This window comes from Tachysurus fulvidraco, chromosome 7, assembly GCF_022655615.1.
Source record: "Tachysurus fulvidraco isolate hzauxx_2018 chromosome 7, HZAU_PFXX_2.0, whole genome shotgun sequence".
Classification (NCBI taxonomy): domain Eukaryota; kingdom Metazoa; phylum Chordata; class Actinopteri; order Siluriformes; family Bagridae; genus Tachysurus; species Tachysurus fulvidraco.
The window spans coordinates 21,183,539-21,255,627 of NC_062524.1; the positions used below are offsets into that span (position 1 = coordinate 21,183,539).

At 39.6% G+C, this 72,089-nt stretch overlaps 1 protein-coding gene across 3 annotated transcripts; it reads left to right on the plus strand.

The window, feature by feature from the left end:
• The first annotated feature begins 2,375 nt into the window (after positions 1-2,375).
• tp53bp2a (tumor protein p53 binding protein, 2a) lies at positions 2,376-28,532 on the plus strand. 3 transcript variants are annotated; one of them, XM_047816506.1, is made up of 19 exons: positions 2,377-2,946; positions 11,748-11,895; positions 13,604-13,717; positions 14,804-14,874; positions 15,042-15,143; positions 15,364-15,538; positions 15,661-15,842; positions 16,774-16,938; positions 20,122-20,172; positions 20,908-21,109; positions 22,545-22,667; positions 22,999-23,138; positions 23,310-23,679; positions 23,770-24,509; positions 25,250-25,387; positions 25,667-25,800; positions 26,037-26,203; positions 27,270-27,469; positions 27,847-28,532. In XM_047816506.1, the coding sequence occupies exons 1-19, from the start codon at positions 2,920-2,922 to the stop codon at positions 27,886-27,888; spliced, it is 3,291 nt and encodes a 1,096-aa protein (XP_047672462.1). In that variant the 5' UTR covers positions 2,377-2,919; the 3' UTR covers positions 27,889-28,532. The 3 variants fall into 3 exon arrangements, with proteins under 3 accessions (XP_047672463.1, XP_047672462.1, XP_027030279.2); XM_047816507.1 differs by lacking the exon at positions 22,545-22,667 and having other exon boundaries at positions 2,376-2,946; XM_027174478.2 differs by lacking the exon at positions 20,122-20,172.
• Positions 28,533-72,089: the final 43,557 nt, after the last annotated feature.

The following is a 72,089-nucleotide window of genomic DNA, read 5'->3' on the forward strand; positions in this document are numbered from 1 at the left end:
GCTCCATCACCAAGAAAGCCCAGCAGCATCTCTACTTCTTATGAACGCTGAGAAAGGCACATCTCCCTCCCCCATCCTGACTACTTTTTACAGAAGAACCATTGAGAGCATCCTGAGCAGCTGCATCACTGTCTGGTTTGGGAGCTGCACCATCTCAGTTCTCAAGACCCTGCAATGGATAGTGAGGACAGTTGAGAAGATCATTGCAGTCTCTCGTCTTTCTATAATAGACATTTACACCACACGCTGCATCCGCAAAGCCAACAGCATTATGGATGACCCCACCCACCCCTCACACACACTCTTCACCCTACTGCCGTCTGGAAAAAGGTACCGACGCATTCTGGCCCTCACGACCAGACTGTGTAACAGTTTCTTTCAACAAGCCATCAGACTCCTTAATAACTGAACTGTACTGAGCACAACACACACATGCACATCAACTGTATGGACTGCACAGACCTACACCATATACACACTCTTCCAATATGCATCCATCAAAGTGTTAACATGCTGTTTTGCACACAGTTTTTGCTCTTTGCACATGCTGCCTCACATTTCAGTTGATTTGCACAATACTTTACAATACCTCATGTAACTGCTGCTATACAGTAATACTGTGTTCATCCCAGTATTTCTGCACATGCAATATTGTTCAACATACAGTATGTACACTGGTCGGCGCTGTTTCTGTTTATTGTATTTTGTGTATTGTATTGTAATATTTTGTTTGCACTGTCTTTTGTCCTGCACTGTTTGCACCAGGTTGCACAGATGCACTTTATATATCTAGGATTAACTTACTATGTCCATAGCTCTGTCTTTGTTTTATGTAGCTTCATGGTCCTGGAGAAACATTGTCTCATTTCAATGTGTACTGCAACAGTTTTATATGTTTCAAATTGCAATAAAAGCTTCTTGACTTGACTTGACTTGAAATTACTGATAGTCACTGATTCACACTTAATGCTTGATTACACTGGAGCATGGGAACATAAGCACATAATCACATAACAAAAACTCAAAGATGTTCATTTGTAGCATAGTGATAACACAAATCTACCATGTCATATATTTCAATGCTGACCATAATTGGAATGAAACCAAGACCATGCCATCCACTGTGTGCTGTTTCTTCTGCTGTAATTATCGAACAGCCCTTCAGCTCGTTTATTTAGCTTAAATGTGCAGATCTGGGAAGCTGTACATTAACATAACTCTCCAAGAGTCAAAGCTTAGCAAGCTTGCAGGGAAGTAAAACCTAAAGCTGTCAGACAGCATCATGAAGAACTGACACAGTATTAATGAAGACCTCTCCTAGATCATTCATTCATCTATCATATATTTATTTATGTATCTATCTGCTTATCCTTTCTGCCCATTTGTCAGTTAAGTACACAGCAATAATTTATGTATAATTGGTTATTCAAGTATGTCAGAGCCGTCAATCACATCATCCGTATACTTTACACACACTACTGCTACTGTATATTGTACAAAAGCATAATATTGCACAATATTCTTATTTGCACTACCATGTACTTTATGTAAATTATTGATCTGTCATATATTCTGTATTCATATTTAATACTCATACTGTCTATATTGTCTCTTATCTTCTGTATTGTCTTGTCTTGTATAGTATAGTATAGTGTTATTTATGTCTGTATTGTCTTGTATAGTATAGTGTTATTTATGTCTGTATTGTCTTGTATAGTATAGTGTTATTTATGTCTGTATTGTATAGAATAGTATAGTGTTATTTATGTCTGTATTGTATTGTATAGTATAGTGTTATTTATGTCTGTATTGTCTTGTATAGTATAGTGTTATTTATGTCTGTATTGTATAGAATAGTATAGTGTTATTTATGTCTGTATTGTATAGTATAGTATAGTGCTATTTATGTCTGTGCTGTCTTGTATAGTATAGTGTTATTTATGTCTGTATTGTATTGTATAGTATAGTGTTATTTATGTCTGTATTGTCTTGTATAGTATAGTGTTATTTATGTCTGTATTGTATAGAATAGTATAGTGTTATTTATGTCTGTATTGTATAGTATAGTATAGTGCTATTTATGTCTGTGCTGTCTTGTATAGTATAGTGTTATTTATGTCTGTATTGTCTTGTATAGTATAGTGTTATTTATGTTTGTATTGTCTTGTATGGTATAACACGCTTGGCCAATAAACCTGATTCTGATTCTGAAGTATGTTAGTAAGGCACTGGTTGCGTTCCAAATAGCAATAGTGCATTCGTAGTAATATAGTGTACATATTGCGCTACACTTTCTAGTGCTGTGTGATGTGATTTGGAACGCAGCCAGGAATCATAAGTGTGGGGCAGGGCTTAAATTCCAATGGGATGAGCGCGTGAGTGTGGGCGTGGCTCCGCCTCTGTACTGGGAGTCGGAGTGATATCCGAAACTGACGCTGTTTTATTTGTCCTTCTTCGTCACGTCGGGAAAAATGTCCTGAAAACGCGAGCCAAACTATTAACTAACTAACAGTCGGAAAGTGGATTCTAACGGGGATATTTACACCTGGATGTTTTGGTTGAGACGTTTTTGACACAGTTTCAGCTCCCAAGAGGAAACAAAGTAGTTGGTAAACTTTTATTTAGCTGGTTAGCAGGTTAGCTTGTTAGCTGCTAAGCTAACAAACACAGTTAAATGGTGTGAGGTAAAGTCGACCGAAGCAACAGGTCTCCTCTGAGATATGAAGTAAAAAAAAGAACACGGTGACTTTCTAATTCGTTTTTTTTATTTTTATTATTATTATTTTTTTTTTACAAAGTCCGGATTAATTTATTCCCAGGAAAAGTACAATTTTCCTCTCTGTGTACATCAGACTAATTGAGCTAATTTTAGCAAACCGCTTTCGGACAAAAGGAAAATTCAGGAGTTAAATCGTTTAAATGCGTTACGAAGACAAGATGATGCCGGTAAGTACCAATTATTATTATTATTATTATTATTATGATTAATTTTACACAATTAATTTATACCCGGTAATGCATTTTCTTTCTAAATCTGTTTTAAATGGGAAATAAGTCTTTTAAAAAAATGACTATTTGTGTGAATAACAGAAAATATCTAGAACATGGTTAAAAAAAATAAAAATACAGGGATAAGCAACGATAATCAAGTCAGTCGTATGAAGTGAATGAAGAAACACGTTTGGAGAAGTGATTTCCGGCCCTTAAACATTATTTGTGTTTGGATCAGTTTCCGGTCAGTCAAAGTATTTCTTTCTTTCATTAGTAAAATATATATATTTGTGCTTGTAGGAAAACGCAAGTGAATCAGAATCAGGTTTATTGGCAAAGTGTGTTGATGTTGATGCACACAAGGAATTTGGTTCCAGCTGTTGTGACTCTCAAAAGTACAGACATAAATAACACTATACTATAAAAGACAATATGGACATAAATAACACTATACTATAAAAGACAATATGGACATAAACAACACTATACTATACAAGACAATACAATACAGACATAAATAACACTATACTATACAAGACAATACAATACAGACATAAATAACACTATACTATACAATACAATACAATACAGACATAAATAACACTATACCTTCTATCAAGAAAGAGATACAGGAACATCCGTACCAGAACCAGCAGGTTCAGGGGCCGCTTTTTTCCATCCACCATCACACTAGTGAACTCTACACTACACCATTAGAACACTAACTATGAGCACTAAAAATACTGTATATAACCTTTGTACAAATATACACACGATGTACATATTGTATTTTTTATACTCCCCATTCTCTACACATATTGTGCCTTACATACATCTGCACTATTTTATTTTTGTGTATCTTTATATACCCTACTGTACGTTGTGCCTAATAGACTTTATAGTATTTACTGTACATGTTTACATATATACCTATACATCACACATATTTATCTGCACTTGTCTATTTGCACAATTGCTACTCTTTGCACTTCTAGTAGATGCCAAACTGCATTTCATTGCTGTGTACCTGTACTATGCAATGACATCTATCTATCTATCTATCTATCTATCTATCTATGACTATACAAGACAAGAGACTATTCAAGACAATACAGACATCGTGAGACAATATAGACAGTACGATAATTAAATATGAATACAGAATATATGACAGATCAATAATGTATCTAAAGTGTGAGAGTACATGGTAGTGCAAATAAAAGTATTATGCTTTGTACAATATACAGCAGCAGCAGTGTGTATAACATATACTGATGATGTGGTTACTGACAGTGATTACTGACAATGCAGTACTTATAGGTATGAAGCAGGGAATATAATTATGGTGAGTTGTACTTGTACTTACGTCAATGTAACGGGACAGAACGCCGTTACCTAGTTACACACATGCATAATTTATATAGTTTAGAGTGTGTCCAAACAATGTCAATAAATTTTAATCTAATCTAAAAAGGGGAAAAGCAAGCGTCCCCTCTTCTCTCACGCAACAAGTTCGCAGCAAAATTGTTCACAGTTCCACACTTGTGGAAAATCTCAGAGAAATGGCATCCGCAATACTCATTTCAAACCAATACAATTTGGAAAACACTTATTTTACTCTCAGATAAGATTTAGGATGGATAGGTATATAAATAATGTTTTAAATGTCGAACCCACCTGCTTAACCAGTAAATCATCCCTAATACACCTTTAAAACAGTCAGGACTCTCTTGTTTAACCGAAACTAGCTGAACACAGCCGTGTAATGACTCACACTGGGCAGGTCTCTCTCAGGTACTTTCATATACAACAAAATGCCCTGTAAAGGAAATGCTTATTATAATGGAGCCTGTTCTGAAACATTTTTTCCACAGTAATGAGTATCACAAGCCGGCCCTCTGTACATAACATCGGGAATAAAATATCTCAATGAAAGGCTTATTCTTGTCCGTGGATGTCCCTCTGTGAACGCAGTGCTGCTCCGAATAATAGTTATATAATCCTGATTATTGCAAGCTGGGTTATAAGCTGAGCAATCGATTTGAGTGGAAATTCCAATATGAAAAACCTGTTACATTTATTTCTGTTGGAATATCGGCGGTGTTTGGTGGTTGCATTGTAATTACTGCTGTGAGAAGTTTGGCATCGCAGGGTGATGTCAGTTACCATAGAATTGAATAGGAAAGATTTTAGAATTCAGAGATTTCTGCAACGAGGGATTAGGCAAAGATTGCTGATATATCGTTAAGTTAGAGACGAATTCCAACCCACCCAGGCGGACGGGTACACGGCCGTGTGGTGTAGTGCTAGATGTTGAAGCTTTGGATGCTGTGAGAAGAGGTAATATGTGATGAGACAAATAAGACTAAAGTGCCGCCACATCACCGTCTTTAGGTAGAGCTTGAGATTCCCAACTCACCACTAACCAGACTGCTGTATATTTTAGTAGATATTAAAATTTCGTCATGTTTTCCCAGGCCACCACCCACACGGCTTAAAGCCAGAACACAGCAGCAGCAAACAAATGCTTTGAAATGGTAAAAGTAGTAACCAGTGCTTGGACCCCTCATTGCTGCTGCACTTTTAGATCTTTTCAATGCACATGACCTATCATTTGAAAACCTCCATAATGATTGCATTTTAGGTTTGAATATTTCGGTTTATTAGGTCTGGAACAATTCATGTAAGTGGGTTTGATGTGGGGTTTAAATGATTTTATTTTGTTTCAGTAGAGCTGCTTGTAAGCTCAGCATTATGTAGATCGATTATAAAGGCGAATAGTTTAATCAGCATACGTTCTTTTATTACACATCGTGTTAAATGCAGTCAGGGGAGAAATGCTGATCGTTCGCGGTGTGCTGTGAAGAAATATGAGACGGTCAATATTATGAGAGCAAGCAGTGATGAGCTTGAACCGGTGCAGGGTGGGGTTTTTTTTTTCTTTCTTTCCTCCTTTCTTTTTGGATGTATTACTTCCTGTTGCTGCTTTTCTCACTCAGCGACTTTGTACTTCCTCAACCAAATGTGGTTTAATATCAGGTGTATTTGTGTTCACGTTAATGGTTTTAGAGTTTAGTCAGCTGATCAGAATGTCTGATTTAAAAGCGTTCATCGTTCCATGAATAAATGGTTTCACTTTATTTTTTGAACCTGGTGTTTTCTGTTGTTCTGAGATATTTGGATTGTATGTAAATATATAGTAGAGATTTAAGCCAAAGGTTTCAGAACAATATTTAGTCCCAGATGATATCTGGTTTATGGCCCAGGCTTTAAATGGAAATTTGTTTTCTATCCTGGGGCAATTATTCTGTCATTCCCAAACACAGTAGCCAAGAGGGCTGGATTCTTAGGAACTCCGCCCACTTTGTTGTGTCGAAATAGAAACATTGCATTTTCATTGCAAGATTAAATTTTTTTCTTGGCTCAAGTCTGCAGAAAATCTGTGTTGGTTTTGAAAAATTTCTCCAAATATTGCAGAGTTTGCTGGATTTTCTCATGAATTTCTGTGGTTGTGAAATCCTGATGTTTTGAGGAAGGCAGAGAAAAAATAACGATCCTCCTCTGTGCTGTGCAGATGATCACTGAATCCAGTTCATCATCTGTCTGTTTGTAGAAGAAAACCAGGGCAAACTGTGAGCAGTGATGAAGCTTCTACAAGAAATTGGTGTGTTTGTGTGTGTGAGATTTGTCACCCCTGTGTCTATAAAACAACAGATCACAAGCGACTGATGTTGTGTAGCACGAGTGGGTCGGCCATTCACACTCTGATCCACGTCATCCGAACAGCTCTGCAGAGGTTCGCTTGCGTCTTTTTTTTTTTTTAAATTTTTTTATTTTGATAAGCTGGTCTGTAAATCGACAAGTGCCTCTGAGACCATTTTGTACCGTTTAAAAACTAGCATTTGATTTCATAATCCATTCTGAGGAAAAAGACACAAACGCAGCTTGGGGTTGAGAGTGAGACGAGGTGAGAGGCGAGGTTATGTGAGCGGGTGAGAGATGAAACAAGGCAATAAAATAAATCCCATAAACTGTGACCTAAACACTTCTCTTATCGTCTTTTACTGTGTGTGGTGTGACTCGTCTGTGTTTTTCTCTCCTCAGGAGAGCAGCTGGCTTTTTGTTCACCTGCTCTCATTACGCTTTATAAAACAGTGCAGTCGATCTCGTGCTCCGTGCCAAACGTTTCAATGTTACACTCCAACAAAGAGCTCCCCCCATGGCAGTAAAAACGCTCTCCTGCGTTCTTTTCACGGCGTGGGAGAGCGCATTGTGAGGAGTCTTCTGCTGAACTCTGATAAGAGATGTCTGCTCCCGGTACAGACTGCCACAAGGCGTCAGGGCTGCCAGCGATTTGCTTATTTAAATGACGTGGCGTAGTGTCACCATTACACACGAGCACAGAGTTTTCCACTGAAGCTCAGCTTGGTGGTGTATAATAATAATAGTCATAGTTTCGAAAGGCGTTTTGTCTTTTTTCCCATGATTGTGGAAATATGGAGCGTTTTTTTTTCACGTTTACTCTTGTCGCATATTTAATGACATAAAAATTTGTTTGTGTCAAACTAAACACAAATAGAACATTAATATGAAGACAAACTTCACTTTGACTAAATGTCCTCTACATAACATTAACCTCAATCCAGGCTCAACTTTACTGCCCTTGTGAAACGATTTCATTAGCATTTTAAATATTCAATATTTTATTCAAAACATTCTTTCACAGAGCCACCGCAAAACTACCGGCTTTTATCGAGCCGCTTTTATAGCACGTCACGTAACACTATCGACCTGGAACGCTGTGCGTTTCACCGCCCAAGCAGGAGCTTCAGCCCGTTTGTTTTTTCCAGACGTCCATGCATCATTAACGCGCCGTGCTCCATGCGCTGTACTCTGCGTCACGCTTCAATCATTTATTTTACAGGCGACTCTTCTGCCGTTCTGCTGTTGTTGCCGTCGATCGTGGTGTTTGTTTCATTTTAGTTCATTTTATTGAATTTTTACCGTTATACAATCATGTTGTGTTTATTAACATATTGAATTAATGTAATGTCAGCGAGGGGCTCGGCGGCACGCGTTATACGTAAACAAGGGTTAGACAGAGCAAAAAGATGACCCGACAAGAAGGAGAAATGTTTGAGTTGAGGAAACAAGATAGGTGGTGTTCTTGTGAGGTGTTCTAGTGCAACATTTTCTTCCATCCAGGAAGTGTAAGTAGTGATGATAAATTTAGATAAAGTTTAAAGTGACAGAGCTATACTGAATCAATTTGTAAGCAAAGTGAATTATAGAGAAAGTATTTTTGGGGGGATTAATTATAATGCACATTAGTCGATTATTTATTTTTGTTCTCGGAGGCTTAAACACTGCTCCAGTCCGTGACGGGATCTAAATTTCACATCACACTTCGTGTATGAAGTTAATGAATGTTACAATTTGTCATTTTATTGATGTTACGAGCCTCCTCATTATCCTGTTACCGCACTATTGACCTCAGTCATCTGCCTTTTCTTTTGTTGCGTAAAGTTCGACAACGCCCAGGTCAGAACACTGCATCAGCTTTCAGAGCCGACCTCAAATGCTGCTCTTGTTGTGAAGTAAAAGAAAAAACAAAGATCTGTCTCCATGGTCGAAGTGCTCATTTCCTGGAACAAATGATTTGTTTGACCAGGGTCATGAGGCCTGAGGCTACGTCCTCTCTCTCTCTCTCTCTCTCTCTCTCTCTGTTTGTGTGTGTGGCATTATGCTCGCGTTATCTCTTGTCGTCTGTTTAATCTGTGGGAGTGACTCAAACATTCTCTCGTTCCGCCAGTCGGCCCGCTGGTCCTGACTCTTTAGTGCAGTACACAGTATGATCAAAAACCTGGAGACTCTGGACACACCAGAGGTGCCACCGTGTCCCCAAGGTCGATTTACATGATGTCCACAAAACGGCCACATTTAACCTGCAGTTGTTTGCGCAAATAAATGCTGTACATCATATATTGCAGTCTGTAATCTCACATTCATACACGCATGGTCTACAATAGTGCACAGGTGTTTGATTTGAGACAATCACTGACTAACTTCTCGCTAGTATTCTAGCCTATTTTAGTCAGTGCTTGATTCTGGACCCCTTAAAGCTACTGAAAGCCCAGTTTTGGGTGTCCTGGATTTTCAAGCTTAGGAAATATTTCAAAACGTCACTCGAGGGTATTCGATTCGAGACACAGCCCAGTGACAGCAGTCACACCCAGTGCAGAATGTAAAGAGAACCGAGCTCGTCAGTTAGCACGCGATCACTATTCGTGCAGTTCTACTCGGGGAGGTTTGTCCTGCGAAGGAAACAAAAAAGGGTCTGTTGCTTTATACGTCCTCTACCCAAACTGCATTAAGTGCTTTGAGATGGCACTCGAATCAATAACACCCGAGCTTTGTACATCTGTGACTGCCTTAACCTCCTGGCCAGAATCCTGCTTCGAGCTTTCATCTCCACAACAGCGTCCAGACATGACAGGATATCGAGCGCACCTGGAAATCTCTTACCTACATGCCTCAGTCTGAGAAAAGAAGACACAGCATGTGACACTGCTGCCGAATAAAAGCACACACACTCCACACGGCTGGTTCATGGAATCGTTTGGATTTCTCGCTCCATCACATACGTGCACGTTCTTTGCTTAGTATTAAGAAATTACTTGCTAATTACTTACACCTAATTACTTTCATGATGGCTCCACTCGTATTTCACACATGCGTGGAGGGAAGAGGGCTTTTTGTGTATACGTTTCGTGATCACGTCATCCGCGTCTCGTCGAAACCTGTGGAAAATCTGATTTAATGCCGACTTATTTGAATCTCCGCCAAACATCTTGGAGGGCTTCCATGATTTGCGTTGATTTCTGCGAAGCGCTTCTGATTGTCATTCACTTGGCCAAACGTTACAGAGGTTTACGTTGCGTCTAGTTGGATTCGTATTAGATTTAGGTCATCGATTGTGTTCTCCCCCCTAGTTTTTCGGTAGCATTTACAGTATTCATCTGTTCGGGTTAGTGTTTAAATTTTTTCTTTTGTTTTGGTTTTCATTCGTCTTCACCAGGAGTCTGTAAAGCCAATAGCCTTTATTTTTGTCAGCTAGACTTTACAGCACAGTGATATTCTTTCTTCACATCCCAGCTTTAGAAGTTAGGGTCAGCATGCAGGGTCAGCCGTGATACAGTGAACCTGGAGCAGTGAGGAATAAGGGCCTTGGCAGCCCTGGGGCTTACAGGTATCGAGCATCGGCCCTGTTCTTACATTTGAGAAGAGGAGCAGACAGCTGTCTGTATGAAAACACATCAAATTTTAACCCCAGATAAAACGTTCCGCTCTCCGTTGTTGAACATGTTGCTATCGTCCGTGTGAATGAAACGGAAATGAGAATATATCCTCATCTATTCTTCACTCTTTATCTGTGTCTGGCTTAAAACCTCCTCATCAGTCTTTCACCTTCAGCTGTATGTTTTTCTCCTTGCGTCTGGGCCAGACAGGTGACATTCAGCATAGTTGGCAACAAACGAAGGTCACATCTATTCACACACCAACTTCTTTTATTTATTTATTTTTCTCCACCTCCTCCTTCAGCATGATCAGCACAACACAGGTCCTGTGTGGATCATTAAGTTAGTGCTGAGTGATCGGAACAGTACAACCTTCATCTACTCGCTCTCTCAAACCCTCGTGTCCTTCATCCATTACAAACATGAACCACTCACAAGGACGTCGCTTCCAGAGCAAAACGTGGGAACTCCATGACGTGGGCTTTATCATCAGTTTGTTTTCGTTTGGCAGGGATTAAATTACGCTCCAGCCAAGACAAATACGATTACGTCGATGCTTTACTTTTAGGGACGTTACTGCTGAAGGTTTTACATCACAGGAAGTTTGTAGAGTGGAATGCTTTAGAGAGCAGGTGTTGCCTCTTGTATTATTGAAAAAAAATTTTTCTTAGTTTAATAGGTTGAGTGGTTCTCAAACGGGATTTGTAATGCATGGCCTTAACAACTGAGCTACAACATTGATTGTTTCCTTGATTGTCAGCAGAACAGTGTCTTGTATTGCAGGAATCCTCAGCTTTAGACAAACAAAACTCAATTCCATTCTGACGTCATTGAAAATTGTTGCTGTTTTTTTATTTTTTTTGTTCTTTAAAGGTTTTTGATGGACCAAACCCTTCACATAGAATACGTGGACAGTGATGTTTTTCCCCTAAAACTGATCGTGTTGTTGTTTCGATTCAGTGAGGTGCAACGCATCGAAAGCCACTCGACTTTACCAGCCGGTCATTTCCCCCCCAAAACACATCAGCACACCGTCATGAAACTCCATGTGTCATTATCTCCATTGTAGGTGCTTCAACGATCGCTAAATAAAACGTAGTATCTTTGTACACATGCACGTAATGTTCAAGTGCTCACACCGCAGTAATTGCTGCTGATTGTCAGCTGTGTTTATTATAGAGTTTTTATTGTTAGTAGCTTGTTGTACTGGTTGCTTTATTCAAACGGTTTTAATCCAAACTTCAAATTGTAAAGTAAGCTTTGATGTACAACAAAACAAAGACATTGCGAGTTGTTAACCTGGTTCCTAGGGAACTAAATCATGAGACAGGAAGCAGGAATTGATGAACCGGTCCATGCCAGGTGGTGTGTTTATTTGCGTCCTCTTTAAGTCCATCAGGTTCTGGAAGGCAAAGTTGTTTTTCTAAGCACTTGACAGAATTCTCTTTCTCTTGCCAGATGTTCTTGACCGTGTATCTCAGCAACAACGACCAGCATTTCACGGAGGTGCCAATAACTCCGGAGACGATGTGCCGCGATGTGGTGGAGCTCTGCAAAGAACCGGGAGAGATGGACTGCCACTTATCTGAGATGTGGAGAGGATCAGGTACGAGAAATAAGCTCGCTTTCACTCACTCTTTTTCTCTCTTTCACACACACGTGCACACACACGCGCGCACACACACACACAGACACACACTGTAGACAACAATCAGTGCTCAGATCGGCAGTCATCAAAAACATTTGAAAACGTTTTATTCTTAGATATTGTTCTTTCCACTGAACTAGAAAAAACGTTGTTGAATCAACCGCAGATATCGTTTTTTTTATGAAGAAACAGCATGTTATTAAAAACAAAAGCCGTGTCCGTATACCGAAGGCTCATCGGGCATGCCGTGTGGCGCCTGTTTGAATAACAAACTACATAAACTCTGAGCTCTTATGTAAAAGAGAGAAACCTCCAGGTTCAGGCTCTCGTTTCAGCTTTTCTGTGGCCTGTCGCCATGGTTACATCTCTTTCAAGCACGCTCGGCTCGGCATCTTCAGCTCGAGTGCCCAGAAAGACCTCTGCACCTCAGTGTTGATCAGCACAGCCTTGCATCACACAGACAGGAAGCCATTCTTCGAGAGTCGCAGTGCTGAGCCTCGCACAGTTTACATTTTAAACAATAACATCCTTCACGATGGCATCGGACCCGTCTCGAGTTAATGACTAACCGGTATGTGGATAAGTGGAAAGTGGAGCGGCGGCCAGTCGAGCTGAAGCGGTTCTGCAGCATTCATGTGGATAGTAATCAGGGGTTTTTGTTGAAGAGAAAGTACTTACTTCCCGTGGGCACGATGCACAGTTCTAATAGAATGAAAAGAATTCACAACAACGATGACGCAGTGCCTCAGTGCAGTCTGGGAGTATTCAATGACACCAAATATATTCGAATATACTTCTGTACACACACACACACACACACACACACACACACACACACACACACACAGTCTACACATGTTTACTCTCAGCTGTTCTCACTGAAGGAGAATATATTAATGAGAAGTTTTTATGTTCTGCTCATAACCCTTCTATATTATATTATATTATATTTACATACTGTTTTATTTTGCACATTATATTTTGTACTAATTCTGTTGTACTTCATCAGTTTAAACACCGTGCCATGTGCAGCTAAGCTCAGGTCATGTCAAGAAGCCTTTCTTGTCATTTCAACCACATACGTCTGGTGCATTACATGGTGAAATGGTGCTATATAAAACACAGGACTACAGGAGATAACACAGAACCGAGCACACTTCATAGACGTACACCATGCTGCATTAAGCGCATGTGTGCAAAGACTCCGGGAATGCTGTCAGGCGCTCAAGACACATCGCGATTAGTATCCAATCAGAAACGTGATCTGGCATAAACAGGAAATGCAACAGCAACGGTCGAGATCACAGACGTTCAAAGAGCCAAAAAAAAGACTTAATTTTATACTACAAAATAAACACAAGTCTACAAATGTACTGATGTACACCGATTCACTGAATTGTGTTTAAGATGTCCTTCATTCAGTCAGTTCCAGGACTTTTTTTTTATTAGTAATCCTTCAGAATTCTCAAGTGAGTCAAAATATTCTGAAGGAGTGTCTCATCAGCAGTTCAGTACAGACTCTGTGCCAGCAGCATGTGTCAGCACTCAGTCACTGCTGTCCTTGCATGGTGAGGTTATTGGTGTGCACTGACCTGACTCTCTCTCTCTCTCTCTCTCTCTCTCTCTGTCTCTCTCTGTCTGTGTGTGTGTGTGTGTGCGCGCACAGAGCGAGCAGTGGGTGAGGGCGAGAGGATGCTAGAGATACTGCAGCGCTGGGGATCACGCAGATCTGAGGTCCGCTTCTTCCTGCGCCACGAGAGAACGCTCGGCCGTGAGCCAGGTGAGTTCTGCTCCGTTAATAACAACAGTGCAAGAACAGCGATATAGGAGCCATGAGACTGTTAAGTTTAGTGTGATTAAAAAATATATATATTTATTTTTTCTTCACGGTGCAATTCAGGTGAGTTGATTTGATTTGATTTATTACAGTGTTGTTCTGTGATTTCAGTAGTGTAACAGGATGACTTTCATAGTACAATATCTGGTGAGTTAGTGTGTTAGTCATGTTCAGGTGAGCGTATCGTGATTAGTTTGTAACTGTGATTAAGATGCACATTTAACATGAGTGCACAGTACAATATGGGGTGAGTTTAGCGTGATTAGTGTAGTACTGTACGATATGGGGGGAGTTTAGCGTGGTTAGTGTAGTACAGTACGATATGGGGGGAGTTTAGCGTGATTAGTGTAGTACTGTATGATATGGGGTTGAGTTTAGCGTGATTAGTGTAGTACAGTACGATATGGGGTTGAGTTTAGCGTGATTAGTGTAGTACAGTACGATATGGGGTTGAGTTTAGCGTGATTAGTGTAGTACAGTACGATATGGCGTTGAGTTTAGCGTGATTAGTGAAGTGGATAAACACAAGTGACTTGGTGGGAAAATGCTTTAATAACGTTCCCCATGTGGGAGATGGATCAGTACTTCCACATCTTCAATGTTAAGATTTCTCTGGTATATGTGAAGTAAAGTACTGTTTTAAATGTTGTGCTGGAGAACCAGGTGCTTCGTGCCAAACAGCTGTAAGAGTATCCTGTAAGCTTTATGGAAATGCCGGAGGATGATTGGACTTATTAGTCATGTGACGTTATTTCTCTCAATGAGCTGTGACTTCTTGTTCAGAGACCCTAAATTTGTGTCTCATCACCAGTCACTGGACCACACAGCGTCCTTTATTTTAACGAGGCCTGATGCTAATTTTGAGTAATTCTTCTAACCTGTGTGTGACCTCACTGCATCCATCAAAAGTCTTTTTATTTTTCTTCATTTCGTCACAGGCCATCGATCACTCTTGGCTCAGGTTTGAACATTCGAGCATGTTGTGCCACACGGTAGATAATTCATGTATTATTTATAAATATTTTACAGGAAATGCCAGGAGCATGGAACAGAGGAGGAACGGTGTTAAAGGAGCCCCTGATAGAAGGACGGAGAATGGGGTGAGTCTTCAGAGGTCTGGTATTTGTTCATGACTGATGGTTGCTTGTGTAAAAAAGTTTGAACACAGAACGGTATAAGAAATTCTTTCCCGAAACTCAATTTTTGTGAGAAAAGTTGTGTGTGATGCATGTTTACGTGAGACGAGTGTTGTTTTTGTGTTCTGCAGGTGGCCGCTCCACGCATGGACATGACTCTGGGGGAGCTGCAGGAGATGGCGACAAGGCAGCAACAACAAATCGATGCTCAGCAGCAGCTGCTGGCCTCTAAGGTAGATAAAGTGTTGAGAAGGTCAGGAGAGATTATAGAAATAAATGGTTTTTAAAACCCTGGAATTGGATTCAGAAGTAATGGCCAAATGACAGACATGACAAGTGTCGTCTTGATCCGGTGCCTCGCGTACTTGCTTGTAGTAATATACAAACACTTAAGGTTTATAAGGACAGAAAAGGTTTGCGTCTGTTCATAACGCTTGACCCTTTGGCCTATAGGAGCAGCGGCTGCGCTACCTGAAGCAGCAAGACCAGATGAAGCAGCAGCAGGCTTCTGAACAGGAGAAGCTGCAGCGTCTCCGGGAGAACGTGGAGAAGCAGGAGGCTAGGCTCAAGAAAGTGCGTGCGCTTAAAGGCCAGGTGGAGCAGAAGCGCATGAGCAACGGAAAACTGGGTGAGCATTTGGCGCCACCAGAGTCACTGTTTTGTTATCCGGAACATTATTTTCTCGTACCGTATATTATTCTACCTCTCATCCCAGCAGAGATTTCTCAAGTGTGCTTTTTTTGATTGCAGTGGAGGAGATCGAGCAGATGAACAATCTCTTCCAGCAGAAGCAGCGCGAGCTCGTCGTAGCAGTGTCTAAAGTCGAGGAGCTCAGCAGGCAGCTGGAGATGCTGAAGAACGGCAAGATGGATGCTCTCCACGATAACCAGAGTGCCGTGGCCGAGCTCGATCGGCTCTACCGAGAGCTGCAGGTGTGGAACTTAAGATTTTCAACATAGTATTACTATGTACATTTTCAGTTTAAGTACCTGCAATATGCAGTGTTAAGCTCACAAGCACAGGAAATGCAGTATTGCACAATGTATTAACAATGTGACTGATTTTTATCACAATTAGCCTTTAAAATCGGTTTAGTTCAATTGATCTTTTTTTGTGATTTGGCATTTATGTCTAAATTTCAGCTTTTAGCTGTGTGTGTGTTTGTGTATCTATTGAGATAAAGGAGAGGCAGTGGATCAGGTGAACTATACAGTCTTCCTACCTCCCATTTGTCGTTACTGCAACAAAAACATTTGCAGAAATACGAAGCCTTCCTCAGCTTTGTTGCGCTGCCCGACACCTAATCTAATCCAAATCGTCTATTCAGTTTGAGATCTGTCGACGGTGAAGCCAAAGGAATTTTTGATTATTTTTTGATCAATGCCCCATCCAGCAGGCCTCATGCACTGTGGACGGAGCTGGAGGATAGAAATGCTCCATCACAGGATAATAACAATAATGTCACAATAACATTATTGATTTTAGATGTTTCTCTTTAAGTGCTGCCAACACCGTTCCAGCTTTAAAGCGAATCCAAATTTGCCTTCTGTCTGTTACATAGGACATGAGGAGATGCTCCTGAAATGATTGCTGTAGAGGTTTATTTGAGATCTGTAAGGATGGACAAGTGGTAGCTTGAAGGAAGCATTCTAGGGAAAGCAAAAAAAACTACAGAAGCTGTAGAACCTTAGACTGAATTTGGATGCAGCAAATTCTTTCAACCAAAAAATGTTCAGTTAAAGTCTTTATTCCTTCACAAAACACTGACAAGCTGACCGTATTTTTTTTTTTTGTTTGTTTTTATTGACCACATATTTGATGTCCTTGGTCTTAAAATGTCAATCTGTTTTTCCTCCCAATCAGCTGAGGAACACTATGAACCAGGAGCAGAATTCTAAGCTGCAGCAGCAGAGAGAGAACTTGAACAAGAAGAACCAGGAGGTGGCCACAATGGACAAGAGGGTCAGCGAGCTCCGCGATCGCCTCTGGAAGAAGAAAGCAGCTCTACAGCAGAAAGAAAACCTTCCGGTGAGTGCTCACACGATCACACTCCTCCCAGGACAAATCAGTGTATAGATTGTCAAAGAAGGCACCTTGGTTTGTCACCTATATATTCTGATAGAGTCCTGGGTTAGAAAGGATCTAGGGCTTTAAACGAGAGTATGACAGACCCCTGACTTCAAAGCCTTTAACTCTTGAGCCATCACTACCTTGTCCACACACACACACAAAAATTACTGGCTTCAAATCAAGGTCATGATTATATAACAAGTGGCCATAATGCATCAAGCCACCATCTGAGGTGATCTAGTACCCCCTTTCCACAAGAAAGAGCCAGGTGCTGGTTCAGAGCTAGTGCTGGTGCTGGTTCAAAGTTCTGCTGCTTCTAAGAACCGGTTTGCCTTTCCATCGACTAGAGAGCCATCACAGAGCCGAGTCTGACGTCACTGTATACGTGTCACGTTTCCCAGCAACGTTAGCGCAGCAGCGGCAAACACAACAACAATGGCGGATGTTGCTTTACTGTTAATGCTCATGGCTTTATGAACCTACATTAACATCCAAACACGGTGAATCCATCATGTACGTGCAGCTACATGTAATCTGTATAAACGGAGGTTGTAATCGAGAAAGTACATAACGTTATTTTATCATTAACAGAGAAAAGTTAGCTTTAGCATGTAGCTACCTACTGTCATGTGTGCTGATAATGTATCATATCATAAACATTAGTATACTTAAGGTACATGACCAAAGGTGCTAACAGTAGCCCCGCCCACAGCCCCTGACGCAAGCGGTTCTTAAGTCTAGACCAGCAACGCTTTGTTGCTACTTAAGAATTACTTTTCCCGGGTCAGAGCCGGTGCTTTGGGTGTCGAAAAAGAAAGAACTGATTTTAAATTAGGCTCTGACTCTGAACCAGCACTCAAACTGCCTCGGTGTAAAAGGGGCATATGATCAGCTTGATTGAGTGTAGTAAGCGCAGTTAAGATTCATACCTCAGAAGAAGCAAGGTGTGTCTAAAAGTTGTCTGTAGCTGACCGTATTACATTTAAGTTATTTAAAATAGCAGACATGACCAGGGCAACTAAACACTAGCGTACTAACTTAACTACAAACAGGGAACAACAGGGTGTTTAATTAGGTGAATTCTGTCAACACCCGAGTAGCTGGTTGAGACGTCGGCATTCACGATTCAGTTAGTCTTTATGTATAATGTAAAGAAAAGTCACCTCTGGTGGTATTTTGATGCAGAGAGCAGCAGTCGTAGGGTTCCATAAGTATAAAGCTGAACACATTTAAACCTTTAAGGCCAGAAATGGAATTTGCGCCCGTTTTGTTGTGTCCGTGTTCAGCACTGAATGTCTTTGTCATGTGTCACTCAATTTTGGTGTTTAATGTGAAGCTCATATGAAAACTACAAATTCTTAAAATTCTGATTGACTGCGTTTATAAGTATTTCTCTTTTTTTGTAATCTATTCCACTAGGGGCAATACCCCCCCCCCCCCCCCGCAAATATTTCTATCTTTAAAGTAAATGATATTATCAAACCCATTTCTACTCTCTGAGATGCTTGTTCATAAAGTTCTGCATAAGGTTATCAACATAGGGGGGAAAAAATACAAAGGTCTCGTAGAGAAAACGGGAAAAAATATCCTGACTCATTTTTATATCAGACCTGCAGGGATAAAATAATTCATTTGTTTATACTGATAGACAATGTCTGATAAGTCAAAATACCAGTTGAATAACAACCAGATCGTTCTTCGAGTCAGTACTCCTTACTCCGGAAGTACGCCTTCACGGTCCGAGTGCCACCTCTCAGCCTCTCATGGTTTAATCTGATGCCATAAACCATTCACATACAGAGTCTATTTCTGCGTTTTCATTCCCCTCGGCTCTCAAACACAAGGCCCTCTTCTGTGGAGACAGGACAGGATGAGACAATTTATTGAAGAGCATTTTTTAAGAGGCGAGACACACAGACAGTGCCGTTATCTCATAGGTCGAATGTCTGCATCGTCTCACGTCGGGTGTCTGCTCATGACGGATGTCAGATTGGGGCATTGTTTAGTAAATACAGCACACACTGCCATCGGCACCGCCTTTATCCTGGGAGATTTTCTCTCCTGTGCTCTGTCGCGGTTAGGCTTATCAAGGTCAGAGCACACACACACACACACACCAGGACTACAGGCTGAATATTGAGCTGGAAGAAAGTAAAACTTTTGCTGTGTTTAATAATGAGGATTATTCCTCTCTCTCTCTCACACACACACACACACACACACACACACACACACACACACACACACACTCTTGCTTGCCACAGACAGAAGAAAAGTGGAATTGTAGTGGAACAGTTATATTTTATCAAGCCACATGATTTTTTTTTTTATTATCTATGAATGTTTTTTCCTCTACTAGAGATGAATCTTTCATTTCAAGTTAGTCCCTCGTTTCTACCAGTTTATTTACTGACCAATGGAATAATGTTATTCCGAAACTTCATCTACAAACAGATTGTAATCACTATGCTGTACAGCGCCCCCTGGTGGATCCAAGTATAAAAAAAAGCATGAAACCGTTTTTCTAGATATTTAGAATTTTAATCTGAACACATCTGTAAATCAAATGTTCTGCCTTTTCTTTTCTCTGGTGTTTTGGTGGTTGCTTGTGGTACCGTGTGTTATACCGTAACCTGCAACAAGGACTATTTACTAATACTTTTCCTGACTCTGATTCCAAAAGAATTAATTAATTAAATAAATAAAAAGGCTAGACATGGAGAACTTGCGCATCATCCCTCAAGATTCCTCCAAGCACAGAAAATCTTATTGTTCTTATTTTCTTCTTCTACGAAAACATAAAAATGGTGTAGGTGGATTTCTTATAAAGGCACGCTTTGGTTTTTGCACAGAATATTAACGAAACTAACACAAAGCGGTGATGTTCGAGTCTTTTCTCCCTGCCAAGAAATGTTGGTGACGCTACCAGGAATGCAGGGTTGCTAGAGGATTCGCTGGGCTTTTTCTGACTGCCGTTCTTTTTTTTTTTTTGTCCTCATTCCTGTCTGACTAAAACCGCATTTCTTCCTCTCATCTTGGTGCGTCAATCAACCGGGATCTTCTTTCTCTAACACCAAGACAAAAAGTGTACTCGTCTGTACTCCAGTGTGCTGAAGTTGTTTTGTTCTTGTTTCTCTTAAGAATGGCTTCCCCGTTAAGGAAAAGGCTTCAAAAGATACCCAACCCAAAAAGGTAAAACTCCTCTTTTGGACATTTAGTGGTTCATCCATGCAGGTCATCCTCATTTTGCTAGCGGATTTATGGGCTTGCATAATTTACTCAGATTTTTATTGGTATTTATTTATTTCCCCCCTTTACCGTTTTTTTTTCCAGCTGCCTAAGAGATTTTGAAAAAAGCTCACGGTTTCTTTTGTCAGAGGGTGAAATGTGAAACTTGGCAGTATTTAAGAAATCAGAAGTGTTTTTTTTTTTTTTTTTTTTTTCCTCCTTTCCTTTAAGCACTTCTTAGCATTAATAATCCGTTCGTCCATTATATCTAAAGCTATTAATGCCATCATCCTGCAGCTCTAATGCCAGAGACAGTATATCAAGATGACGATCATTTAAAAACTGACATCGAGGGGAGTGGGGGGTGGGGGATGTTATTCTGGAAAGTGAATATCAGTTCTTTAGGCTTATAAAAATGTCTTGTTCGAATTCAGAACGCATCTGCAGCCAGTTATTCCCTTTCTTTGTGCTGTTCTTTTTCACTTAGCTTTCACTCCTTTTGATGTTTTTTTTCTTCTTCTAAACGTTCTGTTCATCGTTTGAAATTTTTTGCCTGTTTTATTTCATTCCATTTTATGCGAACGTGTTTTGACATGAATGCTTGGTTTGTAATATTGTGCAAGTCTTAAGCGAGGATAAAATGGGCAGAATAATTAGAAAAAGAAAAAAGTTTAATTTATTTGTTTGTTTAAACTTTAGGCTAATTCTGATGGCCAGGTCCCTCTGTCAGCGGGTCAGTCTCGTGTGGCTGCAGTGGGGCCGTATATCCAGTCGTCTACAGTGCCGCGCGGCCCAGCCAGACACGACCTGCTGAAACCCACCTACCCCGACGGCACTGCCACGCTGCCACCTCAGGACAAGAGCACTGGCACGGTGACTGCTCCAGCCAAACCTGGCACAGGTACAGCGCATACATACGGCATTGCACTCACTGTCTCTGAAAACATCTCACCAACTCGTGTCCTTTGCCATACGAAGGACGAAAGCTGTGTGAAAATGACAACTTCTCTGAGCAAAGCCAATCGTGTTTGCAGTTTAACTGTAGGGAACATCAGGCACAAATAGCCGTACATTTGTGTGTGGTGTGTCCTGTGACTTTGAGGATTAGTTTGAATTCGCCACAGGGGAGGAGAGTTCTGGGACGGCTGTTGTAACAGGGCTGCACTACGCCTCCGAAGTCACTCAGGAGGTAGCACATGCACATAAGCGTGCTGGGATACAGTGACGCACTCGTCTCGCACTGACTCCTCCCTTCTGATTCCACCGCACCGCTACTGCCGAGCACTTTCCGTCACCTGTCACGCATCCACTGCCTTTCATGTAACATCCCAGAGCAGATGGGGCTAACTGAGCTCTTCAGTCACCTGCGATTGGTTCCATTCAGCCTGATTGACAGGGGTGAAAGTGTTCACCAAGCCGTCCCGCCCACTAGGACAAATTGGACCGGATTTACACTCTAAGGGTTGAATTTGCTCTCTCAAGCACCACTGAAGCTCTAGACTTTCTGCTCTCCAGACAATTGTTATGTAATCTAATGATATCACGCTTGACGTAATAAAGATTGTTAGAATAACTCACTGAGATCGTTAGAATAGCCTGCATCCTCTTTCTAAATCGGAATTTCAGAATCTATTCCGAGGAGCAGCCAAGAAGCTGGTGGCCATTTCTCCCTGGTGTGTCGATTCTCAGACATAAGAAGCAGAGCGACACCCGACTATTCAAATATAGCGCCCTCAGTCCTGTGGCTCTTGATACCCTAACTCTTGATGTATTGACACATTTTTTTTCTTTTCTATTCAAAAAAATCCCATCGGATCCTATTACTGCCATGTCTATTTATTCCTATTGTTTATTTTAAAGAAGTTATGTCCTTGCTTAAGCCACTGAAAGAGCTGCAGGCCGAGGGAAAAGCTACCCAGATGTTTTGTGTGCATGAGAATTAAGCGTGTTTGAGTTCAGCCAAGATGAAACCCAAGCTTCTGTCTACTCTGAATAATTATTCTAAAGCGTCTAAGGTTTTAAAGCACACCGCTATATAAAAGGGGCTCTTTCTGTTGCAGTGTGAGCATGGCACGTCGTTTTCTCAGACTTGGAATGCAGAGATTTTCCGTCCGCTCTGCATTCAAGCTGATTCTGTACACCAACTATTATCTTATTTTAATTAAATACTCCCTCCAGGCTGTCTTTGATTGATGAATGCTTGGATTATCTGGCAGATTTTTTTACCGTGAGTACAGTGTACAGTGCTGAGTGCCCACTGGTGGTTGTGCCATGATATGACATGAAAGTGATTCTTATTATTTGTAAAGTAAATGCAGTAACTTGTCGTTCTCCAGGCCTCCCATCGTCAAAGGTGCTTAACGTGTCTGACTGGAGCTCCTCTCCATCAGAGTCCAACAGCACCCACGCCTCGTCTACTTTACCCCGCCTGCCAAGCCAAATGCCAAGCGCAGAGCAAGGTGACCGCGCTCACTATTTAATAACACCCAATAAAATGATTATTAGTATTATGTTCTCTCTTGGTGGAAAAGCAGCCCACGTTACTCTGTATTAATACATGTAAAAATACTATCTGATCAGTTTATTTAAACAATCTCCTTAGTGGATATTGGGCTTCGTTAGACATAAATCATTCATCTAATGGAATAAAGAAGTTGTTCACGTTATTTTATGGTTTGTGTTCTTCTTGTTCGGGTTACATCCACTAAACCGCCAGAAGAGCTCCACTAATTCCAGTTATGACCGGCATGCTAAAAATGGTCTTTTTCTCCTTCTCTTCTCTCCCTGCAGCTCCAGATGACCCAGACTTGATGAAAAGAGGACATCAGGACCGGAAGCCACGTCCAATCTCCATGTTTGAGTCCACCGAGCCATCCACAGCCTCTTTACGCAAAAATCAGAGCAGCGACGACCTTGCGAGAGACGCCCAGGTTAGCGTGGAAAACAAACACAAGCTTAGTAGATGCACCTCATTTGTGTTCATATGTTGGCCCTTTAAAAACTAAAACCGTTTGTGTCTAATGCATTTAGATAACATACATACCTGTCGCAGCCTAATATCTTTGCCTCTGAACTGTGTTTTTCCTGAACTTTGTTTGCAGAACGCTACAAAAAACCCAGTCAAAATTCCCCCTCCTGTCCCAAGCAAACCCCGACAGGTCAATCTGCCCTTCCCAGGCGCTGGCACCTTCCCAGGCAAGGGTAAAGTGAACAGCCAGCAGCATCGCACGCCTCTTCCTCCGACTCAAAGCAACACACTTCCCCTACCACCCAAGCAGGAAACCCCACCAGCCGCCACTGTACGACCTTTCACCCCAGAGCCCAAGGAACCTTCTTTGCAGAAACCTCAGACCGTGGCAGCCAGCTCCATCTACTCCATGTATACAAAACAGTCAGCAGTAGGCAAGGGCTTGCAGCAAAGTATACATGGAGCCCTGAACCGTTCACAAAACCGCCTCAACTTTGTTAGCAGTGAGTGGGCATTATGTGTTTATTAGGAAACTGGGATACAATTGATTTTAATAACTTGACCACTCATGTTCCTTTTTGCTTCCTCTTTAGTGTATGGGAAGCCTGTGATCACCGCAGGCCAGCTGTCCCAGTCATCGCAGGTGGACAACCCCTACATGGAGTCTGACCAAGGCACAAACGGCACTCCAGCGCCCGAGACCCAAGAGACTGAACGTATCCCACGACCACTGAGCCCCACCAAGCTGCTGCCGTTCATCTCCAACCCGTACCGTAACCAGAGCGACATGGACCTGGAGGCTCTACGCAAGAAGCTCTGCAATGCCCCAAGGCCTCTAAAAAAGCGCAGCTCTATCACTGAACCCGAGGGTCCTGCCGGTCCTAACATCCAGAAACTTCTCTACCAGAAAACCACCCTGGCTGCCATGGAAACCATAGTCAGTCCTCCCTCTTCAGCAGAGGACGAGAAACAAGTGCCCAAGCCTGTCAGCACCAAAGAAGCAGAACACACATCTCCTGAACAGCCGCTTGCTGACCCACTGCCACCAATAGACGTCCTGAAAATCGACGGCGAGGATTTCATCCCACCCCCACCGCCATCGCACCCTGCTCCTCGCCCCGAAGACGCTCTCTTAAACCCGCCTCCTCCTCCTCCTCCTCCTCCTCCTCTGGAGGTCGAAGAGCTGCTCCCGTTACCCACCGAAAGCTACGTAGAGGAGTTCCCTCCGTATCCTCCTCCTCCTTATCCAAGCGGTGCTGAGCAGGAAGCTCTGGGGGACGACACGTTAAACATGAAGCCACCAGAGGTCATGGGACAGGTGCCTCAACCACCAGTGAGTACACAAGTCTCAGAATGCCGCCTTGCTCTGGTTTCAACAAAGAAAAATGCAAAGCCAAGTCTCAAGAAATTAAAAAAAAAAAAAATCTATTCAATGTTTTAGAACTGAATGACGAATTAAGTCTTAGAAACATCATTACAACAAATGTATAGTTATAATGTATAAAAAAAAGCCCTTACTTACCATTACTAGTTTATTCATGACATCCCACAACCCACATGATTTCCCAGTTGGCCTGCTTGTTAGTTGGTGTTGACTAACCTTGCCTTGGGCTACATAATTAATCCCAGTATAGAGTCTATTTTGTTCAAAAGTAGGGAACTAAATAGTCTATTTATTGCCCTGTAATCGGATACACTTCGGTTGCACTCGCGTAGGTGGCTCTATTCATCAGAATAAAGCACTTTACACATGAACGCTAAGAGGTCCGTCCTGCCACGAAAGCTCCTTTAATTCTCTTGTATTTTAGACGAGGCCCTCGTAGCAGAAATGAATAAAATGACCCGTTTCTTATTGCATCCGTGTATTAGTTCTTAACGAGCCGTGCTCCAAGAAATCCTGAATGAGTTCTTTATTCAGAGAGAATCAGGACCGTAATCGCCTTGTATAATCTCATTTAAAGGGAACTTGCCGGATTGCGCTGGAAACTAACCTCGCAGAGCACAAATTATACACTTTATCTCGTGTACCAAGGTAGTCGAACATCAGTTAAACAACACCTCTGCTTTCCTCAGGGCAAAAGGACCAATTTGCGCAAGGTTGGATCGGAGCGCGTGGACCATAGCATGAGAGTGAAGTTTAACCCCTTGGCTTTGCTGCTAGACTCTTCTCTGGAGGGAGAGTTTGATCTGGTGCAGAGAATCATCTATGAGGTTAGTTTTTTGTTTTTTTCTTTTTTTATTATTATGTCTTTATACTTTAATGTCATTTATGATCCTTGTTTATTATGAGCAGTGCTGCTGGATTTATTCTTCCTAACTTTGAATCATTTCCCAACATTTCTGTGTTACTTGGGTGGAGTTTTTCTTTTTATTCTTTCTTTTCAACAATTTCCGTTGCTGAACGTAGTAAACTAAGAGGGAACTAAGGATTGTTCAAATCCACATTCAACATAAAAATAAACTTTTTTTTGGGGGGGGTTTGATCTGCAGGTCGATGACCCCAGTCATCCAAATGATGAAGGGATCACAGCTCTACACAACGCCGTCTGCGCCGGACACACAGAGATAGTCAAATTCCTCGTACAGTTCGGAGTCAATGTTAACGCTGCCGACAGCGACGGCTGGTGAGTTCGGAACCAGATCAGATCATTGTATCTCGGGAGCTGAATCAGTTCTTTTAATCAGCAGCATTTCATTTTCCTCCTACGTCCTGAATCCAGATATAAATCCTAGTCACGAATTCATCATATTTTTAAACAAGCTTACTTGAGCGTAGCGCACGGATCAAAATCTAGTCTTGATACAGTGCGTCTGTGTAACACGAGGATGTAAAATAACGAAGGTTGTGTTTGTGCACCAGGACTCCTCTGCACTGTGCCGCCTCCTGTAACAACGTGCAGGTGTGCAAGTTCCTCGTGGAGTGCGGAGCAGCTGTGTTCGCCGCCACATACAGCGACATGCAGACGGCTGCAGATAAGTGTGAGGAGATGGAAGAGGGCTACACCCAGTGCTCACAGTTCCTCTACGGTGCGTGTGCTCATCTCACTGCATAACATGCCACATCCTAGCACTACATGCACACACATACCAACTAGTACTTGCTCAGCGCTAAGAACTGGAAGACGCATCATGATCTGATCTCTCAAAGCACAGTCTGGTGACGTCACAGTTAAAGTGCGAGCACAATTATGTTCGAAAACAACAAAAGTCCTTTTGCATACAGTGTATGTGGAAGAATGACAATAAAGCTTGAGTTGTGTTATGCGTCTAAGGCAGGGGTCGGCAACCCCCGGCTCCGGAGCCGCAAGTGGCTCTTTCATCCCACTGCTGTGGCTCCCTGTAGAGTTGAAAAAATAAATTTAAATGAAATATTTATTTTATTTATGTTACTTAGGTAGTTTTTAAAAAAATTTAACTCTAAGATTATGATGCTCTTGTAACATTAAACCGTGTTTAATTTATTTTGTCGCTCAAAATATGCGTCGTAACTGCCGACTTGGGAAATCCGACACACAGGAGCAGACGCATTTTTGGTTTGCTGCAGCCGGCAAGTTAAAATGTTGATGTCATGAATACGAAGAGGACTAAATTAGACACTGAACATTTTATTTGAAAGTAACCTTCAACACAGCGTCATTTTTGTTTTCCTGCAGAAATAAAATTTCGTTTACTTGGTAACAGTTCATTGATTTCATAAATGCGACACTACAGTTTTTTCTGTATTTTCGATAAAGGTAAAAAACGATACATGCAGTTTTATCTTCATTTTAGATGTCAAAAGTTTTTTTTGTGGCTCCCTGTCTGAAACGGGTCCAAATGGCTCTTTGAGTGTTTAAGGTTGCTGACCCCTAGTCTAAGTCGTCCACTTGTGATCCGAACACCGGTACACGTGCTAATGCCTGGCCTTCACAGAGCCAGAGTGTCCTTCATAATTATTTATTTGTTTAGTTTTAGTCCAAACTTTAATTTTGTTTGGATGAGAAAAGTTGTCAGGCTCCTTGATTATAGACTGCTGCGGCTTCACTGTTAAAACATCTACAGTTAAGATTGTAATGTCTTGATTGATGAATGGTTGATGAATCCGTTTCCACAGGTGTGCAGGAGAAAATGGGCATCATGAACCGGGGCGTGGTCTACGCGCTGTGGGACTACAAGAGTGAGGAAGACGACGAGCTGCAGTTCAGAGAGGGAGACTGCATGACCGTGGTGAGGAGAGAGGACGAGGACGAGATCGAGTGGTGGTGGGCACGCATGGGCGACAAGGAAGGCTACATTCCCAGGAACCTGCTCGGGGTGAGGCTCAAAACTGTAGAAACTTTATCCAAACTTGAGATTACAAAGTCCAATGATGTCACTTGCAGGTTAGAGAGATCAGGCAGGTCAAATAAGATTACTTTAATCACTCGTTTCTACAACATGACCGACTGAAACGGTGCTGTGAGGAACGATGGGTAATACACCTCACGGTCAGCTGTCATTAATAAACAGCACTAACTGCTCGATCATACAAACTGTTTATACCTCACCCACGTGTCAGAGACGTCACTCTTAACGATAGCTCTGCGCTGTTCTATGTGCTCTGACATGACTAACAGTTCCATAAGAAGTAAATAATGCAGTTAGATGTGGAACACTACTGACGTTTTCCTTTTTTTTTTTTCCCTCAACAGCTGTATCCAAGAATCAAGCCACGGCAAAGGAGTTTGGCTTAAATAATCATCCATAAGTGGAGGATAATCTGTAGACATCTTTGGAAAATGTGTATACGCACACGCACAGGACAGACACTGGCTCAAGAATCCGAATCAAATGAAGAGACGCAAATATGAAGGATTTTTTTTTATGTCTTCTTTTGTAAGTACAATAAAGAAAACTGAACCTCCTCCCGCAGGCCGACTCTGCACTTTTCTATACTACGGTTTCAATTTTTCTTTGTGCTCTTGAGTCAATAAGCATCGTTGTGCCCTTTGTAAACCCTTTACTCTTATAATTTCACTACAACGTAGCAGCACAAATTTTTTGCTTCTTTGTTACACTTTTTTTTTTTTTTAACATATACAGAGGCTTGTATAATCCTGTTTATTTACCAAATTATGAAAGGTGTAAATGCAATATGCTTTGGATAAGATCTGTTGTTTTATTTTGGTTTAGATTTAGTGTAACAGTGATTAAACACTACAGTCACCGAAACAGCTCCAGATCACTTCAGATATGAGGACGCTCTGTTATTATGATCTATGTTCTTACACTGTAGTGCACTGAAGCTCTTAAACTTTTGTGAATGAGAGCTAATGCGAGTGCTATTACCGTAAGTCAGTATTCTTTTTGCTTTTTTTTTTTTTTTTTTTTTTTTTTTTTTAAAAATAGAACATTTAAATTCTCTTTCGTACAACATGTAATCACATTTTGTTCTGTGGGTTAAAACAATTTCATTAGATGCAAGGTTTTTTTTTTTCTTTCTTATTTTTTAGTTTCTTTTTTTTTTCCACGTATATTTTTTTATATATATATATATTCCTAGTCTTCAGCATTGTCAAAGCAAGTGTATTTATTGTGTCTAATTTCTCATCTTCATGTCATGATCTGTAAACCCGTTCAATTACAGTACTTTAAAGACTACACCTTTGTATTCTCTTTATTTTTTCAGAAAAAATAATCAATATAAATTTAAAGAAAGAAATTGTGTTCTCAAGAAAAGGAACAAAAACTCATCAGTTAAGAAGAAAATGATATTTTCGTAATCTTTTCAGTTGTGTTGTGTTGCACAAGTACAGGAACACACCATATTTCTTTTAATGAACAGCACCGAGCTGCACAAGCAGTTCACTTTACACACAGAAGGTGGTGCTGTTTCACTACTCAACCCTTAATGACCCAGTACCAAGTCAATGTAGGTTTAAATAAATGACCTTGTACTACAAAATCTTTTATTACAGTTATTGTCATCTTCTTCTACTTTCCTCTTTTCCTGTTAGGGTGTGCTACAGTGGATCATCAGTTTCCAGCTAACTATCCTCTGCATCATCTTCTCTCGCACCAATTACCTTCATGTCTTCTTTTAACACATCCATATATCTCTTCTTTATCCTTCCTCTTGAACTCTTACCTGGCAGCTCCATCTCCAACATCCTTCTACCAATATAACCATCTCCCTCTTCTGTACATGTCCAAACCATCTCAATCTATCCTCTCTGACCTTGTCCCCAAAACAGACAACCTGAGCTGTCCCTCTGATGTGCTCGTTCCTAATCCTGTCCATCCTCATCACTCCTGAAGCGAACCTCGACCTCATCTCTTCTACCTCTATCTCTGCCTCACGTCTTTTCCTCAAGTCTCTAACCCATACAGCATAGCTGGTCTACTGTCTTGTTCACCTTTCCTTTGATTCTTGCTGACACTCTTCTGTCACACACAACACTGCTGACACTTTTCTCCACCCACTCCAACCCGCCTGCACTCGCCTCTTCACCTCTTTTCCACAAATGGAGGTATGAATATTTCAATGTAAATAAATGATCAGATTGAATCAAACTTTCCACAAGTTTTTGCTCAATCCTTCTGACAGAACTGGTGTCAGACTCGGCCTTTTTCTTCCATACATGCTAGTCTTTATGACTAAACCATTCACTTTTGTTTCATTTGACTAGAGAACACACCTCCAGAAGGCTGGTAATCATCTGCAAATGCTAGTCAGGCTTTATGGTGGTTTTTGAGTATGTGCTTCTTCATTAAGATGCCTGCTTTTCAGGTTATGCTGATGGGATGCTATGAATGGTGATGTACATACTTAAATATCTGACATTTCCAACTCTTTCACCAGTTCCTTTTGTTATTGTCTTGGGTTTCGGTTGAACCACTTGTGCGTCTTTCCTGAACTATGCAGTGTCTTTGTATTCCCGAGATGTTATATTTGTGTATAGTTGTTTATGGTACATACAGTTTTTTTTTTTTTTTTTTAATTGCTTCTGATTATCTTCTGAGGTCTTCAGAAAGAGCTGTACCAGCTCCAGTTGGATTCTGCTTCATGACGTTTTCAGACATTTAATGAGAAGATGCCAACTACGGTGTGGTCTTTGAGGACAACAAACTCTTAATCAATACACAATTTTTTGACTGTACATGAGTGTAGAAAGGACATTATTCATAATAACACTCTAGTGTTTATAATAATTTATAATCACACCCTCTGATGTCACCAAATCAGGATGGTTGCCTTATGTGTCTGTTTTCTCTCAAGGTTTCTTCCTCTTCCTTTTAAGGGAGTTTTTCCTCACCACAGTCACCACAGTCACCTCAGGCTTGTTTGTTGGGGATAAATACAAACACATGTAAAGGGAGGGGGGGGGGCAGTTGGTTGGAGGGCAGTATGATGGGGCTGAGCTGAGTTTCCTCAGGGCAGAAGCCGCCTGGGGGGAACCATCTGGCAGAACCAGACTGCTGCACTACATTACACCAGATGGCAGGGCAGGTAAGAGTTCCTCATCTCCATAATGCAGATTCATTAAAGAATCTCAATGGAGTCATGTTGTTGCAGAGACAGGATATTACTTAACATCTATACTAACACGTACAAAATCTCTACACCTGCTTAGTCATGCAAGTCATTCAAGCAGCCAATCATGTGACAGCAGCACAATACATATGGGTCAAGCGCTTACAGTTTTTTTGGATTGCTTAAGCACGATTTTCAAAACAGGGCCTGTGTTTTCAAAACACTACACACAATTAGCACAACCACACACACAATTAGCAAAACACTACAGATCCCTTGCATAATTAAACACTCTTGTAAAAACTATACACTTCTGTTTAAAACCCACACTTTACCATATGAAACACACACGTTTCACATTACTCTACTCTGTTTGCACGAGTTACAACCTTGCTGTGATAAACCTAAAACACTTTTAGCACTTCTACTTCCCTATGATTAGAGTAGGCTACCATCAATAAAGTACAAATATAATGTAAATTCACCAAACACTACACAAGACTGATGTTGCAGACTGAAGAAACTAATTTGTCAGCACGCCCAAAATGTTGACATGGAGATTCATAATACTGTAACAAAATGTCACTTTACGTATTGTACTGTAAGTTTACTGTAAAAAAAACCTAGTCATTGTCACTTCTCCTAGCTGGATCTGGCCAGAGAATTTAATCAACATCACAGACAATGTTGTCATTAGCAAGACACCTTGGAAAGAAACGTTGTGAATGATGAATCCATCCTTGCATTGCATGGTTGAGGAATGGTTGAGGAATGGAGAGTATGGTGGAAGATATAGGACGGTGAAATGTGGATGTTGCTGAAACCAGTTCTGAACCAGAGCAGAGCGGTGGAAAGACACATTGTCCCAGACAACAATGTATTGCATATGTTCGATTTGATTTGCTGCTGTTATCTTATGCAATTGGACCAAGAATGTAAGTATGAGTGCTGTGTTGTAAGGGCCCATATGGGCATGGCGGTGGAGGACCCCATTCTGTGTAATGGCTGCACAGAGTGTTATATTACCCCCACGTTGCCCTGGGACATTGACTATAGCCAATGATGTTACTTCCCCTCCTTCGTGTTCTCGTCAGGTTCTCGTTCTCCGCACTCGTTTCACCCTTTCGGAATTGCGCTCGAAAGGCACTCGATAAATTTGCTTCATTTGAATATGTTTATTTTGTTGGATGCGAGCCTTTCTTTGTGACGCGAACTCTGTAGGATTTCCTTAAAAATATATTTATACCACAGCACAGATTAAAGATTAATGTTAATGTGTCTGATCAAATAAAGGCACTCCTAATTAATAAAGAGCTATAATTATTGATATGGTGACGTTTTCTGTGAGGAAATGTTTATAATTTTTGGAAGGAGTCTCCAGTATCAGCACAATAGTCACAGTAATTGCTGTTTTATGGTAAGTCTATGATCCACACTATTTTCTTGCAAGCTTTAAGAAGTAGAAACAAGTAAATGGCGAGTAAACAACTGTAGATGGTATAACTCTTTTTGTTTTAATCGTTTTTGAAGTGCACTGGCATTCAAATCAATTCATCAGACATTATAGGCAAATTAATTGTTACAGCCGTGCTTGCAATGCCCCTTCCTGCCACAAGAGGAGCCCTAACCTGAATATTGGCACTGAGTTGTATCTCTGTTGTTATCACTGTGTATTATCTTGTTACATCTTTGTATCAGTTTTTGTTTTTCACGTTGCTTCTTTGGATTTGTTGCTTTGCAGACTGTCTATGTGTCAGCTATATATAATATATATAATAAAAATGACAATAAAAGCTTTTTGACTCACTTGACTGTTTACATTAAACTGTTTGGCTACTAACATGGATCCATGGCAGTTCTGTTTGTGAATTAGTCAGGACACTGTTAGGTTTCTGTATGTAGAGTATTGTGACTGTGAATTTGGCTGCTGGTGAGTACGATGAGTTTTAAACAGTTCACTCCTCTCCTAGCATAACAGCTAATAGCATAACACTATTAGATAAATACAGTTACAATAATGCAGTTTTTAAAGTAAAACAATGGATACAATAAAAGTGTAAAAATGTATATCTAGTTGGAGTGGAAAAAAAAATAATAATGGAAAACCTGTAAGCACTTTTATGTCGTGTGAGACATTTCTGAAGCTTGATAGATAGATAGACTTTATGGTTTCCATAAGATGTTTTTGGATGTTATATTTATAATATGTTGCGTGGAGAACCAATCACACTGGATGAGGCAAAAACACTGCAACCTTTTCTAAGCTTTTAGAAAAGAAGTTTAAAGCTTCACAACAAAGTTTTTCTCTGACCGCTGACTTAATATTTCTTTCAGGACGCTTTTTCTATTAATAGTTTATTTCAGTAATGGCTTTGTATACATGATGGAGTTTTAAATCATGTTGTTATCTGAATTCAATACCTTGTGACACTATTTTAACAGCTTTCTGATGGGTCATGTGGGGGGAAAAAAATGCATTACTGATTAGATCCACTAGTAGGCAGTGTGGTAACGTCTCAGAAACCAGAAAGTACAGGAAGTTCAGGGATGATAAAAGTTTCTGTCATCAGCTTATACAATAGGGTCCATTATGAAAACTACAAATTATAAAATGATTACACAGATCTCTATTTTTTAGAATGGGAAAATGTTATTTGTAGCTGTTTAACATTTTTTTAAAAATGAGCAATTACATGACAAATTTATAAACGCAACACTTTTGTTTTTGCCCCAATTTTTCATGAGCTAAACTCTAAGCTAATCATGAGCTAATCTAAGACTTTTTCTATGTACACAAAAGGCCTATTTCTCTCAAATATTGTTCATAAATCTGTCTAAATCTGTGTTAGTGAGCACTTCACCTTTGCTGAGATAATCCATCCACCTCACAGGAGTGACGTATCAAGATGCTGATTAGACAGCATGATTATTGCACAGGTGTGCCTTAGGCTGGCCACAATAAAATGTAAATAAAATGTGCAGTTTTTATCACAGAGCACAATGCCACAGATGTCGCAGGTTTTGAGGGAGCATGCAGTCGGCATGCTGACTGCAGGAATGTCCACCAGAGCTGTTCCTCTGAATTGAATGTTCATTTCTCTACCATAAGCCATCTCCAAAGGCGTTTCAGAGAATTTGGCAGTACATCCAACCGGCCTCACAACCGCAGACCACGTGTCACCAAACCAGCCTAGGACCTCCACATCCAGCATCTTCACCTCCAAGATTGTCTGAGACCAGCCACTCAGGCAGCTGCTGCAACAATCGGTTTGAATAACCTGAAGAATTTCTGCACAAACTGTCAGAAACCGTCTCAGGAAGCTCGTCTACATGCTTGTCTTCCTGATCGGGGTCTCGACCTGACTGCAGTTTGTCGTCGTAACCGACTTGAGTGGGCAAATGCTCACATTTGCTGGCTTCTGGGATTTTAAAGAGGTGTTCTCTTTACGTATGGATCCAAGGATTTCACTGTACAGGGCAGATGGCAGACAGTGTGTATGGCGTCATGTGGGTGAGCGGTTTGCTGATGTCAACATTGTGGATCGAGCGACTCATTGTGGTGGTGGGGTTATGGTATATGTTATGGACAATGAACACAGGTGCATATTATTGATGGTGTTTGAAAGCACAGAGATACCGTGGCAAGATCCTGAGGCCAACTGTTGTGCAATTCATCCACAGCCATCACCTCATGTTGCAGAATGATAATGCATGGTCTCATGTTGCAAGGATCTGTGCACATTTCCTGGATGATGAAAACATCCCAGTTCTTGCATGGCCAGCATACTCACCGGAACATGTTTGCGATGCTCTGGATCAGCGCATACGACAGTGTGTTCCAGTTCCTGCCAATATACAGCAACTTCGCACAGCCAATGAAGAGGAGTGGACCAACATTCCACAGGCCACAATCAACAACCTGATCAACTCTATGAGAAGGAAATGTGTTGCACTAAATTAGGCAAATGGTGGTCACACCAGATACTGACTAGTTTTCATTCAGGTACCAAACGTGTCCAGGGTGAAACCACGTGGTGTTAGAATGTAACGGCTAGTCGCTTAGCAACAGACAATAAATCGGAAATTGGACATCACATGTCTCATATCATGTGAGAACCAGAAAAAAATTAAAAATGAAGGAATATAATAAGAAGAAATGAAGGAATTACAGGAATATAAATGAATTTAAATGTGCATATATGTTTCCTATTAAACTGATGACACAATGTGATATAAAGTTTAATCCTTGTGTGGTGTTCGGGTCACACCGACACTTTATATTTTTATATTTTCAGATGCATTACTCAGAGCTGTATCTCACAGCCAGTGATGATATTATGTCTCTTTCTCTGTTTGCTGTGCTTTTATTGTTCATCATCTCTATTTGATATCAGCTCAAAATAATAAACATTAATTCCATTTTAGATTTTTCCTTGATGTTAACATGATCTTTATTATAGTATATTCTGATACACAAATTTGCAACTTTGTCTTCACAAAAATAAACGACACTTAGACTGTTAAATGTGATCCAGTGATTATTAATCACAAACGTTATCAATATTGTTTGGGATTGAGATAAAGACAATATGTGTGAAAGACTTTTGGTATTTTTTTTTATATCTGTTGTGCTTTAAAAGCCACAATAATGTCCTAAGGGTCCAATGAGTTAGGGTTAAAATGTTTACCCTGTTAAAAATGTGAGCGCTTGAATGTTATATAATAAATGTGATGAAATAGCATTATGGTCTTTTTTTAATAAGAGGTATCGAGTACAAATTTTCAGTCATGAGGTAGGTAGGGATGTTACCAGGGCAGGAAACTTAACATTAACACATTAGAACCATTTATACGGTTACATTATGGTACCAAATCACTGAAGTCCAATTCAGTCAACAAAGCTACATATTTGCCTTTAAAGCTCATGGGTACCAACGCGTACCTAAATTACATTTACATTTATGGCGTTTGGAGGACGCCCTTATCCAGAAGTGCTTTGAAGTCTCTATCAATTAATACATCGAACATGTTTTCTCCCCCTTCCAAATACATAAAAACAAGCAGGGAAATAAACGCTAGTTGAAGCGTTTCAGGAAGAGGTAGGTCTTAATCCAGCTCTAGGGGGAGTTCATTCAACCACCTCAGTGACAGGACAGAGAAGAGTCTTGCAGTAAGTACCTCTTACCCTGAGAGACGGTGGGACCAGTCCAGCAGTGCCGGTATATCTGAAGGAGCCAAGTGTGACAAATAGTGATCATTCATTCATTCATTCATTCATTCATTCATTTTCTGTCGCTTATCCGAACTTCTTGGGTCACGGGGCATCGAGGCAGGATACACAATGGACGGAGTGCCAACCCATTGCAGGGCACACACACTCTCATTCACTCACGCAATCACACACTACGGACAATTTTCCAGAGATGCCAATCAACCTACCATGTATGTCTTTGGACCGGGGGAGGAAACCGGAGTACCCGGAGGAACCCCCCGAGGCACGTGGAGAACATGCAAACTCCACACACACAAGGCGGAAGCAGGAATCGAACCCCCAACCCTGGAGGTGTGAGGCAAACGTGCTAACCACTAAGCCACCGTGCTCCCACAAATAATAATCAAATTAATATTAAAGCTTACAATGTGTGCACCTTTGAGTGAACTTTCCCAGTGACAAGCATCTGTACCCCTAAAGTAGAAGAATAAATCACAAAGAGGAGTGCTGATATAGGCAAATAATCAGTCAGGTGTGATGCAGTCTGAGGTAAAGCAGAGTTACCGGTACAGCCAATAACTGCCATTAGTTGCTCATTAACAAAAAAATAGTTTGATTGCTTGGTCCGGATTTTTCTTTTTTTCCAAAGTAAGATCATTCTTCCAAAAATATTCCCAAGTACTTCACCACTAGTCGATTTTTAATGAGAAACCAAACCTAAACAATTCACTGTGACTCACTTGTGTATCCTCACTGCGCTCAGGATGCTTGTTCACTCTAATGAGGCTACACGAGCAAATTAATGGGATGTTGTGGGATGTTTTTTTTCTGCAGCTAGCTAACTGTTGTGTAAGTGTAGTGGCAGCTTATTAACAACAAAGACAACGACGCATCAGTTCCTACTCAAAGAGACAAGTCCTGTTAAATATTCCAGTGTTTGCATGCATCGCCATCACAGTAGTTGCACATTGAAAGTGCTAAGGATTTGTATTTACCTGCATACAAATCCTCTCAGAAAACTGATACAAACATCATTATATTTCCAGATTTCCAGGTTTTTATACACCGAATCTTCATTTAGATTTTAAAATGCTGATTACAAATCAAAGATCATGACTTAGCATTACAATGTCTCGAAAGTGATAACCACAACAATCAAATACGACAACAAAATGAAAAACAACTCAACACAATTGTCAACAATCAAAAGCACAACAAAACGAAAAACAACAGCAAAGTGAAAAACACCACAGGAAAATTAATTATTCATTCATTATGCATGTCTTTGGACTGGGGGAGGAAACCGGAGTACCCGGAGGAAACTCCCAAGGCACGGGGAGAACATACAAACTCCACACACACAAGGCGGAGACGGGAATCGAACCCCCAACCCTGGAGGTGTGAGGCGAACGTGCTAACCACTAACATCAACAAGATGTTTCCGCTTGCAGACCTGCTGCTTCCTGGGTGGTTTTTGTTTTCTGCACCATTCTGTGTAAACTCTGAAGATATCACAATCCCAGGAGATACCTGTCATGGTTACATTTATTACATTTATTACACAATTCCCTGTCAGAACACCAGAGGACGTTCCGGTAAGGTTTGTTTATGTCCGGTGACATGTTTTTGATTGTTTTGTGTTCTCACATGTGTTTGCCCTGCCCGATCCTTATCCTGTTCCCACCTCTGCACACCTGTTCCTTATGTTTTAATTAACTCCCCTACTTATACCTGTTTTGTTGTTGTTGTTGTTGTTGTTGCGCGCAACTTTGTGTCTTTTTATCTGAGTTTGTCCTCCATTTTAAGGTTCTAATACCCGGTTTCCATTTCCCTATAACTGTTCTATCTTATTCTGTTGGATAATTCCCCCGATGCTTTTTTCCTGTGACCGTTTTTTAATTTTTTTAATAAAACACCCATCTGCCTTTTGTCCCTGCATCTGGTCTGGATTTTGATGTTTATAACTTATGGAAGGAGTCTCCAGTATTGGCACAAGAGTCACATGGGTAAAGCCTTTGACGTTTTATGGTTGGTCCACGATTCACACTATTTTCTAACTAGCTTTAAGAAGGAGAAAAATAGTAACTGGGGAGTGAACAACTGTGATGTTATGTAATATTTTAATTTGTAATTCTTTATTGAAGAACACTGGCATTTTGTTCTGCCAGCAGAATGGAAATCGATTGTATAATATAAAAATCAGGGCAATAAGAAACAAAACACAATAAAAAATGCAACAAATATGCACCAACATTAAAACACAACTAAATAAAAAAATAATAGCAAAACCAAACACAGCCAAATAAATTCCAACAAAAAAACAAGTGTAAAATAAAAGAAAAATAAAAAAAAAATTCAAAACACAATTTTAAAAAACAAAACCCAATAACAAGTATTGAAATGGAAGCACTTGACATTATCAGGTTCTGAAATACTACAAACTTCTTTTTCCCCCTGTTCTGATGTTTGATGTGAAGAATAACCGAAGCTATTTGACTGTGTGCAGGTGTATACAGTAGGTGTTCCTATTAAAATAAATGTTGCGTGTACATTTTTAAAGAATTTTCTCTCTCTCTCTCCCCTGCCTACCATTAAATAAATAACGATGACTTGTTTTTTTTTCTTCTAGAGTATCGTGTTGTTCAGGTTATATTCATGTGTCTGTGAATGAAGTCTGTGGAAATAGAAGGCATTTAAATAAATATTTGATGCTGAGTGACGGGAAGCAGTAGTTATATTCTGAGTCAACTCTATGAAAAGCTTTTTATTTAGTCGTTATAGGCAAGTGTGTATCATTTAAGGACATTTCAGTTTGCATTGTTATATTACTCGATAAAAGAGATCTGTACAAGTGGATGCTAACAGGGATAACAAAGGATAAGATGTGTGTAAAAATTTTCCTCCACATCATCAGGATTAGACCATCATTGAGACCTGGTGGTCTCATGAACTCTATCCTTCAGACTCTTGGATCCTATAGCAACATTTATTGACCATGGACCACCCAGGAGGGTGTCTGTCTGACATGTAAAGCAACCAATCACAGTTTGTTTTGTTCAGCGGCATGTTTAAAATGTAAAGTCAGTGTATCTTTACAATAACAGACTGACATGCAACCGTAGATCGTTCATTTAAGAAAGTGGTGCAAATGAATGAGTCTAATGATGCTGAGAACTTTACACCATTTGGATTAAGCTGACGCTAATAAGTGTTAGTTGTTACAGCTGTAAACATGAAGGCTTCCTTCTTCCGTGAGGAAAGTAGTGTCATGATGGCTTTGTTTCCAGGTAGACCAGCGGTGTCCAATCTTATCCGGAAAGGGCCGGAAAGGTGAAAACCTGCACCCACACCGGCCCTTTCAGGATAAGATTGGACACCGCTGAGGTAGGCTGTTAAAAAAACATTCCATACAACCAATTAGATAACTCTGATATCCCTTTAATATTCTGGTTCCATAGGCATCAGAGGTTTAGATACGGGTTCATAGGCATGATGTCTGAGACTGGCTTTCCATTGCTTAACAGCTTTACAGTACAATATATAAATTCAGAATAACAATTATGAAGATTAAAATCGAAATGTATTGATCACGAAAAAGCCAGAGATGATTGTGGTGAGAAAAAAAGGTCCCTGAGATGACATGAAGAAACCTCAAAGTCTCAAAAGGGAAACCATCCTCACCTGGGTGCCACCGGATAGTGTAATTACTTCTGTGCTATTACTGTGCACTATATAGTCAAGTGCAGTTGTGTAACCGGGAGCTTTTTATGCGGTGTATGTGTATGAGTGTCAGCATTTCTGAATTCATTCTATTTTTAAAATACATTCATTTTGCCAAATCCATCAACTGTTCAACGACGTGCAACAGCAGTCCAAAGCCACCTCCATGGTCTACTAGTTTACTATACACAACACTATCCAGAATAAAAGTAACAATTGAGTAAAAGTTTATTAAGAAAGCTGAAACTGCTGACTTTCTTCACAGGTTTATGGAGTTCAGGAGTGTGGTTTCTCTACCTTCTGATGTCAAAGCAGAGGTTAATCCTCTGGCAGTTCCTGAACATCATTGATTGAGGGATAAGCTACACTTCAGACAGCCTGATCTTAGGAATAAGGTTTATATTAGTGCTTTCAGTCTTGTTATTCAGTCACTCCAGAATTCTGCAGAGTTTATTTGGGTGATAGTTGCAGTCAAAAAAACTTGAAATTGGTAGCACAGGATTGTTCTTTAAACTAGCAGTGATGAAACCATTTGGAATTAGTTTCTGTGATGGCTGTGATGGCTGTACTCATGTTTGATGCACGTGAATTAAAGAGGCTTTGGCAGAATGTATATTGATGTCTGTCACAAACATACACTTGCAGAATAGATGTAAATGCTTGTCACTTTATTAAGGCTTTCACAAAATTAGGAACAGGTACGGCAAACAATCCAACACATTTAGGCTCCAAACAAGCAGGTTGATCAGAGTACAAAGCAAAAACATGGTGAAGAGGGAAACAAACCCTGGAAAACAAAAGCAGAAAACTGGCATGATAACTGAACCTACACTAAATAATAAAAACTAAACTAAAACTAAATAATAAAACACTGTAAATAATAAACTCTAACAAAGGTGCTTTACACATTAAACACAGATGAACACAATCAGAAGGGTGGTGACTGGGAACGAGGAGCTACAGGCGATTACTGGGAGTGTGTTTCCAGGTCGGCCATGATGTGTGAGGATGTGACACATGATGCATCTTTGCAAATTGAAAGCTCCTTCAAATTTTGGATTCATTGTTAGAATGCAAAAGTGCGAAACCCTGGATGGAGTGATTGAGTAGCTTCATTCGTTTGGATGAACCAGAGACTTTGCCCAGTTCTTTAGTTTGTCAATGAATGTGGTTAGCATTATACAGAAGTCCTAATAAGCCATGCATTATTCTGTATTTTCTTTCTTGTTTTCTCGTTATCATGACTTAATTTTCTTGTGATCTCGACATAACAAAAGCCAGCTTTCTCATGATGTAATTGTTTTGTGTTTCTGGTCTTGGTGCACGTTAGTGTCTGAAATCTCTATTGTAAATTTCACACCTCACAGCCTCCTTAAGTAAGGATGCTCATGTGGAAATTGTCAATCACTGACAGAAATCATATGACACTGCGATCATATGATACTGCACTCTTGCTGTCTCTAGGTCATGTTCTTATACCGAGATCAAGAGAAAATTAAGCCGTGATCACAAAACCGGAAAGAAAAAAAATTAATAATGCCTGGCCTCTTTGGATTTTATTATATGATTTATTAATAATGACTAGAGTCCTAACATATTTGACTAACCAGATAGATTAGATCATTGTTTTTGGCCTAGTGGTCATACAGATAGTGCTTTCCAGTTTATGAGCAGCAGTTATATTAGTGATATAAACCACTACACAGTACAGAGATAAGCAAAGGTATGGGAGTTCAGTTCATTTTAAAGCTATGACCAGAAAAAGTTCCACTACTTGTAATTACTGTTGTCCATGTGATCAAGTATTAATGATCACAACTTTGGTGGCCGATAAAGTCAAGCTTCTTTCTGTTTTTGCTTTTACAGATAAAGGCTTGGGGGCACGGTGGCTTAGTGGTTAGCACGTTTGCCTCACACCTCTAGGGTCAGGGTTCAATTCCCGCCTCCGCCTTGTGTGTGTGGAGTTTGCATGTGCTCCCCGTGCCTCGGGGGTTTCCTCCGGGTACTCCGGTTTCCTCCCCCGGTCCAAAGACATGCATGGTAGGTTGATTGGCATCTCTGGAAAATTGTCCGTAGTGTGTGTGTGTGTGTGTGAGTGAATGAGAGTGTGTTTGTGCCCTGCAATCGGTTAGCACTCCGTCCAGGGTGTATCCTGCCTTGATGCCCAATGACGCCTGAGATAGGCGGTAGAAAATGAATGAATGAATGAGATAAAGGCTTCACGATGTATTTAAATATCTGAGTAATGACTTTTCATGCTCCACAAATGTAATACTTTTTTTTTAATGAAAAAATGTGAGAAACTGCCCTTAGTTTAAATTTCTTTCATTATACTTTGCGAGCCCACTATAATTCCCATGGCATTTTTTTTTTAAAAGTCAGCTTTAATGAAGTTATACAAGAAAGTATGCAATGTACTTAGCACTACTGTGTCAAATTAAATACCTAACTGCTTCTAACAAAAGATTTTAAAAAACGGTATTCCCTTACGGTACAAAATTACCCTGGTGAGGGAGCATGAAATATTCATCTCAAATAAAAAAATAAAAATAAGAAAAAATCAGTATTTCTGTTAGTAGAATGTCTGCCGACTTAAATGAGAATTTCCCTCAATGCTTACAGGTGGCTAGATACGTGTTTGCATGAACTGTTTAGAACCCCCCACCCCCCACACCCAATACTCACTATACACTGATGAGCGATGGAAAAAAAAAAAAAGAGTCTGGATTTCCTTTTCATCAGCAAGAAACACCCTTGTAATGATATGCACTGATTTTTTTGTGAGGAGTAAACAGTAAAGCATCAAATCCGAATTTGGGGATTAGCGGATTAGAAATTTGTCATATCAGCAATGAAGTGCCAGTGATTTATGATGCAACTTCATTATTCTTTAGCAACGTTTGAGTGCAGACAACTTGCTCCAAAATATAGCAGAGTGCATAATTCAGAATATTTCAAAAATGACAAATAGTCGGTTAGAGGAAATAATTTGGCAGCTGAAGTATGTAGCTCGTCAATCAGTGGCTCGTTTTACAAGGAATTCATTTCACACTGTGTCTAACACTTCAATACATTATGTACCACAAGATAGAAGACTCAGGCCTTGGGTCTAAACACTCACCCCCACACAATTACATAGCTTGCTTTGTTCCAGTTCTGCTTTGTTTTTCTTTATCAACCCAAATGTTAGAGTTTGTGAATAATAGAGACTGACTGTGGAACAATTGTTGGTCTAAATATTTCACAACCTGATCTCCTGGGATTTTCACACAAATCAGCCTACACAGGATTGTGCAGAAATCCTAGACTGGACTGATAACTCTTTACAGCAGTGTTGGGCAGAAAGTCATCTCAGAATGCATCCAACACCTCAACCATGGAAGTGGAGGAGCTACAACAGCAGACGTTTCCACTCCTGTCAGTGAAGAACAGGAATATGAGACTACAGACAATTAGAAAGATGTCACCTAGTGTCAGTTTCTGACGATGGTAATGTCAGATGGCATGAATTCATGGACCTGACCTGCATTGTCAGAGTTCAGGTTGGTGGTGATGGTGTAATCAATCAGCATGTACAAGAATCTTAGGGCCTTTTTACACCTGGTCACTTCATGTGTTTTCTCTGATCCGATATATATCTGATTTGTTAAAACTGTTCCATTTACATTAGGCCACATAAATGCGTCTTGGCGAATCGGATATCAGCCCAGCCCCCCTAAAAAATGATTTGATTAATTATTTTTTGCTCGCTTCAGTCCCCTTTAAAAACGCATTTGAAGCGGCGACAAGCTGCGTCATGTTTCAGCTCCTCCCCTGAACTGAGTCTGCGTGGATTCACCGCGTGTTGTTTATATTGCTGATATACATAGTCAAAGTTTATGGCTTTTATGTTATTTTCTGCTTAAAAGTTGGTTAAAAGTTTATTTTATTTTGTCAAAAAAGTTCCTTATCTGAGGTTTTTATGTGAGCATAGAAATGCGAACAGTAAAATGTTGTGTTTGTACTGGAAACGTGTGTACGTGTGTTTGTACAGTGAGTAATGAATCAGGAAGTCTTCATTGTAAAAAAAAACTACATTCACAACTCAAAATTTTCTAGTGACTGGTCACATCTAAATGTTTCATTTTTTTTACAGTGAAATACAGGGAATACAATGGTATAGTGGATTGCAATAAGGTTAGTAGTATACAACCCTACCCTGGGGGCTGAGCCCCCCTAAAATGAAAATTCTAGAATCGCCCCTGCTCCCGCCCCAATATGCAAATAAATTTTACCTCATTTCCGGGCTAATTGAAATGGAACACGTGTTGGTGTATGCGGTTTTCAGAATGCAGTCAAAAAGAAGACGTCGGTTATGCTACAAAAAACAGCATTTACTTTTTGCTGCATTTTCACTGGCAGCAGCAGTGCATTTTAAGACCCGAGACACCCGGGTGAAAGATCACTTGCGAGTGACGTACTTCCGTTTGGGAGGAGTATAGCGCTGACGTATGTGGCTTGAACAACCACATTCATTTACACCTGTCCAGTTTCATCTGAAATGCGTCCCAGATCGCCTCCTGAAGTGGTCTGAGCCAACGGATTTATATCCTTCTTGAAAACATTTCGTGGGGCATTTACACCTGGTCTTTTTACCATCGGATAGCTATCAGATCACAGAAAAGGCATGAAGTGACCAGGTGTAAAAAGCCCCTTGAATACATTTTTGGACTCTGGAATTGGATCTGTTTTAAAGGCAAAGTTGAGTCGTACCCAGTATTAGTAGGATTTTCTTTGCATGTTTATCACCAATAGTCTCATTTATCAACCGTAAGAATGCATAATTTTGTGTATAAATCATGCACTGGAGGTTGCTGGTTTGATTTCTGTCTGAGTCCTGTGAGATTGCATCTTTTCCCTGTACTTAGCTTATTTCCATTGGATACTCCAGTTTTCTTGGCTTGTGTGCTATGATGATTTGCATCCATAAATTTTACATATTGTGAATGGTTGCTTGTGAAATTGTTTCACAGCCTGTATAGTGTCCCCCCTGCCTTGTGCCGCAAGTACCCTGGGATAGAATCAAGGCTCCTTTCAATCCTGGATATGATAAACAGTACAGAAAATAGATGTCACACACTGTACATTCTACAGCACATGCTATCCCATACATATCACAGCACATGCTATCTTCGCATATCCCACTTTGTTAGGAAGTTGGCATCAGACATTATATAGTACGTTCTGAGTAACAACCCAGAGGCATAACTGTTTGAGCCACCATTGCCTGGATGGTTGGTTTGTTTGTCCTTTAATTACTCTTTACCAGGCAGTGGAATTCTCTTTATCATTTTGCTCATAGTTTTGGGTTAGGAAATATCTTAGGAAAACATTTAGTTTTTTTGTTTTTTGTTTTTTTTGCCAGGGGAAGACAAACAGGAACTATTTTGCTCCAGAGGGTTACAAGGACCTTTGTTTATAAATCAAACATGAATTCCATTTAACTAACTAAGTAAAGACACATTTATATACTAATTCTCTAATACATACTATACACACCAACAGTGACACAAGTTTGTGTATTCCTACCTTAAAAATATTTCTACAAAGGGAAGTTTCTTTTTTTAGGACCGCAAGAACCACTTTTCATCCCTGTAACAAAATCATCCATGTATTCTTTTAACTCCATCTACACTTATTGACGAGAAAGCTGGGAATTCCCAACCAACAATGAGCAGATGTTTTATGATGCATATTAGGATTCATATCACTGCTGCCTCCAAACATATTTCCAAATTGGAAAGGTTTGACAGATTTTTATGCCTTTACAGATTTCTAAATAAATCTGAAGCAATTTATTGCAGCCACAGCCATGAAATCACTAAGCTTTGAAAAAAATTGAAGAAAGAGAAAAAGCTATGACTCATTTAATGAGAGTTGCACTCTCAAGTATCACCATCATGTATAAATCCTTTCAGGGAACTCTCACTAAAATAACCTACAACGTTTTTTTCCTCCAGTAATGATACTCAAGTGGTACATGGCCCTCTTGTGCTGTACTTATCCCACTTTTTGTGGGCTGCACTTCATTTTTTTTTAAGGCATCCCTTTCGATTCAAACCAATTTTTTCTTCTCAGCCTCAACTACAGGTAACAGAATTGACAACATATGTCACCTGCTATCATTCATGCAACTTTGCCTCATTGTCAAAGCTCATTTCATTTGCCTTTCGACATGCTCCATGTATTTTGCAAAAAGTAGTAGCTACCACAGGCATGCTGATATATGGAAATGAATTAGAGTATATAAGATTCATTTGACCATATATCATCATTCATCAATGATCATTTATCATCCAATTGTGGTTCATTTAATTTTTATAAAAATGTTTGGTCTTTGGTGGCTTAGTGGTTAGCACGTTCGCCTCATACCTCCAGGGTTGGGGGTTCGATTCCCGCCTCCGCCTTGTGTGTGCGGAGTTTGCAATTTCTCCCCGTGCCTCGCGGGTTTCCTCTGGGTACTCCGGTTTCCTCCCCTGGTCCAAAGACTTGCATGGTAGGTTGATTGGCATCTCTGGAAAATTGTCCGGAGTGTGTGAGTGAATGAGAGTGTGTGTGTGTGCCCTGCGATGGGTTGGCACTCCGTCCAGGGTGTATCCTGCCTCGATGCCCGATGACGCCTGAGATAGGCACAGGCTCCCCATGACTCGAGAAAGTTCAGATAAGCGGTACAAAATGAGTGAGTGAGTGAGTTTGGTCTGTAGGTGCTTTAATAAATGACACCTGACACACCTTAAATAAAGAAATGCGCCAAAAACCTGATATATGTTTAACAACTATCTTTGGTTTTATGGCTATTGCCCCAGTCACATTTAGAATTGGAGTTATATGGAGTTGTCATTGAAAATGTAATGGACATCAATATTGGTCTCATACCTGTTTGGAAAATGCCAGACCTGTCTCTTATTTCTTGTTTGAAATTTGCCTATGGTTTAAACCCCTGTGGTACAGATTCAGTAATGCTGAAGTGATAGGCGCTTCGTTTCCCAGCGATTAGACTTTTATACCACTACTGCTTCCTGCATTAGCATAGTCAGGAGTACTTACATCATGCATAAAACGTACTTTCTATGCTTATGTACAGGTGATAAATGAGTCTTAGGACTTAGAAGTCTATGCTGGTTATATGGAGGGTGGAAGGTAACTTGGTGACTGATTGCAAGATTGAGTTTAAATTCCAGAATCATCATGCTAGCCCTTAACCCTCAACTGCTCAGTTGCATAAACAAGATAAATATAAATTGCTCTGGTTTTGGGTCTCTGCCAAATGTCATAAATGTAAATATCCTGTGACCATGGTTGTGTTGAATCCAAAGCCTGTTGCAGGAACTTTGCTGTACAGCCCAACATAAAAGATTCAGTGACTGCCAATGGCGCCTTTTTTATGATCCATTCATCAAGTTTTCCATTTGTTCCTCATCAATTATTCCAGCACCATTCACTGTATACCATGCCTTCCCCTTCAGTCAGAATGCTCTCTCATACCTTGCTGCTACTCAACACTACCTTGTCAGCATTGAAAAGTCTTGTGAGTGGAGCTATGGATTGTCATTGTCAGTCATCCAGATTAGATAAGAGGCTGAAAAGACTTCATCAGCATAAGGCTGAAAGTTTAGTATGGCATCATTCCCAGATTCTGGTAAGAAATTACTGTCCAGTTCGTGCCATAGCATACAGCTGTGTGTGGCAAAAATCCCTGTGTTTTGATCCTGAATCCGATGCCAAGAAAGCACAAAGCGCAATCGCTATAAAATTTTTTGCGCTTACTTGGGACACAAAAACACAAATTGGTTGGTTTTGGCTGAGTCAGTTAATCGGCAAGGAAAACCTTGCTCAGATTGAAGAACCCTTGCAGATACCAGACTCAAATGTTACCTATATTATTGAGATTATATATATATATATATATATATATATATATATATAAAAGTCAATATATAAGTCAAACAGTACTAAGTGTGTGAGTCTTTAGGGTATTCATAGGGCAATGTCCATGGCAGAATCAATAGTTGGGTTACAAGTGCATCTCCAATCTCCAAGCTGAAACAGGTCTAGAGGATGTGAGGAGTGTCCAGAAAATGCTCACATTTAAAACCTGAAACACAAAGAATGAAAGTGACCCAGCATGACGTTGTCTAGGGAATGTCCCTGGAAATGTATAGATACAAGCACATCACCTGATACTGGGGACTTCTCTGCTGTCATATAGACCTAGGACCGATAGCATTCACCCATAACATTTTGATGTGGGAGTTCTTGAGGCACTTAAACTCAAAATATTTTTTTTTACTCTGAACCTAAGAGAATATAGAAGGAAAATACATTCTGTAATTATCCAAATTACACCACAATATAATCCTAAGCCTATATAATCAACCAAACCATTACAGCCAATGGCTATTCCTGAACTCTGGTGAAAAGAAACTGGAAAGCAACAGCAAACAGAATTTGATGGATGAATGCATAAACATGCATATAATACATTACACACTTGTAAACACTTGAAAAAAAGGGAGCTGTGTTCATGCTTTATAATCTGCCTTTCAGTATTTGTTTAACACTTTGCCCCACATCATTCTTATTAATGAACACAACTAAACAGGCTTGTCATACACTGCATTGCATAGCATTGCCTCATTGTTGAGTTATTGATAGATGTGAGTTTAGCTCCCCATATACTATTATGCCTATCCATCACTGCATGTGTGAATCAATTATTCATTCGTTTATTCATTTTCTATCGCTTATTCGAACTACCTCGGGTCACGGGGAGCCTGTACCTGTGAATCAATTCATTATTACTAAATTCTTTGAAACAACTTGTCCATTTAGATGATCGGTAATGACTCAGGTGTTTAAACAAGAGCTTGAAGTCAAACACACAAACCAAGAGCTAGATGAACATGAAGCCTTGAGGGAATAGAAAGAGCTGTCTGACTTGCTGGAATTTTATCTTGCATTGACTTGCTGGCTTCCTCATGCAATCAATGCAGATCGGTCATGATGCTAAGCCGGCATAAAAAATAATAGAGATTGAACACAAAGCCTAGTGGTTGCCTTAAAGCTGACATTATTAACAGGGTATCCATAATTTTTGAAAATGCTCATTGGCTTGTTTCTTTTTTCTATTGACTTTTCTTGAGCAAAATATTGGGGTACAATTTTAATCTTTCACAGCTTCATCTGCTAGAAAGCCTATTAAGTTAAGCCTATTAAGCTAAGTGTATAATGGATAGAAAATATACCAGAATGTACCTTTATGGCTGGAGTGTAGAAATGTACATATTAAGAAAAAAGTGATAGTTTGAGGAAAGAGTTCATGCTGTGTGTATAACAGGGTTTGGAATCTAATAACTTCAGAAAGTTCAGATATTATAATACACTCACCAATCACTTTACACGCCTCATCAGTGCAATTATATAGTCTACTAATCATGTTGCTAGGTGAATAGATACCTTATGATATCTACTGAATTCTCAAATCAAATTGGTCATAATTTGATTAATTTTTGATTTCATTAGTACTTGCTGTCATTACTCTAGTAAACCACAGTGACTTATACGACAGCAGATCCACAAAATCCTAATCTAAATGCCAATGTGTTTTAAAAACAAATTGTTAACTGACAAAAACATTGTTGATATGGTGAAGCTTTCAGCATGAAGATGTTAGAAGAAACACTTGCAGTTCCTGTCAGCATATTAATAAATTTGTACGTTAAAACATTTCACACAAGTATGTGTGAGTGTGTGTGTGCATGGCAGTGTAATGATGTGACGCTGTTTCAGAGATTTATTCAGTCAAGCTCAGGAAATGGGATGTTTTGTGTGGAATTTGAAGCAAACTGTCAGATAGAAAGCTGTGTCTCTTAATTGATGATCTTATTGAACAGCGGTTAATTGACCTTGCACTCAGGAAATAAAAAAAAGTTGGAAAGGATTTACTTCGATTTCGATGCCATGTGAGAGCTGCTTTCTTTTATTGTTTTATTGCGTCTTAAGTGTTTTTCTTTTATGGTGCTGACTGTTTGTATTAATGAACATGTTTCCTCTTTGTATGTACAGCACTTTGACAAACACTTCTTGTTTTAAAAAAGTGCTTTATAAATAAACTTGGACTTTGACTTTGAATCGTCTTTTGCTTTAGTCGTGGTAAGGTGATAAACATGCAATGCTGATTGGTGTAAAATCTATGATGGGTACAATAAAAAAAATTGCCTAAACAAACTTTTTTGACTCTATTGTTAGCACATACTATAATGGAATACTAGTGACTTCAAGAATTAATTTTGTATAAACACAAACCACTGACTGTTGTTACTGATCATACAACAGGCTCCTCAATTTATGCATACTGTAGGAGTCATTAGTCATAGTACAATTCAGTAGTCAATAGAGAAATTTCATTTTGTGTCTCTGAAAAAACTTGTACAAAATTTTTTTGGAAGCTGTGAATTGCCTTGTGAGGAAAAATCATATGAAGATCACAATGACCTCGTAGTTAACATGTTTGTCTTCCGTCTATAGGGTTGGGGGTGTTGATTCCTGGTTCGGTGGGTGGGGATTCCTGGCTTTGTGGATGGGGTGTGCATGTTTTCTGGGGTTCTTCAGGTATTCAGGTTTCTTGCCTTAGATCAAGGCATATGTTACATTCTCTATGCTGTCCATAAACCGTACATTTATGGCAGACTACCGTATCCAGAGCAATGGAAATTTATCACATACACAACTGAGGGTTTAAGGCCTTGCTCAAGGGTCCAAGAGTAGCATGTTGGTGGTCCTGGTAACTCTCAACCTCCCAAGCAGCAGGCCAACACTTTAACCAGTGAGGAACCACTTGCCCAGACCCTGCAGTGGAACAGAACCTGATAGATTGTTGGATGAACCAAGTTTTGCAGAAAATGATAATACATCTCTCCAAACAGTTAAAGTAATGAACACCCAAGTTGGTGGCATGGTACTGTAATAGAATGCAGCAGTCTTGTAGGATCCAAAGTGGTGCTATTCACATCTTTAGCCCATCTTTTTAAGGTACCTGGACACCAGAGACAGCTTCGTTTATGTAGAAGACCACCAGATGCTTTTACAACACAGTAATCATGCAACAGCCAACCGACATGTTGATGTGCTAGCTGAGCTTCGCAATCTCACCAAGACACTGCCTCCAGTCCATGGAGTGGCCAGGAGAACAGAAATATGGCAGGTCTCTGTGCTAAGCTTATAACAAACCTTAGCCAGCCGTCACTCCAGTACATGCTACTCTCTAATGTTTGCTCCTTGCTAGATGGGCTCTCCTTGTCATGTCGACTCTTTTCGTTGTTGGAGTGTACATTCCCCCCAGTGCTAATGCTAAGGAGGCACTTTGTAAACTCTATGAGACTATCAATGATCTGCAGAATTCTCATCCAGACAGATTATTTATTATGAACGACTTCCATGCTCGGTTTGAGGTCCAGAACAACGTAGTGGCTAGCAAGACCACCCATCCTCCTAACAACCAGGTGCTCTGTCTAACCATGGCTGATGTGAGGAGAACTCTATGCAGAGTTTACCCACCAAATTGGTTTGGGAATTGCACCATCTCAGAAGGCAAGATTCTATAGTGGATATTGAGGAAGTCTCTCCTCCCTCCATCAGAGACTTTTACACCATGCGCTGCATCCGCAAAGCCAACATCATTATGGATGTCCCCACACACCCCTCACACAACATCTGGAAAATGGTGTTGCCATCTGGATAAAGGTACCAAAGCATTCTGGGCCCTCACAACCAGTTTTTGTTTCTCAAGCCATCAGGTTCCTCAACACACAGCTAAACTGTATTGAACTGACCCCCACACACACACTCCTTCAATATGCATTTATGTTTATAGCACCACTCAAACACTGGTAATGCACGTTCATTTTAATGCTGTTTTGCACATCAATTCAATCTAGATATGTACAAGTATATCACAATTACAATTTAAAATACCCTAGTTGGAGTAATAGGAAGTTTCTGATGCAGTTTATCTGATATTTTTACCACTAATTTAAGCAGACTACTGAAAGTTAGCGCTCTGACCTTCAACAGTTCTAGGAGACCAACCAATCCCCTCGTACCAGCCCTCATAACCTTTTGTACTCTGGTAGTGTATTGCAGAGGTTAAGGGTCTGTATCATGTGTCTGGATGTTAAATTATGGTGCTTGCAATATGCATGACGAAAAAAAGAGAAAAGCCCAGAGGCAGGCCATTTTATCAGGCAGAAAATCCCACCTCATTATACTCGTACCTGGCTGCACAGTGCTGGATGGTCAATCCTGGCTGTGTTAGTCACAGAGCAGCATCGTCAAGCCTCCAGCTCTCTATTAGTGTCCTCAGAGGACAAACTGTGGACAGCTCACTATGGTCTAATGAGGACTGAAGTAGAATGATCTGAAGTTGTTTTCTCTCTCTCTCTCTCTCTCTCTCTCTCTCTCTCTCTCTCTCTCTCTCTCACACACACACACACACACACACACACACACACACACACACACACACACACACACACACACACACACTCCCCCTGAGGAATTAACTTTAGTCTTGCAAAATCATTTCCTTATTTCCTTTCACTTTCCTCAGTTTAACTTTCAGCAAACTGTAACATGTCCTAGTTGAAGAATATTCAATGTGCCACTCTACATTTTAGTACCAAAATTCAACCTAAAACGAATAATCCAGTCTGTTTTTTTTTGTTTGTTTTTTTTTGGTTTTTTTTGTCATTTAAGCCTAATCTAATTTTTTTCTTGCGTTAGAAGTCTAAGGATAAACATTGGGGAAGTCAATAAGTAAGGAGTAAAACACTTTGTGGATTATTTTCTTACAACAGCATACACCAAGTGGATTGTGAAGTGGAGTTCCAACTCTAAATTTGTTTACTTTTAAGTGTAAACATGTCCTCTAATGTGTTTTTTTTCCTCATCACAGTAAATTGTCAACTCTTTTATATATTAATTATTGAACAATACATTTTCAGTGACAAGTTAGTTCCTGTTCTCACTTACAGTCCCCTCCAAAAGTATTGGTACAGTGCTGTAGTTTTTGCTATACACAGAAGACTATTTCATTTAAGATCAAAAGAGATAATAGATCGTTTCTTTCTTTTTTTTCTTTTTAATTACATCTTTATATGTTAAACAATTTTGAACATGTGACCTACAGGTGTCCAGTTCGGTTGATTGTTTAAACAATCAATACCTCTGAATGCCTACTCTTGGTTTGAGACCTGGCTTTTTCTTGTGAAGTCTTTGTGTCTTTGTTGTTAAAAAGAATAAACCAACATCAAGACCAGAGAGCTGTCTGTAGGAGCAAAGCAATCCATTTTGAAGCTTAGAACAGAGCCATTGCATAAACATTGGATACAGCCAATACAAAAATGTGGAACATCCTGAATAAGAAAGAAATCGGTGGTGTATTAAAAACTAAACAGGTCGGCCAACATAAAAACTGTTGTTTCTGCCATGGTGGAAAACGTACTAACTGTTACAAAGCACTGACAGTGGAAACTCTGTTCATAAATGTTAAACATCTCCTTATAGAAAACTTCACCATTTCGATGGATATATACTGTAGTTTTCTTTGGTGAACAGCAACATATTTTGTACATACATTTATTATTCGCCTTTCGTACATCACTCTGCATAAAAAGTCTCTCTGAATGAGCTGCTACAATAGAAACACAAACTTATTAGAAATAATGGATCGATACAAACATTTCATTTGAATTACAGCTAGTGTTAATGTCATAGCTGCTGCTATAAAGTAAGCAACAACTTCTGACCAATCAGATTTGAGTATTTAGCAGCACTGTGGAATTAAGATTTATACAATAAATAGAATTGGTATTTGTATGTTATGCTCTACATCTGTAAAATTTGCCATTTCATAGATGGTACTGACCAACAGATCCTTAGGATTAAGTGTCAGAATATTTACTGTATTCATTTGGTTGATTGTTTTTAAAGTTAGATGAAACTTTCTAAGCAGAGAGATAGGATTCTCTCTTTCATCACAAAACATCATTATTGTTGGATATAAAATTTGAATTTGTGTTCTGTTTCTTCAGTAATACTGTAGCACTGATAAATTCACAGACCTGTATGACTCAGTGTTGATTCATTGCCTCTAACTGCAGCTATAACAAGTGTCCCATAGTCGTAATTCACATTACAGGTTTATATAAACACAATCATTCTAACGTGTAACCATTTCTATAGTAAACTCAGACAGGAAGTAATTTGGCGAATGGCCCACATAAATATATTTGTGAACAAATTTTGCATTGAGAGTCAATACGGAGAGAGTCAGTTCAAAGCTGAGATCACACAAATGATAACAGTGACTAACTTTTCCTGTGGACATTTCACTACATTAAGGGAAGCTAAAAATGGATAAAAATTTAAAGATGCTAGAAACTGCAGTCATCGGCTGGGTTGTGTTTTATTCTATATATTGTAACATTTTAATTACTTCAATTATGATGAGAAACTGAATTAGAATTCAATCATTAATTGTTTTATTGTGTTTCTTGAATTCAGGGCATTTAAAAAAAAATGTGCTATTTAACAAAAATTGAATTGAGTTGAAATTTGGGAAGTCCTGTTAGAAATGTTAACCTACATACATGTTTCTAAATCCTAAAAGTATGATTACATCAATTGCATTTGGAAAACTATATGAGAGATTTTATGTTTTTAATTTGTATTTAAGAACGAGAAATTGCTCTTGAGTTCTTATTTCTTCCACTTATACAGACATGTCTTTCTTTTGTATGAGGACCATGAGATGCAGTCATTATCCTCTATAAATAATGTGTGTCTGTGTGTGCCCTACAGTATATACTGTAGTGTTGGAGGGCCAACCTGTACAGACACTAATTGGTGACTATAAACTGCAGGAGCTTGAATGCCCAACAGACACATATAGCCTTGCTGGAAACAATGCATTTCAGGCACACAAACACACACAGGATGAATAAGCCATGTACAGCTAATTGCTCAGCTAAGACATGATTTAAATTTGATGAAAATGTTGAGCCCTTAAACCATACCTTACATACAGTACATGTACATGTACATGGAACCTCTGTTTGGGGTTTCATGTACATTAACATTATTGTTCCAGATATTGATTTTGCCAAAAAACATCTGAGTGTGTATATGTATTCATACATACCGTACATACACTGAAAATGAATAACATTACAACCACCTGCCTGATAATGTGTAGTTTCTCCTTGTGCTACCAAAATTCTAAATCATTGAGGCATGGACTCCACAAGACCTCTCATGGTGTGCTGTAGAATACGGCACCAAGATGTTCCCAGCAGATTCTTTAAGTTTGTATAAATTGTGAGGTGGGACCTCCATGGATTGGACTCGTTTGCCCAGTCCAACCCACAGATGTACAGACTGAGATCTTTGTTGTGTTCCACAAACCATTCCTGAACAATATTTGCAGTGTCTCAGGGAGCTTTATCCCGATGAAATAAGACATTGTCATTAGGGAATAATGTTGTTCTGAATGATGTTGTTCTTTGCAACAACATATGTTGTACGTGTCAAAGTAACATCCACATGATATATGCTTGGAATCAAGGTTTCCTAGCAGATCATTGCCCAAAACATTACACTGTCACCACACTGACTTCTTTCAAAAGATCAACCCCCAAGACCTGCTGTTTTGAAGATGCTCTGGTGCACTCATGTAACCATCACTATAGCCAAAACATCAATCTCTAGAATTGACTGTTCACGTTTCTGGAGTCTTATGGAAGGTTTTGCCATGATGACTAGGACAATTCCGTGCTCAAACACCAGGGGGCATTCCGGCATGGCTTTGTTTATATTCTGTACCATGTGTCTTTGTTTGTTTTGTGCTCACTCGTCTTTGCCCCACCTGTTCCTTATTCTGTTCCAGCCTCTGCACATTTGTTCCTTATATCTTGCTAATTACCCTTTCTATTTATACCTGCTGTTTTGTGTGTACTTTTGCTTAGTGATGTGATAAACTAAGCATTTTGAAGCCTTGAATCAATTGAACCAAGTGCTTTGCAAAATAATTCACTGATTCAAAGCTTTTAAAACGCCAAATCCTGGCAACACCTGCTGGTTGAAGTAGTGTAAAGGCAACGAGAATTTGTGTTTGGGTCGCAACATTGCTGAGGTGTTATTGTGGTACCTCAGATATCCATCACATAGCATACATCTCACTATTGTTTTCTAAGCTCTTAAAATGTTCCTAAAAAACTTGTTAACTTTTTACACAACTCATTACACAAGATACTTCAAATGCCAAATTATCCACTTTTTCCACCAACTCAATAAACCACAAAGCCTTTGTTTGTTTGTTTTATGGTAAAATCTGGAGGGATTTCACAACTGGGGATTGCAACGCATTCTAAAGCGAGCATTGATCATAGGACAGAAAACAAACAGTCAGTGAATCAGTAAAAACCCTAGTAGACCGTGGTTAATGGGTTTACTTTGAGATCAACACCCCCTAGTGGCAGCCATTTTGAAACGGAATTTTGAAACGTTTTAAAACTGTAATGATGTAACAAAGCCCTGTTTGATGCAATCACGTGACTTAATTTGATACATGCTCCGAATCAATGATTCGAAACAAAAGGTTTGTAAAGGTTTCGAAGCTTCATGAAGCAGTGTTTTGAAAGCAGCCATCACTACTTGCCGTACAGTGATTATACCACTTTAAATCACATCATGCTTATTGTGACTTGATTGGTCAATGAGTCTTATATATGATATATTAAATAACAGCTAATTTCCAGGGACTTGCATGGATACATAATAAGAAATAGATATTTAACAAGCGTAGTTACTTGGATATGGATACTGATTTCTTTACAGAAGGAGTATTTAGCGTCAGCACTAACTGTCACCATACTGTTTTTAACCATAGGCGATGTAAATAAACTTTATACTATAAAGTCTCTCAGTAACATGAAATGATGAGTTTTCCTGTTTTGTCTTATTAACTCAAGATAGAAGAAAAAGAGAGATGGTTGAGTGAATGTATATAACAATGAATATAAGTTCAGCGGGAACTTATTTATCTCAAGGAAATTACACAAAGTTACATTTACATTTACATTTACAGCATTTGGCAGACGCCCTTATCCAGAGCGATGTACATAAGTGCTTAAATCTCTAACATTGAATACATTAATGCTGGTTCACTAGGTTACATACTTAAGATACCATGAGTTTAAAACATTTGTTCAAAGTTACAATGAAAAAGTGTCAAAGGTTTTTTTTTTTAAATGCAAAGGGTACGGAAAGAAGTGCTAGTTTAAGTGTTTCCTGAATAAGTAGGTCTTCAACCGCCGCTTGAAAATAGCCAGTGGCTCAGCTGTCCGGACCTCTAGGGGAAGTTCATTCCACCACCTTGGTGCCAGAACAGAGAAGAGTCTTGTAGTATACTTGCCTCTTACCCTGAGAGATGGTGGGACCAGTCGAGCAGTTCTGGTAGATCAGACTTTGCGGGGTGCAGTGCGAGGAATGATGAGGGCTTTGAGGTAAGAGGAAGCTGGTACATTTTTGAATCGGATGCGTGCAGCTACCGGAAGCCAGTGGAGGGATCGCAGTAGCGGGGTGGTATGCGAGAACTTTGGCAGGTTGAAAACAAGCCGGGCAGCTGCATTTTGGATCATTTGCAGAGGACGGATTGCGTTCATAGGTAGACCTGCCAGCAGTGCATTGCAGTAATCCAGTCTAGAAATGACAAGAGACTGAACAAGTACCTGTGCAGTCTGTGTGGACAAAAATGGCCGAATCCTTCTAATGTTGTAGAGAAGAAACCGACATGAGCGAGTCACATTAGCAACATGAGAGGAAAAGGACAGATGATTGTCCATGGTTCCCCCAAGGTTGCGTGCTGTGGCTGAAGGGGAGATCAAATCGTTGTGCAAAAATATAGCAAGATCGTGACCTGGGGATGAATCACCTGGGATGAACAGCAGTTCAGTTTTGCTAGGATTGAGCTTTAACTGATGAGCAGTCATCCATGATGAAATTTCTGCCAGACATGCTGAGATCTGGTCAGAAGCTGTGGCATCTGAGGGTGGGAAAGAGAAGATAAGTTGTGTATCATCAGCATAGCAGTGGTAAGAGAACCCATGTGATGAAATAACTTCACCAAGAGAGTGAGTATACAGGGAGAAAAGAAGAGGACCAAGTACTGAGCTCTGTGGGTCGCCAGTGGAGAGTCTGCGTGGAGCAGATGTCACTCTCCTCCATGTTACCTGATATGAGCGTCCTTCCAGGTAGGAGGCAAACCATTCCCAAGCTGATCCGCAAATCCCAAGACTCTTGAGGGTGGATAAGAGAGTCTTGTGGTTGACCGTATCAAACGCTGCTGAAAGGTCAAGGAGGATACGGACGGATGACAGTTTGGCTGATCTAGCAGCATGTAGCTTCTCAGAGACATCCAAAAGGGCTGTCTCTGTAGAGTGAGCTGCTTTAAAGCCAGACTGGTTGGGATCTTGGAGGTTGTTCTGTGAGAGATAGACAGACAGTTGATTATAGACAATGCGTTCAAGAATTTTTGAAAGAAATGAGAGAAGTGATACCGGTCTGTAGTTACTGATGTCTGATGGATCCAGAGCAGGTTTCTTTAGGATGGGAATAACCCTTGCTCTCTTGAAAGTAGTTGGTACCTGACCAGATGCTATGGATCTATTGACGATAATGGAAATGAAGGGTGAAAGGTCTTGCGAGATGGTCTGGAGCATAGTGGTAGCGAGTGGATCCAATGGGCAGGTGGTAGGATTGCAGGACTGGATGAGTTGTAAAATCTCTTCTGCTGCCACAGTTGAGAAATGTGACAACGAAGGTGTATGGGAATGCATACTCTGAGATGTAAGTGCAGTCGGGGCTGAAGTGAAGGTCTGGCAGATTTCCTCAATCTTCTCCTGGTAGAAAGAAGCAAAGTCTTCTGCAGTCAGGGAGGATGAAGAAGGTGGAGCCGGGGGGTTGAGCAGAGAAGAAATGATATTGTGGAATTTCCGAGGGTCATGTGAGGAAGCTTCAAGCTTTTCCTTGTAGAAGGAAGTCCTGGCAGAAGTCACATCTGAGGAGAACTTGACAAGAAGTGTTCGGTAAAAATCAAGATCGGCATTAAGTGATTTCTTCCACTTTCTCTCTGATGATCTTAGCTCTCTTCGATTGTTGCGCAGCACATCTGAAAGCCAATGAGCAGAACAAGAAGTTTTCTTGGGTTTAGTGAACATAGGGCAGAGGAAGTCCATAGTTGAGGAAAGAGATGAGAGAAAAGTATCTGTGGCAGAGTCCAAGGGTAGTGAGGAAAAAGACTCAGGATCAGGAAGGGAAGAAAGAGTGCCAGAAGCTACAGATGAAGGGGAGACAGAGTGAAGGTTGCGGCGGGTAAGAGCGAGGGGGTGAGAGGTAGTTTTAGGTAGGATAGGTAGAGTGATGGTGAAGGATACCAGGTGATGATCAGAGACGTGTAGTGGGGTAGCAGTCACGTCTGTAGCTGGAGAAGCACGGGTGAAAACCAGGTCCAGGACATTGCCTCCTTTGTGTGTGGGGATGTAGCTGTTGAGTGTGAGGGTGAATGAGTCGAGAAGAGACAGGAGGGGAGGTTGAAGTCACCAAGCACTGTCAGGGGGGAGCTATCGGAAGGGAAAGCACTAAGCAGTGAGTCCATTTCTTCCAGGAAGTCTCCTAGATTAAACATAACCTATAAACTATTGTGCATTAATGTGTTTATTTAAATCTAATTATTTATACATTGGTTTTGTGTTAGAGGAATAAAATTATTGGGAAAATAAACGATCCAGAGCCATTGTCAAGAGACCTTAATGCTATTTTCCCCACTGATCTTTTTCAGTTCTTTTTGACCCACATTTCTTTTCAGTTTGCCTTTTAAACATGTGATTTACTGTTTTTCTGCTCACCTCCTCTTCACTTATTGGTCTCACTGGGATCCCTAAGCTTTTACCCCAAAGATCATGCTGTTTTATTCTACATACAGAACTCTCCTTGGCTCTCCAGAGGCTCTTTTTCTTTGTGCCACTGCAGTCTGGCTCCAAAAGAAGATATGAAAACGATGATGGTGGACTATAATGATCTAGATCAACCTCATTCCCAGTTCCTCTGGTAACATGGCTGGTAAGAGTTCAGTAAGTGTGAAATCTGTGAAAACATTGTGGTCATTTTATTAGGGCAGTGACAGCTCAGTGTATATATTTTGTATAGTTCTTTCACAAATTGTCAGGATCCAGCAAGGAATTTTGGCCATGTGCATTTGTTTATGTTCTGTGTTTACGTGTCTGCCCTGCCCTTGTCTCTTCCTCCCCGCCTCTGCACACCTGTTCCTTATGTGTTTAATTGTCTTGTGTATTTAACCGTGCCGCATTGCCTATGGCGGCACAGAATTCTCATCATGTTGTCTCTTGTCACGTCTGTTGTCTTGTCCGTGTTCCTTTTTTGTGTCTTTTATTTAATAAACCCATTTATTAAGCCCTGTTTTTATCCCCGAATCGCTGACAAGGGGTTTATGATAATTATCAGGTGTTTTGGTGGGAAAGCTTCTGTTTTGTGGACACTAGAAACGTTTTCTTTCCTCCTAAATCTAGGAGAAAGATTATCAAAATATTGAACAGTTTGTCAGATCGTGTCCATGTGAAAACTGAAATATACAAGCAGCAACTTTCTTTAAACATGTTTTTATCACTTTCTAATCAGCTATCATTCAAATGAATTCTAATTGTGTTACATTTTGCATCTTTAGCTGGAAAAAACTTCCAAACAGACAGCAAAAATACTGTACGTCATTTTAAACCATCCTTAATAAATATAGTTATCAGATGTAACTATGCATCTATTAAAATAGCAAGCGTTAGTTTATTTTGTGTGGTTTTGTGAAGTTCAAGGCATGTTCCTGTTAAGTAGTTATTAAATAATGTCAGTTAAGGGAGCCGTATTAAACTGTAAATAGGTTGTGACCAGTGAGACACAATTTGTCCCTTATCAAAGTTGCTCAGATCCTTACACATGCCCATTTATCTCACTTCAAGAACTTCTGAAGGATCTGAAAAGGGAATTAAGCTCATATCACAATGTCACAATGTCTTATTGTGTGAGTTGGATCGTCACACGAGGCAACTGAGCTTTACATGTCAATTCTGTTTAAGTCAATTCTACCTTTATTTCACAGACTGTATGATGTGTGGTGAAATATTTTTTTGACTGTGTGTGTGTGTGTGTGTGTGTGTGTGTGTGTGTGTGTGTGTGTGTGTGTGTGTGTGTGTGTGACCAATACATTTGAATTTGAATTACCATTCATCTGAAAGTTTAATGAGAAGGTTGCTTGCAGTCAGATCCACGGGCTTCAAGAGGATTTAAAATTATTCAAGTTTCCTTTAATCTTAGTCGAGTGTCTCTCATGACCCCACAGGATCATAAAGTCTCAATAAAAGAATGGACGGCCAGGATTTTTTTTTCTTTTTGATTGACACATTGCTTCACTTCACCATCTCAGGCGTATAGAGAAAACGATAGAATGGTGCTCTGGATATTTGGAGGAGCCATGTTCAGGTAATTTCCACTTCAGTTCAGTAAGGTAGGCAGTAGTGTCACTACATTATGAAAAAATCTGTTGCTATTTTATGTAAAGGTGAGCAAACTCTCTGTGGAGCAACGAAGTGTTATATAGTCAGATGGTTTATTCTAATCAAGAATAAATTCTATTTAATTCTAAATGTCATATTTATGTACTTTCTGATAATTCTTTTTAAATTAGAATAGAATTAGAATGAATAGTTATAGGGGACAATGTGACTTAGTGTTTTGCACATTTGCCTTACATCTCCAGGGCTGGGAATTTGATTCCTGCCACCGTTTTGTGTGTATGTTCTTACTGAGCCTCAAGGGTTTCCTCTGGGTGTTCTGGTTTCCTCACCCATTACGAAGACATGCTTTGCAGACTGACTGGCATCTCTAAATTGTCTGTAGTGTGTGAATGTGTAGGTGAGTGTGTGGCTGATAGACTGGCCAAGTGTTTCCCCTGCCTTGTTCTCAGAGTCTCCTTGGATAGACTGTGACTTCCCTATGACCCAGTATAAATTTACTTGTAATTAAAGCAAAATAGCAATAATTGGTTATCCATCTGTATCTGCTTCATAAAAATTAGTTGGTGTCAGGGTTATGCTTGGACATTCGCTGTTAGTACTTTAGAAGGGTTGTGTTCTGGCAGTGTGTTTTTCATGCATCGTGTCCTTGTCCCTTATGTCTTTAATTGTTTCCCCTATTTATACCTGTCGCATTGCGGTTTGCAATCCTTGTCTTTGAGTTTGTTTGTCTTCGTCCGTGGTTTCTGTTTGGTGCCTTCAGTCTGTGTATTGTTTTGGTTTCATTTCTAGTCTAGTTTTTCCCAGTGTTTCCTGTCTTTGTTCCACTTGTTGTTCATTCATTCATTCATTCATTCATTCATTTTCTACCCCTTATCCGATCTACCTCGGGTCACGGGGAGCCTGTGCCTATCTCAGGGGTCATTGGGCATCGAGGCAGGATACACCCTGGACGGAGTGCCAACCCTTCGCAGGGCACACACACACTCTCATTCATTCACACACTCACACACTACGGACATTATTCCAGAGATGCCAATCAACCTACCATGCATGTCTTTGGACTGGGGGAGGAAACCGGAGTACCCGGGGGAAACCCCTGAGGCACGGGGAGAACATGCAAACTCCGCGCACACACAAGGCGGAGGCGGGAATCGAACCCCCAACCCTGGAGGTGTGAGGCAAACGTGCTAACCACTAAGCCACCGTGCCCCCCTTCCACTTGTTGTTTTGTTCTTAAATTGTTCTTTTGGCTATGCCTGGATTTTCCCTGGTAGGCATATTTGCTTACATTTAGACAGGGAACAAAAGAAGGCTTGGTTTTATATCTATTAAGAACATTTATTTTCTATGTTTTAAATATTTAAAAATAAAAAAACCAAAAACCAGAATTTCAATGTGTACTTTTGGATGCTGCTGTATCTACTCTTTGCAGTTTAAACAACTTGTAAAGTGTGGATTAAGTGAATTATTAGACAAGTGTTAGACAAGTAAATTACTTTGATACAGTATGTTGTCTTGAGACCCTGCACTATAGTTAAATGCTAAAACCTTTTTGACAGGCCAAAGCTGTATGTATGGTTGTCAGAATTGGTGTGATTAGAGCAAAGTACAATTTTAGGTTGATTATGTGGTTTAGATGATTGACTGATAATGGAGTGAAGGCCAGTGTGATTCTGTCTCAATGTGATATACTGATGTGTTATTTTTAAGCTGCTGTTTTTAAGCAGATTTTCTTATACTAGACTTTTTTCTTATACTAGACTAGACTAAGTAGACCCCTTTTTCTAATGTGTGTCCATTTCAAGCGCCTGCATTATAGATGAAGTGAACACTTACAGCAGCTACAGTCAAGCATTTAATCTCTCCTTACTTGCAAAGAGAAAAATACATAGCATAAAATGTGTGGAAAGAGTTAATGAATGAAAATAAATAAATGCTCATTCATAATTTGCTCCTAATGGCTTTTTATTTCTTTATTATCTTAATTTATTTATTAGGATAAAAAAAAAGTGGGGAAAAATCTTTAAAAAAAAAAACAAAAAACTTTTTCGTTGTTTTTAGGTCCACAAATTATCCATATATATTTTTAAATTTTTATGTTTGATTTCATTTTATAAACATTTACTTAGTAAACTTAGTCTGATTTCTTTGGGTTTTTTGTGTACTTGTGTACTCATTGCTACTTCTTGAGGTTTCCTGTGTTAGATGCCAAATGCATATACAGTAGTTCTATATATAATCGTAATATATAATACTACAACAAAGTGAATTCAGGGGAATTCTGAATAGATAATGAAGTTGCGTCATGCTGGTTGGATATAATTTTAGGCACCTAAAACTGCCCTTTTCGCAGAAAGTAACACAAAATCAAGTAAACTCTACAACATTCTAAGGTGAATGCGATTTTTCAAAATTGCTGAATATTTTGCACCGATTTATGTCAGGAAGTGTTGTGTGACATCACAACAGGCATTCAGCCATGTGCATTGAACATGAGTACAGATATCATAATTACAGCTATAATTTAATAACATAAAAAATGTCACTAGTAGGGGCTTAAAAGAAGAATCCTGTTCTTGTAATTTCACGTACAAGTGGTATTTTCACAGCAATCACAAAAATAAATTTAATATTAAGATTTTAAAATAAATAAATAAATCAACCAACAAACAAACAAACAAACAAATAAACAAACAAACAAATAAATAAATAAAACACTGGATGAATCCAGGATGGACTGACTAATGTATCTGCACTCTACTTATTTTTGTCACACAAAATTTAGAATATAATGTTAATTATTAGAGTTTGACAACTTATAGAAAAAATAGGATTGAAGCACATACTGTAAGTGAGAGATAATATAGAAACTGTTCATGTAATTTGAGTGTGCAGAATAAAGGTGGTTTAATACTAAAATGAAGAGGTGTTTTGGAGGAATTAGTCTTTCAATACCTTGCATACAATAACCTCTAATATAATTGCTTCTACTGCCTTGAAACGGTATCAGTCTTGGTAGTCTTGTATAAGGTATTTGGATAATAGTGAGAATAAGTCTGAGTATGCTTGCTTGAATGCAAGTTTGGCAGACTCCAGATTTATTCATCGTGCCTTGCAAGGGTGCCAATCAAGGCTAGAAGGGCACAATTGCCCATCATGTGGGGCTCAGCATGTATGAAAACAAAGTGCATATGTGCAGAGTTGAGAGTGCTGCAAAAGCCTAGTTCCTGCTTTCAGTATAATTCATCTGCACTAGTGAAAAATGCCTTAAAGTGCCATAAATTATTATTATTTTTTAACTCTGGAATCTTTCAACTTAATTAAGTTTGAAAGCTTTTATCAATAGACATCGTAACAAAGCAGCTTCAGAGAACGCAGGATGTACATTTAGATCTCCAATGTGTGCCAGAGGTGTCAATGAGACGACATGAGGGAGAAACCTTGACACCGTAAGGTACTCGGTGGAGGGATTATAAAACAAACAGCACTAAGTGTGTAATATGAACAACTGTTTGATTGAGAGCCCTGGAATAAGCACAGGATCATTTTTTTTATCAGGCATTGCCAATGGGTGTAGTTTGGTGTAGCGGTGATTTAGGGACAGCAGATTCTCAAATGGTTAAGACTTTTTAAAATCAAGGATTTCAACCCCAAGCACCAGCGAACTGTAGCTTCTGGGCTCATGAGCAAGGCCCTAAACCCTCTCTTCTCCTCTTCTACAGGGTTCAGGATCATGGCTGTGCTACTCCCAACTTCTAACAAGGTGGAATATGTAAAGTAATTTTTTTTACTCTGCTGTAATGTATATGTATCCAAGGTTTCATTCTTGGGTAGTATAGTACATGGGCAGAACGGTGGTTTGCTGCAAGTGTGACGTCCTTATAGGTTTGGAAACTATCTATGCTGGGACTTTCAATATAGGTGGTTTATAAGAGGAAATCTGGAGCCCCAGAGCCTTGCTTTATAGTGAGGGTTTGCACTTCCAGCCACAAGTAACCTAGAACTATTGGGAATATATGTCAGGTTTGTTCTTTAATGCTTTAATCTCTCATGTCTATAGTTTTAATACCATATATTTAAGATAATTGTTAGGGTTGCTTGTTATTGTTGTGTTTGTGTTTTCTTAATTTTTTTGTACATATTTTGGAAGTATTTAGTAACTTTATATATATATAAAATGGGTTAACATGTATATTTTTACATTCTCTCTTTTGCATTTGTAATATTTTTTTGACCCCTTAACAGATCTTGTATCAATTAAGTAACTTTAGATTTAGTAAATAGCGACAATTCATTCATTCATTTTCTACCGCTTATCCGAACTTCTCTTGTCACGGGGAGCCTGTGTCTATCTCAGGCATCGAGGCAGGATACACCCTGGACGGAGTGCCAACCCATCGCAGGGCACACACACACTCTCACTCACTCACACAGTACGGACAATTTTCCAGAGATGCCAATCAACCTACCATGCATGTCTTTGGACCGGGGGAGGAAACCGGAGTACCCGGAGGAAACCCCCGAGGCACGGGGAGAACATGCAAACTCCACACACACAAGGCGGAGGCGGGAATCGAACCCCCAACCCTGGAGGTGTGAGGCGAACGTGCTAACCACTAAGCCACCTTGCCCAGGACAATTAAACTAAAACAAACTTGTTACTTGAGTGAAGCATAAACTAAGAATTGGGTTTATTCTTGTAATGTTTTGTTAAAAAGGGACAGCTCTTTTAAAATAACTATTTACATCAACTAGAACAAACCTGTACTTGTATTTTATTAGGCTACATATAGTGTGTTAATCAAGTTCACTAACAGTTCTAATAAAGTTACTGTGACTGTCGTTTATTGCTTTATAAGCATGTCTGTTTACCTCAAAGGTTGTGTGAATGTGAATGAATGAGCTAAGTCTGTCTGTCTGTCTAGGAGGGGAAAAAAGGGGGTTGGGCAGAAATGAGAAAATAACGTATCTCGAGCTGAATTGAATATCGCACCAATTTTGTGATTGGCTGTTATGTGGTGTGGGGCCAGGGTGGGCCAAGCCTCTGATTGGGTGGGCCAGGCCCACTGGCCCCCCAGTGGAGCCGGGTCTGCAATGTAAACAAAAACACAGGAAATGGTCAGATGGACAAGACAAAAGTCTGAATCTAGAATACAGAATAAGATCAAAAACCTATTCTGAGTGACTGTTACAGCAAGAACGGCTTGTTAGCGACTGGTAATGAACAGTCATTGAGTAGTGAGTCATTGACAGTCCTTTTATAGTGTGTGTGAGAGAGAGTTCAGGTGTGTTAATATGCAATCTGATGAGAAAGACCTTGTGTGATAGGAGTTTGAATAGTGGAGTCGTACACTCGTACACTATACATTCTCAAGGCACAAAGCAAGGGTCACCTCGGTCAGGGTGCCAGCACATTGCATGGCATACAGTCTTTCACACACTGCAGATAATTTAGACATGTCAAGCAGACTACAACACAGATCTGGACTGGAAGTGGAAACTGGAGTACTGAGAAGAAACCAATAAAGCACACGTTGGAGGCGGAAGTCAACCTGTGTAAGGCAAACACTCTAAAGCACGTCACTGTAAAGAATAAGGTATAAATATAAAAACATAAAGATATGTAATAGAAGATTTATCGCCAATCAGTTCCACTAATATGGACATAACTACATTGTCAAACCAAAACACCTCTCTCTCTCTCTCTCTCTCTCTCTCTCTCTCTCTCTCTCTCTCTCTCTCTCTCTCTCTCTCACACACACACACACACACACACACACACACACACACACAAACACACACACACACACACACACACACACACACACACACACACACACACACACACACACTTTATTAAAATGGGTTTTGACATAACTGTAATGCTATAATGACATAACTGAAATGCTATAATCATTCTAGCATTGTTTTTATTACATATTTGAAATTCTCATGATTGTGCCATGAAGCACCAAAGTGAAACAAAAAAGTTTCAAATTGAAATGAGCATCACCACATAAAGCAATAAAGACTAACATTTTCAGACTAGTTGCTTAATTGCTTTTCTTTCATGTCTTTTCAAACACCATTCAATATCAGAATTCCAGGTCCCAGGTTGACGTACAGCCAAAAACCTATGACATATCCATGATTTCATATGTTCTTGGATCCACCATTTTTCATTACTGAATTGTTGTGATAGTTCAGTCTAATGGTTATTATTTGGTTGGGCAATGACAAAATGCAACCATTTTAATGGCCCTGATAATCAATGACTTTGAGTGATTTTGAGTAACAACTAATACACAGTGCAGTTTGTCAAATGCGTCCGCATTGAGCCAATAAGAGCAGATAAAAATAATTGGGTGCCTGAGCCTATAAGGAATGAAGACATTAATTCACAACCAAATCGACTGGGAGCCAAATCAGATGGAAGCTCGATGAAACCCAGTTGTAGTCAATCTTCAGTTTTCTTGTGCATGTCCTTCTAGCCTACACTTTTAATGAGTCTTCTAATCCATATTGTTAAAAAAAATCATGCCAGTCATTTCCGATTGTTTAAAAGTGTGTTAGAAATAACAGTGTGTTAGACTGAAATTGCTGAAGATTCAATGGTAAACACTTTGCTGAATCAGTAGAAAAGTCTAGGAGTAATGATCCATGCAGTGAGAATATTCCCCTGTTAAAATGTCAGTCCTTATGGTACATAAAATGGTCAAATAAAAAGCATACACACAAATATAAGAGTATTAACATTAACATGAGATCATTGCACATATGAACGTTGTATTATAAATTTAACTACAACAATAAACATTAAGTTTAAATAACATTATGGTAATATTAATGCTGAGGCTATGTTTAGGTAATAATATTGCTTACTTTATCATGAATCTGGAATAGTGATGAGTTATTGTACTAATCACAAATGAAGAGGTAGCCTTAACTATGATGTGAGTCTTATGCGTTGATGTGTGAACAGCGACCACCTTAAATACATGTTAGTACATGTTAATTATTTAGAATCACAGGTGTAAAATAATCAACCAGCTCTATGAGAAAGTGTATGAATTAAACGGGCACCGCCATGTGGGTAAAGGTGCAGAGCCCCGGGTTCGAGCCAGCCAGAGCATGTATTAGTACATCAATAGGATTTGAATAGAAATGGAAGTAGAATGACACAAAACAGGTTGGTATGAAGTGATTGTTGTGTTTTGTTGTATGTAGTGCCTCGTTCTATGTTCAATAAGGAGGATGAGTGCAAATTATGAAAGCGTCACCCGACGATGTTTGTGTACGTAGCTGTATTCATTCAAATCAATTCAGATTCTTTTTCGACTGTCATAAAAAAGTAGAGTAAAAAAATTCAATAAAAATAGTTACAATAAAAATAAAAATAGAATTATCTGTAAATAGAAATGGAAAATATATATATTAAATATATAAAAATATGAATTTGGATTGGCGGAAGAGGAGTATGACTTTTTTTTTTTTAAATAAATAAAATACACTTGTGTACATAATATGCAATATATTTTGTCTAAAAATCTTTATTTTGGGCTTATCCGGTTTTGGAGAAAAGTCCGGAACAGTCCAAGCTTTTGAATGACCTGTGGAAAGAAGCTCTACCTCATTCTTTCTGTTCTTCTTGGCACAGTACTGTTCATGTACTGTTATTGTAAAGGTAACTGGTTACTGAGAATATCACCGTACAGTTTCATGACTATTTTATTGGTTCGTGTCCGTGAAGCATTCTGAAATCTCACTAAAATTGTATGTGTGTTTTTCTTTTTGCTTGTTACGGCTTGGTGTATTTGTGATTGGCAGTTATTTGGACGAGCAAAGCTAAGATTTTCTGTAGTACTACACAGTATGTCAGCATTTTGGGGTTTAATTTCCATATATCAGGTTACTTTGTGGTATGTATATAATGCTGAAATATATAATATTTCTGAAACTTTTATGGGAAAAGATTTCCTACTTCCTACCTGTTGTGTTAAAAATCAATACATTTTCTGATTACACTGTTTAGAAATTAATAACTCATAATAGCACTAACAAATATGCCAACACTGAATATGTTGGGGCACATTGGCATAGTGCTTAATATGGTTGAGGCAAACACCTTTGAGTTTGAAGGTTTAAAGCCTGCCTTCACCCTCTATGTTTTCATGTTCTCCCTCTGGTACTCTGGTTTCTTCCCCCAGTCCAAAGAATTACATCTTTGGCATCCGTGTTGGCATCTTTAAATTGCCTGTATTGTGCGATTGTGGTTTGGGATTGGTTGGGACCCTGTCCACGGTGTCCCCTGCCTTGTTTACCGGAGTTCTTTGGGATAGACTCCTGTCTAGGATGCATGCTGTGGAAAATCGATGGATAGTTTATGTGGTGTCTAAATGTAGAGGAAGCACAGGGAGGTTGTGGGATGTGATGAGGATATAGCATTTATTGTCACCTTAAAGGAAGTCTGCATAAAGATATAAAGCCATTATTGATCACATAAGCAGATGAATGGCCAGACCTCAGCATGCAGAAGGAAATTGCTTTTCCACACAGCTGCCTATTTAAGAAGAATATTTTAACTGGCCAAGGACCTGTAAAGCAAGCTGTGGGTTACAACCCCTAGTGAACGATTCTAAAAAATTGTAAAAATAAATAAATAAATAAATAAAAAAGTTATGGCTTGTTCTTTATGTGGAAAGCAAGGAATGTAACATCCTTCTAATCAAAGAAAACAGATTTGTTGTTTTGATGCAAACTGTACCAAAAAATCTTTTAAGATAATATCAATATGTTCCCTTTGTTCGTGTTTAAAAACAAAAAAGAGAGAAAACTAAAAAGAAAAAAAAAATTCAGTCAACTTTCAGGCAGCTGTAAAAGTCATAATCATGTGACCATTATACATTACTATGTATAAATTTATAGCTGCTAAAATGTTTTGTCTGCAAAATGAAGGCAGACACAGAGCTAAAGTACGCAACTCACAAAGATTTATTTATAATAATAGATTAATAGAATAATAGATTATAATAAAATAACTCATCTGTTATTCCACTAATGAGCAATACATTCAGCAACTGTCAAAATGTTGTAATTCTATTCCTTTATCAGCAAGATGTAAATTTTAGAATGATATAATATTACTGTAATGAGTCTGTCTGTGTTTTACCCTGTTTCTGTCTGCTGGTTTGCCCTGCTGTTAACTGATTGCCCCGCCCACTTGTTTGTTGCTATGGACACTCATTGAACTCATTCTTTTTCTCTTGTGTGTTGTCATAGTTACTGATTGTCTCTGCTTTGTGATTGGTTCCTGTCTGTTATATCTACACGGTTTGTTCACTTCCCTGGTGCTAGTCGTTGTTTAATGTTTCCCGTTAGCTCTGTGTTCTGCCTAGTTTTGCCTGCCTGTCTGTTTACCTGTTTCCTGTCTTTGATTAATTAATGTTAAAACTGCAATTGGATCCTCACTCGCCCTTGCCGCATCGTGACAATTACATAGTATTATAGTAATAGTCAAAATTAGATGGGGGGTAAGTTATAAAAAAAGTATAAGTTATACTTTTCTGATAAATTAAATGCCTCTTATTGTCGGAATCTGGTCTAGATGATATTTTCCTTTTCTTGATATATTTTTCTCCATATATTTCTGTTTACAATCCTTTGTATCATCATTGAGGCAAGTCATGGCCTAATGGTTAGAGAGTCTGACTTGTAATCCTAAGGTTGTGGGTTCGAGTCTCGGGCCGGCCACGACTGAGGTGCCCTTGAGCAAGGCGCCGAACTCCCAAACTGCGCCCCGGGCGCCGCAGCATAAATGGCTGCCCACTGCTCTGGGTGTGTGTTCACTGTGTGTGTGTGTGTGTGTGTGTGTGCGCACTTTGGTTGGGTCAAATGCAGAGAACGAATTCTGAGTATGGTTCACCATACTTAGCCGTATGTCACGTCATTTTTTATTTTTTTTTTAATTTAACTCTATTATTTAACTACTCTTTATTATGTAACAATAAGCCATCGACTCCTTTTTAAGCACACGGAAGATTCGGTGTGTTTTGGACATTTCGTTTTACTGGACTTGTGTACTGAATTGAATAAAATCCCATAATCCATCTGTTGCCTAGAAAACGTTTTATTTTTATCCAGTTTTCTTCCTTCTTCCTTCTGACTAGTCTCTGTTACCTCTGACTTAATCGTTAAGGATCTAGATATAGATTAGATTTTATGTAAAGCAGATTTGTGACATGTTTATTACAAATAAAATTGAACTTAAATAGAAACTAAATTAAATACACTCCCATATGCGTGTATTTCACCTCATCTTTGTTACGCACTAGCAGTTAGACCTGAATTGTGTTGGGGGGGAAAATATTTCCAAATTTCTGTAGTTCAATAATTTGATATTTGGGAGTTGAAATTATTTTAACAGGATCTTACAATTCATTTGTTAAAGCATGATTTTAATTATTAAGCTGCTGTGTATTACATACAGATTTGGTTCCAGCTGGCTAATATCTGTCAATCCTTCGAGATTCTTGCTTGGCGGCCTACATGAGACGCTTTCCTAATTACTTAGTGTAAAAGTTGCCATGGATACACACCTACAGTCGGGTCTTTATCCTCATGCCTTGTGTAGGTTGGATTAAAAAAAAAAAATCTGTCTCAGGAACCGTTTTGTTTTTAGAAAGTAAAGCAATAAGAACTGTTATTAACACTTTAAGCAGATTTAGTGTATTTCAAGCTGATGGAGGATTTTGTGAGAACAGATTTCTTTTCATCCCAAAGCTAAACGTAAAGGTGGTCATGCCTGGGAGACGG

Bases quoted from the DNA above. Each gene is read 5' to 3' on its own strand.
- tp53bp2a (XM_047816506.1), top strand. From the start codon at position 2,920: ATGCGTTACGAAGACAAGATGATGCCG. The intron at 16,939-20,121 runs GTGAGTGCTCAC...GTTTCTCTTAAG, and splicing joins AGCAGAAAGAAAACCTTCCG to AATGGCTTCCCCGTTAAGGA. The intron at 23,680-23,769 runs GTGAGTGGGCAT...CTTCCTCTTTAG, and splicing joins CCGCCTCAACTTTGTTAGCA to TGTATGGGAAGCCTGTGATC.